Source organism: Geotrypetes seraphini, chromosome 1 (assembly GCF_902459505.1).
Source record: "Geotrypetes seraphini chromosome 1, aGeoSer1.1, whole genome shotgun sequence".
Taxonomy (NCBI): domain Eukaryota; kingdom Metazoa; phylum Chordata; class Amphibia; order Gymnophiona; family Dermophiidae; genus Geotrypetes; species Geotrypetes seraphini.
In genome coordinates, this window is record NC_047084.1 from 35,661,065 (window position 1) to 35,722,012 (window position 60,948).

The 60,948-nt window shown below is 42.6% G+C and overlaps 1 long non-coding RNA gene across 1 annotated transcript; it reads left to right on the top strand.

The window, feature by feature from the left end:
* The first annotated feature begins 14,351 nt into the window (after positions 1 to 14,351).
* Positions 14,352 to 36,262, top strand: LOC117352629. The gene is made up of 3 exons (XR_004537740.1): positions 14,352 to 14,426; positions 33,340 to 33,489; positions 33,596 to 36,262. It is a non-coding gene; the product is annotated as an uncharacterized LOC117352629 (long non-coding RNA).
* The last annotated feature ends 24,686 nt before the right edge of the window (positions 36,263 to 60,948 follow it).

A 60,948-nucleotide genomic window follows, 5' to 3' on the forward strand; every position in this document is an offset into this window, starting at 1 on the left:
GAATTCTGCATCAACATTCCCATAGGCCTTTGCTAACATTAGTTCTGCCAACTGAAAATGCTGAATGCTAGCAATAGCTATGCTGACAGCCGCAAACTCGTGTATGTTGTGGCCGGGCCAGTTCCCGAGTAGATGGGAAGCCCGCCGCGGACCACAGGCAGATTTATGTAGCGCCTTTTGTATGGCTGGCAGAAAGAAAAACCAGGAAAAGGATTTTCAGGAAAAAAATGGTTCTCCAGTTTATTAACACTTCCAGGAATAAGGTAAACAAAAATTGGTCCAACAAATCAATGTTCCATAAGTCCATTAAAGCAATCCCTGAGCTTTATACTGGGCACCCCCTCACAGTCTTTATCCTGGGCAGGCTGGCAATTCCCAGCCAGTGTTTCTTCGTTCCCACAGTCAGTCACTCCTGCTGCTAACACACGTTTCTCCCCCAATTGTCTCCCTCCCAGAAGTAACCAAAACTCAGAACTTTCCCTCTGTAGTCTGTGGGAGTTCACTGGAAAGCCTGGCAAACAGACTTCCCTTAAATTACCCTTAATTTAGGTAGAGCTGCTTCTGCCTAGTGCACCGCCTGCATTAGCTTGGGGATTCTCCACCAGCCCTCATATCTCATTCTCCCCCAGTATCCATGTCCTCCTCCCATTCATTATCATCGGGAACACTAATCATTTCCCCCTCATTAGTCAGGGAGTCTAGGCTGTATCTTCATTCCCCTATCTGAGGCTGTTCCTCCCATCCCCCTCCTTGCCTGTTTGTCAGTTCTCTGGCAATGTTTCCTCTCTGAGCCCAAACCCCCGGGTCTCCCGCCCAAGGCTTGTTGGGCCAGGCACTGTACCTCCCAGGAATTACACTCTCCCTTCTGCTGGGCTGGCCTCTGGGAAACGTTCTCGGCTGGGGAATAGGAACTCCCTGGAAGCTGCAGTCATGGCTGGTTGCTGGCCTCTCTGGATGAGAGCCACCTGAGCTTCCCTGATTGACCTCCTTGCTCCTTACTTGAGGCAATTTGTTTGACACACCCCAGGGTCTGACTCCACCCCCTCCTGGGTTGGGTTTCAATTTCTGGGCTAGAGTAAAGGATTAATAGGGGAGATACTTAGTTTTCAATGCCCTCCCCACCTGGCTTTTGGGCTGTGCTACAACCTGTTGATGCACTTTCCCTCCTGGCTGAGCTGGCTGTCCTAGCTCCAGGCCAGGTTTTACAGAGCCCCGTGCTGCAGGCTGGGGAGGTTTAATAGTCCTTTTCACTGGGACAGGAGCTTCCCTGTTACATACCCCCCTATTTAAACCCCTATTGGTCCTTTCTTTCCTTGCACTCTCGGAGGACTCTTCCCCCAAACGCGACAATATGTCCGTTTTGGGAATCCTCTCTATCTCTGACACCTTTTCTACATCCGAGGAGCCCCATGCTTGGTCCCCCCGAGTGGTTTCCTGCCTTATTTCTCCCTCTTTTAACTCTGGGATGATGGCCCATTCACATATAAGTTAGGCGATATAATCACCTTCTTTTATCTGGTGGTCTTTCTCTACTAAGTTCATTACTGGAACCCTTAGCGAACCCCGAAAATCTGGGTCAATGACTCCCGCTCCTATATGGATCCCATGCTGGAGTGCCAACCCTGACCTCGGTGCTAGGCGCCCATAATATCCTTCCGGGAGGGTTACCACCAGACCAGTGTCCACTAATTTTCTACCCCCTTTGGGTACCCGTACTTCCTGGACACTACTCAAGTCTAAACCTATTGAGTACGGAGTGGCCTGGACGGGTAATATAGCCTTAGGGGATACCCGCATAATCTTTAAAACTGGCTTCCTCGCAGTTTGTTTAACTATTGACAAGTGGACTTCTTTGGTCCCATTATCAGGCAACGCTTCCTCCCTATCTCCCTGTGGATGCCTTATACCCTGTTTACACCTGGATCATTCTTCAAACCACTGCCGGACCTCATGCTCTAGGCTGGGCCAATAGAATTTGGCCTGCACTCTCCTAACCGTTAAGTCTTGGGCCAGGTGCTCTTTCCCCAGGTCTCTATGAATGGCCCAGAATATTTGCCTCCTGAAGGCTGCCGGAACTACCAGGCGTCTCTGCTTACGACCCGCCCTGGGATTCCATCCCATATGATAGAGAAGTCCTCCTACTACTTGAAACATTTGAGAACCTCTCCCCACATCCTCCCATTGTTCTATAGTGTCACTTAACGTGGGATCACGCCGTTGCTGCCTCCCCAAGGTGGGAAAGTGCTGTGCTACCCTGGGGCACGGATTTCCAGGGTAGTTGACTATCTCCTTGCTGATTTTGGGAACAGAGTTACTTATCTGCGCACCTCTCCGCCCGACTTTTGGGCCTCTTTTGGGAAGGCTCCTCCAGGATGCTATCCTCTAGGGGAAGATCTGGGCTAGCTCCTCCTCCTGGCCTAGGGCTCCTTCACTTCCTCGGGACTCAAAACATTCCCTAAAATAGGGCCACTCCCGACCCAAGATTACCTCATAGGGAGGCCTAGGCATGCCATCTTCAGGGCATGTTCCTTCCCTTGATATTCCACCCAGACCTGTTTTAATTTGTATGGTAGGAAGGTCCCGTGCATACACTTGATCTGGGTTTTCCCTTGGGGTCTATCTATCTCCTGACCCCTGGCTTTGAGGATCCGGGCCCACACCCTCTGGGATAGAATAGATTGGTTGGCCCCTGAATCTAAAAAGGCCACCACTGACACTCCTTCCACCCTTACCTGGATCAGGCACTCCCCTGTAGAATCCAACGGCAGAAAAGGGCCACGGCCCATCTAGTCTGCCCACACCAATGTCCCACCCCCTAACTCCCTTCGTGAAGAGATCCCACGTGCCAATCCCATTTTTTCTTAAAATCTGGCACGCTGCTGGCCTCAATTACCTGTAGTGGAAGACTATTCCAGCGATCAACCACTCTTTCGGTGAAGAACTATTTTCTGGTGTCACCATGAAATTTCCCACCCCTGAGTTTCAATGGATGCCCTCTTGTTGCCGTGGGACCTTTTCAGAAAAAAAGATATCTTCTTCCACCTCGATATGGTCTGTGACATATTTGAACGTCTCGATCATGTCTCCCCTCTCTCTGCATTCCTCGAGTGAGTATAGCTGCAATTTATCCAGCCGTTCCTCATATGGGAGATCCTTGAGTCCGGAGACCATCCAGGTGGCCATTCTCTGAACCGACTCAACTCTCAGCACATCTTTGTGGTAATGTGGCCTCCAGAATTGTACATAGTATTCCAGATGGGGTCTCACCATGGATCTGTACAATGGCATTATGACCTTGGGCTTATGGCTGATGAAGCTTCTACGGATACAACCTATGATTTGTGTAGCCTTGGATGAAGCTTTCTCCACTTGATTGGCAGTCTTCATGTCTTCACTAATGATCACCCCAAGTCTCGTTCTGCTACAGTCCTTACTAGGGTCTCACCATTTAGAGTGTAAGTCCTGCATGGATTTTTGCTGCCAAGGTGCATGACCTTGCATTTTTTGGCATTGAAACTTAGTTGCCTAGTCCTGGACCAATGCTCCAGTAGGAGTAGGCCATGTGTCATATTGTCGGGTATTGAGCTTTTGTCAGGCACTGTGCTCTTGCCTACTATGTTGCATAGTTTGGCGTCATCGGCAAATAATGTAATTTTACCTCGAAGTCCCTTAGCCAAGTCCCTAACAAAGATGTTGAATAGGATCGGGCCCAAGACCGAGCCCTGCGGCACTCCGCTGATCACTTCCGTCATTTCGGAGGGGGTACCATTTACCACCACCCTATGAAGTCTACCACTAAGCCAGTCCTTAATCCATGCAGTTAATGTGTCGCCTAGTCCCATCAAACTCATCTTGTTCAATAACCTGTGGTGTGGGACGCTATCAAATACTTTGCTGAAGTCCAAGTACACGATGTCTAGGGATTGATGGAGAAATGATGGACGAGATTAAACGCCTTATATTTACATGCTTGCAGTTACACAAGCCATAGACCTGGCATAACTGCAGCCATGTATTCTGTAATTGACGCATGTAAGTGGGAGCCCTGCTCATATACATACCCCCTAGCATTTCCATGCAATGTTGTAGAATAACACTTTGTCACCCTGCTGTTACTTGTATGAGTAAGATTACATTTATGCACATAAGCAGTGGTGTAACCAGACAACCATCTTTGGCAGGCTTAGTTGTTGGTGATATAATGATGTTGCCACCAATAGTAGAGCTTGGAAGAAAGGAGTTCTAGCCACTTTGAAGGAGGTATATGAACAGTGCACATCTTTCAATGGCACATTAACAGTGGGCCACTGCAGTGCAGACATACTCGTATCAAGGAGTGCATGTTGTCATGTGAGTGTAACAGATTGATAGTGTGCTGTGCTATATGCCACCATCCCAAAAGGTGCATTTCATATTTTGTTTCTATCTATAAATGGCATACCATTGTTTCTTCTTGTTTGTATTTAAATTTTATAGGTGATATAGTATATACCCAATTTTTGTTTGAACTTATCTAGCAGCCAAGTATCCCCATGTACTCCTATGGCACAGTCTTAACCTAGCCTGGTTTATGAAAGTATGACGGCATTAAGGCAAGAACTGGGGAATCTAGCACACAAATCCATGATGAGGAGTCTTGCAAGATATTTAATGAGTGATAAGGCTTTCGGTTCCTATAGGCCCTCTCATACTTCTCAGGTGGTCTCAGGACAATATATGAATAACCTATAGCCTTCAGCATTGAGTGGGAACTCTCTGATGCCATATACTCCCTCATAATTTGCTCCCTCTTTTCCAAGCTCTTTTGAAAAATGACATATTCATATAGCCTTCTGAGTAGAGCTTGTAGGAAGGAGTCAATCCAAAGGCAGGTGGCAGACTGTGTGATAATTGTACCAACCCCAATGAAATCCTAGAAACTACTTATGGCAAAGAAGGGCAGAGCTGTGGAGACTTTCACAGGCATGGCAAGGCTCCTTAGGATTGGGGCATTGACATAATTATTTTAACAGCTCACAGAGGTTGGCAATGGTGGCCTTGTTAAATCAGAAGTTATCTTGTCTAATATATTGAAATTTCCACAAATAAATAAAAAGAAAGAATCAGTGTGTTTAAAAATATCATCCTCTTTGAATTATAAAAAATTGACTCTTGGCCTATACATCCTATGGGCCCCATACTGTGTCTCCTGATCTGGAGCTGTGCCTGGGCTAGCTACCGTCTCCTCTGCCTCCTCCACTGCACAATGCCAGATTTACCCATAAGCTAAATAAGCTTGTAGGGGTCTCACAAAAGTTCAGAATTTTGTGGTTCTCTGAAAATTTTATGTGGCTTTTTATCAAACTCAAGAGGTGGAGGCTTCTAATTTTCTCTGTTGAAAAGAGTACAAATACTTTTGCTTACTGCATGACTTGTACTGCATAAACTACTGTTACAGTGTTGGCAGGAAATGTGGTATAATACATAGGTTATGAACACAGGCACAGGAAACATGAAGTCAATTGGCAACCTGCTTAAGACAGAATTATCTGGACCAAGATGAGAGAGGAAAGCACAGTAACTAAAACTACTGTAAATCATACAGCAGTATCTCTTCTGGATGTTCTCCTTAAAGGCAGAACATACTATTTATACAAATCATTTGCCATCTTTTGGAGAATGTAGAAATAAAACAAAAACATAAAGGAAAAAAAATCCCGTTTTTATTGAACTAACTTACCACCACACCCTTTACAAAACCGTGCAAGAGGTTTGTTTTGGTTTCAAGTTTATTAAAATATTTGTTATACCGCTTATTCACATTTCTAGGCGGTGTACAGCAATAATAAAAAGAAGGAGTTCTTTAAAAGTAACAAAACATTTTGGAATTAAAATATTAAAAACAAGACAGTGTTAATTTAGTAGACGTTGACAAAGAACAAGTAAGTTAACTACACACAAATGGGAAAGAGGGAAGAACTACAATATTTAAATAAAGTGCACATTAAGGGTAAAAACAATAGGTAGGGAGAGAGACTGGCATCCGACGGTCAGCGCATTCAGGTCACCAGCTTGTGTGAAAAACCTCTTGCGTGGTTTTGTAAAGAGGGTTTATGATTAGTTTTCAAATGTAACCCCTTCTTCCTCAGATCAGAAATGAGCACGAGCACCAAACCATTTCACTCCATCTTTGGAAAAAAGGTATTTGCTTTTTTCAGTGATTCCATTGGTCAGAACTTTCCCAGGACAACCTGCTTAACTGTATCATTAATTAGTGATTTGTATGTGTACAACCTGAAGGTGTTCAGCTGTGCTGCTTTTATAGAGATTAACAATGCGGGCAGTAAATCACCCAGGAAGTCTATGAAAGCAATTACCACCAGGACTATTCTTTTGTCGTTCCTGTTGCTGCTACCCCTGAATGCTTTCTATACTGGTTGAGTTTAGCATGGGGATAGTTTAACCCAGCTTTTTTGTGTTTTAATGAGATATATATATGAAAATGGGTTTAAATGCCTCAGAGACATGTCATCAAGTATTGCATAATATGTCGAAACATAACTGGCATCTTAATACAGTGAATTGCAGTTTCTGCCAGCAGCGAGTCTGCCCCATTAAGGAAAATCAAAATAAAATCCAAAAGCAGTCAACCGTAAAGACACAACTTAAAATGTAACCTGAAAAATGTCACCAGAACTGGAACACAGTGGTTCTTTTAAAGTTTTTTTAAAACCTTAATGGGTTTGGACAGTTACTACCTATAATTCATTAAATTTGTACTGGCAAAGTGCTGCTTAAATTCAGATCCAGCTAACCTAAGAGTGTCACCCTGTAAATGAAAAAAACATTGTTTGGAGTTTTGGGGTGTTTTTTTTTATTACAATAAAACATGAACACCAGAAGAATACTGCCAAACATAAACAACGATTCCTTGTAAAGGAGAGAAACAGCAGAGGCAGGTTTGGATACTGTTGCTATCACAGAGATGTGGTGCAATGCATTCCATGGCTTTGTTGCTCAGAAGCAACATGTGTCTTCTATGGCTCTTATGGGAGATCTGCATCTCCAAATGCCTGTTACATGGCACTTTTGCTCTCGTTCAACATCAAGTTACAGAAAGCAGCTGTTTCACCTTCTGCCAATTAAAGGGTTAAGGTTCAACCAGGCAGTACAGAAAGTTGCATTAAGCATAAATGTAGTCAACGGGTTGGGGGACAAGAGCATTTCATAGAAAAATAACATTAAAAACAATTGAAATGCAGAGGATATAGGGAAAAGAGAAGGAACCTGGGTTAGCCTAAAATAACACTATGAATAAAAATGATGCTTCCCTTTACATTGCTGTCTTTGCCTCCATCATCTCCACTGAGGCACCATTCCATAATTCACCACTCTTTCTATAAAGAAGTACTTCCTCAGGTTACTCCAGAGTATGTCTCTTTCACCTTCATCCTATGCTCCTCATTCCAGAGATCTTGCCTCCTATGCATTTATGCTTTGGAGGTCTTTAAATATCTCTATCAGACCTTTTCTCTCCAAAGTATATGCTGTATACTGAGATCTGTAAGTCCCATCCTCATATACTTTATGACAGGGATCTCAAAGTCCCTCCTCGAGGGCCGCAATCCAGTCGGGTTTTCAGGATTTCCCCAATGAATATGCATTGAAAGCAGTGCATGCACATAGATCTCATGCATATTCATTGGGGAAATCCTGAAAACCCGACAGGATTGCGGCCCTCAAGGAGGGACTTTGAGACCCCTGCTTTATGATGAAGACCACTGACTATTTTAGTAGTCACCCTTTGGAATGACTCCATCCTTTTTCTATCATATTAAAGCTGTGGTCTCCAGAATTGCATACAGCAGTGTTTTTCAACCTTTTTTGGGCAAAGGCACACTTGTTTCATGAAAAAAATCACGAGGCACACCACCATTAGAAAATGTTAAAAAATTTAACTCTGTGCCTATATTGACTATATATAAAGTAATTCTCTTGAATAGGAATCAAATAAACACAAAGAAAGTATTTTATAATGCTGCCACCGCCAACAACACCGTTGGCGGCGGTGGCACTCAAGTGGCTAAAGAGCCGCAGTTTGCCGGCCTAGGGACAACACTGGAGGGTGGCCAGCTGTGCACCCCCTTGGGACGTAAACCCGGGGTGGGGCAGTCCGCCCCCCCCCACCCTGGTATGCCACTATCTGTACCTCACTCCCTCCCTATGACCAAAAATTCTCCTTTCTTCTATTCCCCGTGTACACAACCATCTCTTTCCCTCCCTTCCTCTCTCCAAAGTCCATGCCTTCTGTGTCCAAACACTCATTCCCTCCCCCACCTCAGCATCTCTTTCCCTCCCTTCCTCTCTCCCAAGTCCATTTCTTCTGTGTCCAAAAACGCATTCCCTCCCCCACCTCAGCATCTCTTTCCCTCCCTTCCTCTCTCCCAAGTCCATTTCTTCTGTGTCCAAAAACGCATTCCCTCCCCCACCTCAGCATCTCTTTCCCTCCCTTCCTCTCTCCCAAGTCCATTTCTTCTGTGTCCAAAAACGCATTCCCTCCCCCACCTCAGCATCTCTTTCCCTCCCTTCCTCTCTCCCAAGTTCATGCCTTGTGTCCAAAACGCACTCCCTCCCCCCTTTTGTGTTCCGTGTTTGCCTCCCAGCCCATCTTTGCAACTTTCTCAGCAAAACGAAGCTCAAACCGCGAGGCTTGTCTTCTGCTTCCTGCCTGCCCTGCCGTACACAAATAGCCGAACGGAAGTATTCTCCGACATCAGCGCTGACGTCGGAGGGCAGGCTTTGCTTAAGCCCTCCCTCCGACGTCAGCGCTGACATCGGGGAACGCTTGCGATCGGCTATATGTTAGCTGCAGGGCAGGCAGGAACAGAAGACGAGCCTCGCGGCTCAAGATGTATTGAACTCCGCGGGTCCCCCGTCCAGCTCTCTCCTGTCCACGTGGGGCGGACCTCCCCTCTCCCTAGACTGGTGGTACTACCCTGATGGCGGCCCTGACCGTACGGCACACCAGGCAACATCTCGCGGCACACTAGTGTGCCGCGGAACAGCGGTTGAAAAACACTGGCATACAGTACTCTAAATGATGTCTCACCAGAGATTTATACAACTCCTATTCCTGCTGGCCATTTCCTCTGCCTCTGCATTAAATCTGTTTAGTCACCTTAAGATCATCACACACAATTGCCTCCAAAATCTCATTATTCTGTCATGCACAGGGTTGAGTAGCCAGGAATATCTCAGCAGTAAGTTTGGAAAAGCCACCCAGGGGGAGACATGGCATCGAGTTGTCATGACCCAAGACATATAGGGGATAATTATTTATAGACTGCTAAAGTTGTGGATCAATTTTTCACTCTGTCAAAAATTACAAAGACTAGGGGACACTCAACGAAGTTACAGGGAAATACTTTTAAAACCAATAGGACAAAATTTTTTTTTGACTCAGAGAATAGTTAAGCTCTGGAACCCATTGCCAGAGGTTGTGGTAAGAGCGGATAGTGTAGCTGGTTTTAAAAAAGGTTTGGATAATTTCCTGGAGGAAAAGTCCATAGTCAGTTATTGACAAAGACAGGGGGGAAGCCACTGCTTGCCCTGGATCGGTAGCATGGAATGTTGCTACTCCTTGGGTTTCGGCCAGGTACTAGTGACCTGGATTGGCCACCGTGAGAAAGGGCTACTGGGCTAGATGGACCATTGGTCTGACCCAGTAAGGCTATTCTTATGTTCTTATGGATTCTTTAATGGGGGTTGTAGAATATATGTGCCTAATTTTAGGTGTGATCATTTACACCTACATCTCTTGGGGCTGTGGCTCCATGTTGTTGCCTTCGTGTCTCTGAGCATATTTTTGAATTCTAAGTGTGCTAGAAGTATTAATTTCACTATTACACCTATTGAGTGATTTTTTGACTTCTGTATGTTTCCCTTTAATCACTCTTAGTAGAGTACCAGTTTTTTGGTTTTCCCCATATGTATTTGGACTTAGTAATCATTTACACCAGCTCAATGGCTGGTATAACCGCTCACACCTAACTATAGGCAGTTAGGTAAATACAGTAAATGCTTGCATTCTATAACCCAGCATAAGAGCTAGGCAAGCCCCTGACCTGCCCATGCCCCTTTCAGGTACACGTTCCCTTGCACTTGCATGCTCTGGATTTTGCATGCGAAATTTACAGTATGCAGTCTAATGGCAGTTATACACACAACTGCTAATTAGTGCCAATTAAGACTAATCATCAATAATTATAGCAGTTAGGAATCATTCCATGTCAAGTGGTCTAGAAATCCCCACTCGACCATCTCAGATATTGCTGAAATTTTTTCAGGGGATACGTTGGGACCTCTAATGAAGATATCCAAAGTTTTGGGACATGATCTCAACCAGATCCCAAGTTAGGGTCCCCTTTATTCGGGACACTTTTTGTATCCACGGAAGATGTTGAGTATGGACCCTCCTTGAAATTGGACCAGTTGACATGGAATTACCCTTAAATATGCTATTACATTGGAGCAAAGGCCAGCCCAATAGAGCAGCAGGCTGGGAACTGGAAGAGCCCAAGTTCAAATCCTATGTCTGTGCCTTGTGGCCTTGGACAAATCACTTAACCCTCCATGCCTTGGAAAAAGGCAATGGAATTCACTCCTCTATGAAGAAAAACATGAGGCTCCTCACTGTGTAATTGCCAGAAGTTACATTTGACTTAAGGACACATCTGGGTCTGGATGCTATTATGTGACCTCACCTGGAATGTTGTGTTCAGTTCTGGTCTCCTTATCTCAAGAAAGATATAGTGGCACTAGAAAAGGTTCAAAGAAGAGTGACAAAGATGATAAAGGAGATGGAAAGACTATGAGGAAATACTAAAAGGTTAGGGCTCTTCAGCTTGGAAAAGATAAGGCTGAGGGGAGATATGCTTGAAGTCTACAAAATCCTGAGTGGAGTAGAATGGGTAAAAATGGATCGATTTTTCACTCTGTCAAGAATTACAAAGACTAGGAGACACTCGATGAAACTGCATGGAAATACTTTTAAAACCAATAGGAGAAAATATTTTTTCACTCAGAGAATAGTTAAGTTCTGGAACGCGTTGCCAGAATTTGTGGTAAAGAAAGTTCTGGACAAATTCCTGGAGGAAAAGTCTATTGTCTGTTATTAAGACATGGGGAAAGCCTCTCCTTGCACTGGATCGGTAGCAAGGAATGTTGCTTCACCTTGGGTTTTGGCCAGGTACTAGTGACCTGGATTGGCCACCGTGAGAACGGGCTACTGGGCTTGATGGACCATTGGTCTGACCCAGTAAGCATAAAATCATGCATGTAAGTTTATAGAATTATAGGGACATCAGAGCAGAGACCTGTGTACCTGTGTGCTTATGCAAAATTTAATCCATGATACCATCCCCCAAACTAGGCAATCTCCCAAGTCTATCTGGGGGGGGGTCTGTTTAGTGGAACTTTCAAGACTTCTCAGGTCCCTTGTTCAGATGCCACAAAAGACTATGAGGGCAATTCTATATGATGCACCTGCATTTAGGTATGTCTAACATTCATAAATGCACAATAGGTGCAATTTATATGGCCGTTTGTCCAAAGCACTGTTCTATAAGCTCATACATAAATTGAAAAGGAGTGTACATGTGGGAGGAATATGGATGGGATATGGGAGTGTCATTCATCAAGGAAGGAATGGAGAAGTGGCCCTGAGGTTGTGGGTTCAAATCCCATGCTGCTCCTTGTGACCCTGGGCAAGTCACGTAATCCCCCAATTGCTCCAGGTACATTAGATAGATTGTGAGCCCACTGGAACAGATAGGGAAAAGCTTAGATAACTTTGATAGGCAGTATATAAATACCTAAAATAAATCAATAAATCTTATAGAATACTATCAGATGCATGTGGTGATTGACAGATCTAGGCATGCTCTCCTACAGCTGCCATTAACTTGGCAACAGTGGCCACAACTTCTTTTTGGTGCACCAATGGGGATTTGTGTTAGTATTCAATAATGGCATCAGGAACTGATGCCATAATAGAATTGCTGCTCCTTGTGCTGCATCGGGGTACCAAAAAGGAGATGCCAGTTTACAAAATTGTTGCCTATGTGATCTTGAAAGCTCATACACTACAACAATTATTTTGCTGGTCCTTTAAGTGCCTTTAAAATACAAATAGACTATGGAAAGAAGTGAAAAGCTAAGATGAATGCTAACAATTTAATTGTGTTTGTGGAGAACAAAGTAATATAAAAATAAAGTAGCACGCAGCCAAATGTCCATAATAAGCCTATAAATTCTGCTGAGAGGTTCTGGTGACATCATAAACCATGAGAGCAAAGGTTGAGTAGATCGTAAATGTCAGCAGAACACCTTAATAAAATTTGCTGCCTAATTTTTTGGACACTTGCCTACATTTTACTTGTATATTCTTCATAACATTAGAAAAAATGAGAAGATAATTTCACTATCCATTCACTTGATATGTGGGAGATTGAACTTTCTCTCCTATATTCCACTAACAGAATGATATGGTAAGTGGGAGAGAATTATTAAACACCTCAGTCTCTATCACCTAACTTCTTTTGAACATAGGATGCAGCAGTTCCACTCCACAAATAAGCTGGTTTCCTGAGACACTGGGCTGTTTGGGAGTCAGAAGGTACGTGAAATATCATCTACCTAAATTATTTTGGTGCATGTTCTTTTCTAACACAATTTTTGCAATCTGCAGAACAGGAATTTCTTCTTTTCCTGTCTTGTCATTTCTGTAGAGCTGAAAAAGTAGTGGCCCAATATTTAAAAGCACTTATCTGGATGATAGCCTGTTGTCTGGATAAGTGCCACTGGCCAGGTCTATCCAGTGCTTTTCATTGATAGCTACAGAAGATATTGCTGCTGAAAATTATTACTGAACACCTAGCACTATCCAGATAGGGCCGAGATAGAACATAGGTGGTTCCAGGAATCATTTGTAGAGCAGTGATCCAGTGCAAACTCCAGATGAGTTATCCAGATAGTGGCAATATTCAGTCCACTATCTGGTTAATGCTGGTGGTCTATTAATGCTCTCTATTCAGATATTCAGCATCACTAACTATCCTGGTGGAGGGGCATAATCAAAAGAAACGTCTAAATCCAATTCAGACATATGTTGCCAGATGCTCAAAGTCAGCATTGGTAAAATGTCCATTCTTGAAAAATATGTCTAGAATTTTGTTTTTTTCCAAAATCACCTATCTGGACATCCAGGCCATTGATCATCCATACTGCCAGTACATCTATCTTTATTCCACATTTTTGATCAAAAATTCATCTAAGTCCCAAAAGCCCATAACAACAACATTTGTAGGAGGGGCCAGCATTCTGATAGATTGGCCACCCAGATATGGCAACAGAACAGTGGGGCACCTTACAGGGCAAAAATAAATAAATAAAATAAAATCGGGGCACACATGGTTTAATGAGATGGATTCAGCATAGGTTCAGCTGAGGGAGATTTTGCTTCACCAATTTGCTTGACTTCTTTGAAGGTGTGAACAGTGGCATCCCAAGGGCGGGGCGGGAGGGGGTGACAGACCACCCTGGGTGCACGCCCTACTCTTCAATGGGACCCGCACCTCAGTGCAGCTGCTGTACTTATTCCGGAGCAGAGTCATCTGCCACGCTGAAGTGCAGGAAGGTCCCACGTCTGCTGACTCTGCTCTGGAAGAAGTAAGTGATGTCATAGGGGGGTTGACCGGCAGCTGCAGTCATCGTGGGACCTTGCCGCAACTCCCTGCGTCTGCTGGTCCACCCCCTCTGATGTCACTTACTTCTTCCGAAGCAGAGTCAGCAGATACAGTCATCGGGGGACCTTGCTGGTTTGGAGGGAGAGAAAGGGAGTCAGAGTGGTATGGAAGGGTGGTGGAGGGAGAGAAAGGGGGCAGATTCTGATGTAATTGGTGTCCAGGGAAAGGGGAGAGAAACAAAGGGAAAGGATACTGGATGGAATTGGTTTGGAGGGAAAGAATGGGGGCAGATGCTGATGGAGGTGGGGGGAAGGGAGAAGAGAGAGTGAAATGCCAGACCATGGGGGTGTGGGAGAGGGAAGGGAAGAAGAGGAGAGAGATGCCAGACCATTGGAGGAGGGGAGAGAAGAAGATGGATGCCCGACCAATAGGGGTGAAGGGAGAGATGGAAGGGGCAAAGAAGGAGAGAAGATGCCATATAGAAAGGGCAGAGAGAGGGTAGACAGTGGATGAAAGGAAGAGTGACAAGAAGATGAGGAAAGAAGGAACCAGAGAAGAAAAGGTAGAAAAAAAATTCTATTTATTTATTTTTTTGCTTTAGGGGAGATGCATCGCTTTTTCTGTGGTGTTGCATTGTATGCAGAGTCCAGCTTCTTGGTGGTTCAATTTTGTCAACAAAACTGGAAAGGAAGAACAAATAAGGTAAACTTCACTTAAATATATAAACTTTCAACCTGAGAGGTGCTCAGAACCTTGAAAAACAAGGTGGAATAAATGCTAATGGGGACATGCCCCTATAGACATTTCAGTGTTCTATCATTGCATCCTCTCCCGTGTTAGAAAGAATAAAGTGAACCAATTTTTCCAAAAATTGAGTTAATGTCCCAAAACAATCATGTGAACAAAATAATAACTTCAGCGTTTTTTCAAAAATGTGAACTTAGCTTGCATGGGTGCTTTAGGAAGCTGTCTCACTCCAGCGGGCTCTAACGTGTTTCGCCGCAAGGCTTCTTCAGAGAGCCGCCAAACAAGCTGGAACTGAGTGAAAACTTCTTCCTGCCAATGCAAGAGAGTGCTTTCGATGATACATTGTTTTAAAAGAAAACTATACAGATAAACACTCACTGAACTTTACATCGCTGCCGGTGGTACCTTCCTCTTCACCCATGATTACATCACTTCCTGATAGAGAAACTTCTTCCTAAACTCCCACTATATGTACAGATACACCTGTCAATCTTAGTGGAGGAACGCCCACCATTCCACTTCTTTATTCAAACCTGCCGGGCTGACAGTCTGCCAATGGAAAATCCAGGCTTGTTCATGTTTCCATAGTAATGCTTGTTTATTCCCGCCCCTATAGAGAGTAGGGGCTTCCAATACAACAAACTTTAAATCTTCAAGGGAGTGAGACAGCGCTTGCCAATGTTGTGTAAGGGGAGCTCCCAAATCCCCTCGTCGGATTTTACTGAGGTGTTCCGTGATTCGAACCCGGATAGTCCGGGTGGTATGTCCAATATACAACAATTGGCACGGGCATATGATCATGTACACTACTCCCTCAGTACTACAATTCGTGTGATGTTTGAGATCATATGACTTATGTAAGACTGGATGAGACACCCGCTGGGTTTCCATGACATGTGGGCAAACACTGCACCTCCCACATTTAAAATGCCCCTTAGGTGTAGCTGAAAATTGAGGATACATTTGTTGGTTCACCTGTATAAACTGGGAAGATGTGATCCGGTCCCTTAAGTTCTTGCCTCTGGAGTATGCAAAAATAGGAAACTGTTCCAATGGCTCATGCACCTGTAAAATATGCCAGTAAGACTTGATGATTTTTTTGATATCAAATGCTCTATAGGAATATGGCAAGGTGCATACCATCCTAGGCTCATTGGAATCTCTAGAGGAAAGGAGTAGATGATCCCGTTGCGCATACAGGGCTCTTTTAAAGGCTCTTTTGATGACCCGAGAGGGGTATCCCTTCTCTTCAAACCGCCGCCACATCTCCACTGAACGGGATTTATATTCTTCCACAGTGCTGCACAGACGTCTCAAACGTAAAAATTGGCCCACCGGAAGGTTGACACGCAAGTGCCTAGGATGGTAGCTGTCAAACCTCAAAAGGTTGTTTCTATCTGTGTCCTTACAAAATATGGTTGTGTTGAAATGGCCCTGATCCAGATGAATGAGAATGTCCAAAAAAGCAATGGTTGAACGTGACTCAGATACTGTAAATTGCAAATTCAAATCACAAGAATTTAACCAGTACACAAAGTCATGCAAGCGCTCTTCCGTGCTGGTTCATATTACAAAAATATCGTCAATGTATCATTTCCATGTATAAATAAACTGAAAAAATGACGAGGTATATACATGTTGTTCCTCAAAATCGCTCACAAAAAGGCCCGCCACTGAGGGTGCCATAGTCGCACCCATGGCGGTGCCCTTGATCTGTAAAAAGAAGTCCATATCAAACTGAAAATAGTTTTTTTCCAAAGCTATGCTCGCTATGTTAACCAAAAATTCAAGTCTCGCTGAGGGTAAGCTTAAAGTGCTGAGATGTTTTCGAATAACCACAATAGCAGCTGCTTGGGGAATGTTTGTATATAAAGCCGTGATATCCAAAGTGGCCAACATGGCTCCTTGGGGCACCGAATTGCACTCCTGCAAAAATTTGAGCATGTCAGTTGAATCTCTTACATACGATTTAGCTGTGGGAACCAAGTGCTTAAGATAAGAATCCACAAATTGTGATAATGGTTCCAAAACTGAACCTATGCCAGAAACAATCGGGCGACCTGGAGGATTAGATGCGTTTTTGTGTATTTTAGGAACAAAATATATTACTGGTATAACAGGATGGTCTTGACGTAAGAACCGAAATTCTCTTTCTGTAATAATTCCACTCTCCAAGGCTTGTAATAACACATGTTGAATACCTGCCATAATTTCCATGGTGGGGTCACTCAATAAAGGTTCATAAAAATTTGTATCATCCAACTGGCGTCTAGCTTCACTCACATAAGCTTCAGTGTTCATCACCACTATGCCTCCACCCTTGTCTGCTGAACGTATCACTATATTGGTATCTTGAGCCAACTCCCGAATAGTTTGAAAATGGGTAGCAGAAATGTTACGTTGTATACAAGCGGGTCTACTTTCCAAGGTGTTAATATCACGATCCACCAGATTATAAAAAACTTGTAAATGGGGGTCCAATGCCCCTGGAGGATTCCAAGTAGATGGTCTGTGGAGTTCATGCGGATCCCGTATTGGTTGTTCTTGGTCTTGAAAAAATAAAGCTAGATTACATTTTCTGACCAGCTTGTATAGACTTATTCTGGTGTCTAAAGGATTATAATTTGTAAAAGGAACATAGGACAACCCCTTAGGACAAGATAGATACCTCCCTATCAGACAAGGGTCTATGAGATAAATTGAAAACATTAGTACTCACTGTCATGATCTCTGGGGACGTCTCCCCTTGGTGGTCTGCGTTCCTCCTCGTCGAGTAGTTCAATTTTGTCTACATGTTTCTATTTTATCCCCCCTTTTGCAAAACTGTAGAGCATTTTTTAGCGCCAGCCATGGTGGTAACAGCTCTGATGCTTAGAATTCTATGAGCATCTGAGCTGTTACCACCGTGGCTAAAAACTGCACTACAGTTTTGTAAAAGGGGGAGGGATTAGATTTTGATTACATATTCCATACTAGGCAAAGGTGTTTTCTGTGATCTGTGTGTTCGAAAGACATGGTTTTCTGATAGGATTGACTATGCAGGATTTATCTGCACTAGTCTGGCTTGTTTAGTTTTACAATGCTGTATTGATGTTGTACTGCTCACTGCAGTATGTAAGATGCTGTCTTTTCCTAGATACACTCTTGTGTAACGTGTGAATTGTTACTACAAATCATGTTTTTCATACAGATAGGGGGGGTGTCAAAAAATGATGGGCCCCCGGGTGTCACATATGCTAGGTACACCACTGGGTGTGAATAAACATGTGGATAAAGGTGAGCCGGTTAACGTAGTGTATCTAGATTTTCTGAACGTTTTTGATAAAGTTCCTCATGAGAGGCTGCTGAGAAAATTAAAGAGACATGGGATAGATGGCAAAGTTCAGTTGTGTATTAGGAACTGATTATCGGATAGAAAACAGAGCGTAGGGTTAAATGGCCATTTTTCTAAATGGAGGAGAGTAAACTGTGGAGTGGCGCAGGGATCTGTACTGGGACCGGAGTGATTTAACTTATTTATAAATGGTCTGGAAATTGGAACGAAGAGTGAGGTGATTAAATTTGCAGATGACACTACTCTGTTCAAAATTGTTAAAACTAATGCAGATTGTGAAAAATTGCAGGCAGACCTTAGGAAATTGGAAGACTGAGTGTTCAAGTGGCAGATGAAATTTAATGTGGACAAATGCAAAGTGATGCACATTGAGAAAAATAACCCAAATCACAGTTACCGGATGCTAGGGTCCACCTTGGGGGGTTAGCACCCAAGAAAAGGGTCTGGGTGTCATCGTAAACAATACCATGAAACCATCCGCCCAATGTGTGGCAGCAGCCAAAAAGCAAACAGGATGCTAGGAATTATTATAAAAGGGGTTGTTAACAAGACTAAGAATGTTATAATGCCCCTGTATCGTTCCATGGTGCGACCTCATCTGGAGTATTGCGTTTAATTCTGGTCTCCTTATCTCAAGAAAGATATAGTGGCACTAGAAAAGGTTCAAAGAAGAGCGACCAAGATGATAAAGGGGATGGAACTTCTCTTGTATGAGGAAAGACTAAAAAGGTTAGGGCTCTTCAGCATGGAAAAGAGACGGCTGAGGGGAGATATGATTGAAGTCTACAAAATCCTGAGTGGAGTAGAACCGGTACAAGTGGATCGATTTTCACTCTGTCAAAAATTACAAAGATTAGGGAACACTCAATGAAGTTACAGGGAAATACTTTTAAACCCAATAGGAGGAAATATTTTTTCATTCAGAGATAGTTAAGCTCTGGAACGCATTGTCAGAGGTTGTGGTAAGAGCGGATAGTGTAGCTGGTTTTAAGAAAGGTTTGGACAATTTTCTGGAGGAAAAGTCCATAGTCCATTATTGAGAAAGACACGGAGGAAGCCACTGCTTGCTCTCGATCAGTAGCATGGAATATTGCTACTCCTTGGGTTTTGGCCAGGTACTATGGACTTGGATTGGTCACCATGAGAATGGGTACTGGGCTTGATGGACCATTAGTCTGATCCAGTAAGCCTATTCTTATGTTCTCATATTCTTATGCTGTGAACTTCACAAAAAGGGTGCCACATAAATATCTCACCAGAACTCCCTTACAGGATATGGTGAACCTCACAAAATACACTATACCCACCTGCCTACAACCCCAATAGCCCTTATGGATGCAAGTGGCACCAACATGGCAGTACAGTAGGGTATGGGTGGCTCACATTTTCCACCATGAATGTAGTGGTTAGAGTGGCTTATGAACCTGGGTTCGCCTATCTATAGTTCACTAGCCCACCCCCCTACTTAAGACACCTGTATGCAGCTCTACTAGGCTTTCCTATATCAGGTGCTGATGTTCCGGAGACAGGTATGTACATTTTTATTCTGATATTTGTGGCAGTGTGAGGGGGTCTGTGATCACTGGGGGAGTGTGTGTGGGTCTTTACGTTGTCTTTGCAGGGGTTATCTGGTCATTTTGGATACCTTTTTGGCACTCATACCTCCTTTTACATCGTGTAACTCACAACATATAAGTTTCATCCAGGAAATCTCGTGATACATTCAACTGTCCTTGCAGGACAACTAAGTCTAGGTTGGCCCACAGCCTGTCCAAATACTACCCTAACCACTCCTCCAGATATGCCTCTTTTAGCTCTGGGCATACAGCGGCATTCAGAGGCCTAAAAAGTCTCTAGAAACACCCAGAAAGTCAGTTTGATTATTGGTACTTGGATGACCTGTCTTTTAGGTTGTACAAGTGCCAACCTGGGCAGATTTTTAGACGTGTTTATGTTTCGATTACGAGTCCCATAGTTTTTAATCGCTTTATCCACCTCTAGTTTAACAAGCTGCTCACAAACATATGCCTCTGAAAATTTTTAGAGGTCTACCACACTTCCCTTCCTATTTATGTTTGCCCTCTGAGGCCCTACTTCCAGCCCATCATCTGTGAACATATAGCAGAAATATTTATTAAGCATTTCTGCCTTATCCTTATCAGCTTCTACATATTCCTCCTCGAGTCTCACAATCGGGGTGGATTTGATTTAAATCACGATTTAAATAACTAGTCAGAAAGACTTGTTTTAAATCACGATTTTCTTATTGTATTCACTGCCCGTTCCAAAAAAAGTCTTGGGGAAACCATGGAAACAGGATACTGGGCTTGATAGATCTTCAGTCTGTCCCATTATGGCAATTCTTATGTTCTTAATCTGAATGTTGCTAATTAGTAACAGAAAATGGGCAAAGCTTATTTCTGGAATAAGCAACATGAACTCTGTTTTACTCTTTTGGGATCTTGACAGGTACTAGAATCTAGGCTGACCACTGTTGGAAACAGGATACTGAGCTTGATGGACCTTTGGTCTGTTTGGTATGGCAATGCTTATGTTCTTATGTAATATTTAAAACCATTCATGTGTGTAGATAATGATTTATCAGAGCAAAATAGCTTGGTTGGAAATTATCCTCCTTAGAGGAGCTATGAATGCATATGGTCATTCACAGTATATGTATTTTTAGGCACAATTAAGAGATGTTTTTTGTGGGAGTGTTTAGGTCAATGTAGTGGAAGAACACATGTAGATTTGATTTTTTTTTTTTTTTTTTTAAAATACGTATGCTATTTTGCCATCTTGACTGTCACTCACATAGATAACCAGTCCAAAGTACATTGATGCGTTGAGTGTGGGGATTGTACCATACAGGATTGATGACAAATCATCACTGCTTTATACTAGACTCTGAATGCAACTGGCAATCAGTGTAATTGTTGAAGGTAAGGTGTGATGTGAGCATATTTCGACGTTCCCGTTATCAATCTAGCCGCTGCATCTTGCACCACTTGCAAGGCCCTGCACCTCGTCTTGTTCAATACGTTAGATATTACAACTGGTGATGATACTACTGGAAGTATATTATGAGGTTGTTCATTTCTGTCATGGAAATTGGTCAATCACTCACATAAAATACTTGAAGCACTTTGGTAAAATAGGAACTTTTTATTAAACCAGTTTTCACAGCAACATTGCTCTCCACCCTTCTTCTGTAATACTCTTCTTTTACTTCAAAGTTCATTCTCACAGTGCCACCTAGCAGTGACCCTTTATATCTAATATCTTGGCAAAATTCTGTTGATGAGAATGACAGCCTTGCATCTTGATTCCTATATCTAATCCACTCCATTTGTCTTAGGATCTAGGGGGTAAATTTAAAAAAAAAGTATAATTTACATGGTAACATTTTGTATATTCCACTTTATGCAAATTTTCAAAGAAATCTACTCCCTTTTTTCTCTTTGAAAAGGAACCAGTAAAAATGTGCAAGCCCCATTCCTGCAAGCTCTGTCCTCATCTGCACAAGCCTCAAACACTTTAAAATCATAAGGGTTCAAGGCTTGTGCGGTTAAGGCAGAGCTTACAGGAATGGAGAAGGGACAGGGACAGCGAGAAAACTTGCGGGGATGGGACAATTGAGTTTCCTGCATTGACGGGGAAACATTTGTCCCCGTGTCATTCTCTCCAGAGAGTGTTAGATAAATTTCAGTACCTCTTTCAAGTACTAAACCTGAAGGAAGACTTCTACAAGCACATGAAACTATTCTGTTTCTCAATGTGAGTTTGACGTTGAGCAGGTTGTGTCACATTGCTAATCATTCATTGATTCATGCGTCCAACCAACAAGAGGTCAATATGTCTGCAATATTTTATGCCACTCTCTTCTAGTATCAATGCTGATAGTAGCAACTGAATTAAAATATTCTCCTGTTGTCACTATTTCACTTCTAATGTGATAAAGCAGTGGATGAGTCAATGCTGATGAGACACGAGGTAGAAAGTTAAACTTTAATCCCAGATGGTCTACAGCAGCGTTATCATGATTTAGACCTATGTAAATGTTTGATAACAGTTGGCCAACAAATAAGCTAAATTGAGGCGACGTGACTTGTATGTTGTAGATAGCATGGTGTTGTGAAAGCGTCTACTATATGCGATAATTTGGAAAGTACAATAATTTTCACAGAAGTGAAACACTGATTGTCGAAGTCACATATAGAGCAAGTCAGGAAATAGTGTGCAGGCATTCTACTACAACTCTGCCACAATTTCTAAGCTGTGCAGCAGTCCGCCACCAACATTCTTGCCGGTGGTGGTGCTGTTTCAAAATACACTTTCAATAGCAAGGGGCAGGGAAATGTTACAGAACTCCAGAAGACGTGCCTGTCTTTAGTGATGGAAAACACAATATTGAAGCATCACTTTCTCATTGGCAGGAATGTGGTTGGAGGGCTCCCACACAACTTAAAGGGAACATTGACAGTACCCATGATCTGTAAGTTTTGCTATTTCTTTTAGAGTTCCTGCTTGCCACTCACACTAGATATAGGGGTTGACATTCAGTCAGAATGGTAAGCAGCTTGTAAGCTGCTCATACTGTAGCTGCAGGCTGAGTTAACCCCAGATATCAGGGGCACATCCTGTTTCCAGCATTGAATATCTGGGCTATTACCTGAAAGCTAACTGTATATCAGCCACTATTCAGATCAGTACACAGCTTAGCAGGTCCTAACTTATCTGTTCTCTTAATCAGTTAGCAAACTGAATATCTTTGCTAAACAATTAAGTGCTGGCTCAACCCATGCTCCATCCCTGGGCTTAGCTGATTAGTGCTTTGGCGGTCAGAGACAATATTCAGTGGAACTATTCTGTTAAGTACCACTGAATTTCCAGGAGGTGAGTCTTTTTCAATCATAAGGAAGCTCTGGAATGAGGAGACATAGGATAAAGGTGAAACAGGATAGACTCAAGCAACCTGAGGAAATATTTCTTCACAGAAAGAGTGGTGAATTTGTGAAATGGCTTTCTGGTGGAGGTGGTGGAGACAAAAACTGTATCTGAATTCAAGAAAGCTTAGGACAAGTACATAGAATCTCTAAGAGAAAAGAAGGGATTGTAGTGAGTAAATCGCATGGTATGGTATGGTCTTTGGAGGTAAGGAGTGGCCTAGTGGTAGGGCTGCTGCTTTAGTGCCCTCAGGTTGTGGTATCAAATTACAGTGCTGTTCCTTGTAACACTGGGCAAGTCATGCAATCCTCCATTGCCCCAGATAAAAAATACGTACCTGTATATATGAATGTGTAATCACAAAAAAGCAGTATACAAGTCCTTTTCCCCTTCCCTTTTATCTGTCTTCATTTTCTCTGTTTCTATTGTTACATTAGGGGGTACCCTAGGGCACAAGTCCCATTTCATGCGTGAGCGGGTCCTGAAGGAGTCTCACTTGGGTATGGCTTAGTACTGAGAGGGAGTTGCAATCTTTCTGTTATTCCTACTCCCTCCCCCAGAACTAGCCCGGTCTACATGGAAGTCTCATAAAGCTTTCACATGTGGTCTCGACAGCCATTTTGAAACTCTATTAGTGGTAGTTCCAGTGGTGGTGGGAGCAGGAAATACTGTGGATCTTTCCTTCCCCTGAAGAGATCTAAGAAGATAGTTCGTGGGATTATTTAGAATGCTATATAAAGTGGAAAACTGGCTCTAAGTAAGGTGGGATGCATAATTAATAATAATAATAATAATAATAATTTATTGTTTATATACCGCCAAAGCCAAGGTAGTTCGAGGCGGTTTACAATAAAAAAGAGCTGGACATACAGCGAAAAAAAACCCAATGAAGTCTTTGAGGACATGAATGTTTGTACAGAGTAAGGTAACATTGTAGGGGCGGGTTTACAATAAGAGTAAGTCGAGGCGATTTACAATAGGAAGAGCAGGTCTTATAATGTGGAGTAAGCAGTGAAGGCTTTGGGAGTTCTTGGTCAATAGGAAGTAGATTGAGGTGATTTACAAAGAAGGGTAGGTAATACAGTGTGGGATAAGCAGTGAAGACTTTAGGAATTCTTGGTCAATTAAATTGGCAGAGCGTCCTGAGAACCCTTGAAAATGCCACATGAGTGGCAAAACGGGCCACGTTGGGCTTGTCAGCAACTCTGCATTTCTAAGATAAGTAATTTCTGGCTGATAATAAAAATATTTATGATTTAATAAATCAGTAAGCAATAAGTTAATAAAAGTAGTAGTAGGAGGAGGTCAGAGGATCAGTGATGGAAACTATGAACCATTGAAACTTGGTATTGGGTGTAATTCCTTAGCTAAGTTGGTTTCTGAGACCCCCCTTATCCTCCATTCTCTTGACAGCAACCTGTAGTGGGATTTTCATGTTGATCTTTCCTGTCCCTAAAGAGGCCATGAGATCACCAGGTTTTTAAAGGTACGTCCAGAGAGGGTGGCCTGTTGCCCATCGGTTCCCATTTCCGCGACAATAACACAGAATGGTTTACCGGTACCATGGAAATACCAAGTGGTCCTCGGACACAGTCCATGACCATGGTAATGTTTACCGTGCCATTTTCTATTCCACAGCAGTAGTTGCTCTAGGCCTTCCACCCCTTTTCCAGGTTCAGCTTGCCAGTGCCTTTCTCTTTTTTTTTTGCACAGCACTGCACAAGGTGGTTTCGCCCTTCCCCATCTCTGCATGCAACATGTGCTACATTTAGGCTCTCAGACTACTGAAGCGCTTCCCTTGGGTTGCAAAATACTGCACAAGGAAGTTTTTCCCTTCCTAGGATTACCATATTTGTGATGTCCAAAAAGAGGATACCTGATTCTGCCCCAGCCCCTCCTTGAGCCTGCCACCCAACAGTCTTGCTCCCACCTTCCCCACCTTGACCCCCCACCTAACACCAGTCTTGCCCCTGCCCTGTCCCAGCTTTCACACATTTCCTAGTCCCCCTTCCCATCTTCTTAAGTTCAATTATTTTGTTGAAATTTAGTAAATAAACGTACAAAAAAGATAACAAACACATATTGCATGGTACAAAAATTGTACAAGTTTACAAAAATGAAAAAAGAATATTAAAATTCCTCTTCAATATAAAGCCTGTAGCAAAATGATCAGTGCTTCTCTTTCCTTCGCTCCAACCCTTCCTCCCCCAATGTTTTTCTTTCTCTCTCTCCCAACAACACCCCTCCCCTACGGCTTCTTCTCTCTCTCCCCCCCCCCCCCCCACCTTTCTCCAATCCTCCTCCCATGGGACAGTGCTTCTCTCTCTGGAGCAACTTCCTGTTCCCACATAAGCAGGACACTCCAGAGAGGCGGCTTCTGGGGCAAGATGACAGGAGCAGGCTCACCTCACTGTTGCAGAGAAAACCCAGACAAGGGTGAAAGCTATCCGGACACTAAAAAGAGGACATGTGGTAACTCTGTCCCTTACCCTCTTTGCATTCAGCATAAAGTGCTCTTATTTCTTAGCACTACTATAATCCTTCACTATGTGAATAAACCTAGTTTCACATAATCCATGCCTAAGCTATACTTCTGCCTGTTCTTTTTCACTGGGATTCCAGCCTGGACCTTCTTTTAGGCTCTCTTTCTGGGCTGCAATAATCCTTTAACCTTTTCCAGAAGCTTTCCTTTCCCAGCCCCCACTTTCAAGGCTACAACAATCCTTTAAACCAGGGGTGTCCAACCTTTTGGCTTCCCTGGGCCGCATTGGCTGAAAAAAATGTTTCTGGGGCCGCGCAAACACTGCAGCAAGACAGAGGAGGGAGCCATCAAGACGGTAAACACCCGGAGGCAGCAGAGGAAAACACTGCATCACCCTCGACCGGGGCCACAAAAAATATTTCATGGGGCCACATGTGGCCCTCGGGCCGCAGGTTGGACACCCCTTCTTTAAACTTTCATAAGGCTTTTCTCTCTCAGCCTCTCTTTATCTTTCTGGTTGACTCATTGCTTAAGGGTGATGTGTTCTCTTTTTTTGATTTCACAAATATGGTAATCCTAGTTAGTGCACACTAATGTAGATACGCTATTTAGCCCAGAAATGCCCACTTTCTGCATCCTGATATGCCACCTGAAAAGAAAATATTTTTGTGCATGGACACATTTAGCAGTTATCAGAAGATGCCCGAGTGCATACTTTATTATGCAATTTAAGCTGCATTATAATGCATTAGCGCCAAATACAGCTTAGTAATAAAGTACCTTAGACTGTGATATTCAATGCTGAATCCTATCCAGCCACCCACACTCAATAGCCACTGCCTTGTCTTTGGCAGTGTCTAGGAATTATACAGGTATGCTCAATATTTATGCTGTATTTGTATAACTAATCCGACACAGGACTGCCTGTGGTCCTATATGCCTATGGTTACCAGATTTTCCTGAAAGGAAAATCCGGACCCGTGGACACGCCCCCAGTTCAGCCCCATTCTGCCTATATCATGCCCCATTCCATACCCCAGACGGCAACCACGCATGCGAAGCAATGACATCACAGTGCGTGTGACATCACCGTGTTGCATCCAAGCATGCTCGGATGCCCCTTCCCGACACGATTTTTACAGAAAGCTTTTCAAAACCCAGACAGAGTGCCGGGTGTTGATAAGCCGTCCAGACCTCCGGACATGTCCTCAAAAAGGAGGACATGTCCGGCGAAATCCGGACGTCTGGTAACCCTTTATATGCTCAGTTAGCTTTGCGAGCAAGAATCACCAGTGCTTGCATAATTCTTGGCTTTTCTTGACTCCATCCTCGGACTGTTCCAGCACTATTTGGCAAATGCCATGATGATCACACTGGATTATCAGTGGCCCTGGGTAGTCAAATACCGCTGAAAATCTAGGCATGGTCCATCACCTTGATTTAACTGAGCAGGAGCCTCTTCTGCCCAATCCAATCGTTAGGAATATCGACCCCCAAACTTTATTTTTAGTTTGCTAAATTCTGTTTTATTGTTTCTTAGTCATACATGTATCTTCCAACGGTGCTGACTGACAAGCACACAGCATGTGAATGTTTGGATCGTGAAACTGATCCACATCATAATCATTGTTCTGGATTTTCTTTGATTAATGAGTTGCTACACAGAACAAGTTCTGGCATAGAGAGAAATACTGTATCAGTATGAGGTAATTCTTTCCCCCTGCAAACCAATATTCTCCTCTCTTGCTTAAGAGCCTTGATTTACATTATTGACTCATCCAGTATATATTTTTTCAGGATCTTTAATGCTGGAATACATTTCTATGCTTGTAAGGAAAAATGGAATGGTAAATCTCAATAAACAAACATATAGGATTCTGTCTGTTAAAAGTATTAGAGAATGAAGACTTATACTAACAAGTTTATCTATCTACCTACCTACCTATCTATCTTTTTTTTACATGTGTGTAAAATGAGATAACAACATGCCCAACTAATCACAGTAAGCTCTTGTAGTGTGGCCTGAGGAACCATGACTTAAAGAGTCACTGTTCAGTACTAGAAGCAATGCAGCCTGACACATATCAGGAATTCTTTCCTGGAAATGAGTTCAAGCATGGCTTATTATAAACCCTGCACCATAATATATGGGATTTAAAATAAACCCAGACAGAGTGTGTAAGGTTACAGCAACGTGCTGAAAGGCAAAATGAAACATCTGTGGCCTACTGAGACATATTTCAAATAACATTTCTATTCAACACTATTCATCACATTAAGGAGATGCTTTAGGCACCTTTTACACATGTAAAAAAGTCAATGAAACTTGCAAATAACCATATATGTATCAGTGGAGAGATGCACTGGGAAGGGGAAGGCCCGCTATTGTGAAGAGGTGGGCCTGGTGGCCAGAGGGAGTAGGCATCCCTCTGACCCGCTGTACTACAAAAGGTCTGGGGAGCTTGAGGTTTTATGGGGTGCCAGGGTGGAAGGTTCAGGTCTGGGGGGGGTACTGGGGTGGGGGTTCAAGGCTGGGGAATCATAGATTGGGGGGGGGGGGTCATGAGTTTGGGGGGCTGCTGGCAGGAGGGATTAGGTTCCTTCAGGAGGGGTTCCATCAGGAGGAATTGGGCACCCCTCCTGCCTGGGACAGTGTCGGGTGGGGGCTTTGGGTTGGCAGCAGGAGGAATTGGGCATCCCTCCTGCCGTGGATGGTGTCGGGTGGGGGCTTTGGGTTGGAAGCATGATGGTCATCTCTCTTGCTGTGGACAGTGTCGGGGGGGGGGGGTCCTGGGGTGGTGACAGGAGAGATTGGGCATCCCTCCTGCCAGCCAACTTGCGGTAGGGTTTGGAGGTTCCCTGTAACGGTTGCTCAGCTGATTGCAGCAGGGAGATTTAAAATAATAGGTCAGCATTTTGTTGGTGTACATTTCAGGTGCCTATCGCATCCCTAGGGAGATGCCTAGGGCTGCTTAAACTCAACCAAGGCCACTTCCAGGCAAAACCACATCCATGCCCAAGTGTTCCTTGGGTCACCTGCACCCACGACAGATACCTATAGTGTAGGCTGTATGCCTATGGGGTTTTTTTTTGTTTTTTTTTTAAAAAGTAAACATACGTCCCAATTGGCTGGTTAGACAGTGGTAGGACACCTACTGCTGCCTACAATCGGGATGCTGTTTATAGAATTTGTCCCTTTGTGTGTAAGTTTTCCGCCTTGACTCAATTTGTGTGGCATAGTCTATTTTCACAATAAAGCCACCAAAATTTTTTTTAAAAGGTGTGCATAGTTGCTAGGCAGGTGTGCTTCCTTTCTGATCCATGTGCACATGCTCATGCACACGGCTTAGAGGGAACACTGGCTACTATAGCCTCTGCTGTATTTCAAGAACCAATTATATATTTCCAGATATTATGTGGGCATCTATTGTCTGAATTTTAGCCTGCCCACAGAATATATTACCTCAGTCACACAGAAAACATAGACAGACCCTTATCAAATACAGAATAAGGGATCACAAATTAGAAATAGAGATATAATGACAAAAATTGAACTGGGAGCCCCAAGAAGTCAAACTAGGCATGTACCACCACTAAGAGAGAAATAAAACCAGAAATGCATTTCCTTTTATAATGAACATAATACAAATACTCCATGATGTGCATTTCCTAAACTAACATACACCCCCTTTACAAAACCACGAAAGCGGTTTTTAGCACAGGCTGGCGCGCTGAATGCTCTGCACTGCTCCCGACGCTCTGGGTTTACAGCAGCACTGAAAAGGCCTAAGCTGTTTTTAGATACATTTAAAACCCGTTTTGATCATCGACACTTGGCCGACCTGTCTTTTAGATCAGTGTTTTTCAACCTTTTTACACCCGTGGACGGGCAGAAATAAAAGAATTATTTTGTGGACCGGCAAACTACTAAGACCGAAATAAAAAAACCACATTTCCGCCCCGTCTCCACAAGCTCGGTCCCCACAAACCATCTGATCCCATCCGCACAAGCCTCAGTTATGATTTTATCTTGAACGTATTTTATTAAAGTATAAAAAGAAACAATATTCTGTACAATTGCCATTTTATAAATATAAATATACAGAGCAAGGACCAACAAAACCCCTGTCTCCCCTCCCCTTCACATATATCCCCTCTACTATCAAGAAAACTGAACAAGCCAAATTATTACAGAATGCTACACAGAAATATCATGCTAACAGAATACTGCAGTCACACATGACAGGAATAGTGTTAGGGGAGTGCCCTCTGGTCAGAGAGAGCCCTAAGCCAGCTGGAAGCTAAAGAAGCACTGCCTGGGCTTTGCAGTCCCCAGTTATGTCTCTAGCAGGATATATATTTCAAATCTGATATATTCTAATGACAAAATAGAATAAAATTATTTTTTTCTACCTTTTGTGGTCTCTGCTTTCATCTTCTTTTCACTCTTTTCTTTCCAGCATCTGCCCTGTCTCTTCAATCCAACATCTGTCCGTTCCATCCACTGTCTGCCCTCTCCCCCTTCCATATGTATCTGACTTCTTTCTATTCCCCTCTCCCCTTTCCATCCAGCCTGTGCCTCCTCTCTCCTTTTTATATCATTCATTCCAGCTTCACTGCTTTCTTCATTTTTATCTCTCCTACACCAGATCTAGCATCTTTATCCCTCTCTCATTTCTCTGCTGACCCCCTTTCCAGCATCAATCTCTCTCTACTTTCTCATTCCTCTTTCTCTCCCCTTTCTCTCATCTGATCTCTCCATTCCACCCTGACCCCTGACCCCCTTCCCCTCCTGTAATCTCCCTGCCAGCTGTTTCCTTCCTTTTTTCCTTCTTCCTTCCCTCCTCCCCCCTATCCAACATTAACTCTCTTCCCATCCCTTTCCCTCCTCCCCACCCAGTAGCATCTCTCCTTCTACCTCCCTCCAGGTCCAGTAGCAGCTCTCCCTTTAACCAGCAGCTTCCCAGCCTCCAACAGTGGCTTCCTCTCCTTCCAGCAGCTCTCAGTACTTGCCTGCAGCAGTGATTTCCTTAGGCAGCCTTGGGTCCATTGCCGCATCTGAGGAAAGGGGAAGGTGCCGAAGTGAATCACTGCCCTGGTAAGTATGAGAGCTGCTGGGAGGGGAGACAGCCACTGTCAAAGGCTCCCCATGATCTTGCTCCTGCATGCCCTGCACATTCGCGCCCCCCCCCCCAAGCCGGCAAAAACAGTGTTACACCCCAGGCCCTGCCGCCCAAGATGAACCGGAGGCCCCTACCCGCCGCATTTTGCACGTGGGCAGACTCTCAGCACAAACGCTGCTGATGGCCCCAATCCACACGCTGACCCCCCTGGCGCATGCTGACCATCTCCCTTCTACCTGCACCTTCCCTGCGGCCCTCTTCGGCGACTCGGCAGGGGCAGCGATCAAGACAGGATGCCGATGTTGGACATTCCCTCTCTGAGTCTCGCCTATTTTGTTTCAACTTTCTGTTTCCGCATAGGCGAGACTCACAGAGGGAATGCCCAACGTCGGCAGCCTGTCTTGATCGCCTGAGGCTGGGAGGAACATCAGATTTCTGCCAACACCACCAGGGCAGGAAATTTAACGGCGTCGATCTCACCGGCCGTGTGCGGACCGGCAGGAATTTTCTGCGGACTGGCATCGGTCCACGGACCGGCGGTTGAAGAACAGTGTTTTAGATCATCCAAGTACCGATTTAGGCGAGTTTTGAGATGTATTTATTTTATGATTATGAGCCCCATAATATAGAGTTTACAGGTTACAGTTTGCCACAATTACAGAACAAGGTTTTTCAATACAAGTTTTAGTCTAACTACCAATATACATAATATACAGTTTACAAGATAAATTTGACATAGTTACAGTGCAAGATTTATCAATATAAGTTTTTAATCCTATGTGACACATACTGAAGATCTAGTATATCATTAATACATTCCTCCCTCCGTATTCGCGGGAGTTAGGGGCAGAGCCGGCCCGCGAATATGGAAAATTCGCAAATAACTTTTGGGCAGACTCTAACCCACCCTCGCTTCCCTCCTGTGTCCTGGACCTTACCTGGTGGTCTAGCGGTGACACAGGGCAGGAGCAATTTTCCTACACTCATGCCTGTGCAGAGCCGTCATTGAAAATGGCTGCCATGAGTTCCCGTTTTAGTCCCTTCTCCTCCCATGAGTCCAGCATTTTTATTTTTCTTCCCTCCCTTCCCCTCCTCACAGTTCCAGCAATTTTCTCTTTCTTCTTTTCTACCTCCCCCTCTCTCTCTCCAACCCCCCTCCTCTCTGCCTTAAATTGTTCTTCAAAGAGGTTCCCCGGCAGTGGCAGTAACTTACAGTTGTTGTTTTCATCCTGCTTGGAGCCTCTCTTCTGTCCCAGGCTGCCCCTGCATAAATAGGAAATTACATCAGAAGGGGGTGGATCACAGCAGAAGAGAGGCTTCCAGAAGACTTCAAATAGGAGCTATGAATTATTGCCACTGCCAGGGAACCTCCTTGGAAAACACAGTTTAATGTAGCCCAGAGTAGGGAGGAGAGTGGGAGATAAAACCAAATAAATAAATATAGTGGTTCACAGAGGGAGAGGCACTGGGCCCCCTGCCATTCTGGGCCCTCAGACAGTGCTTGTTTCCCATACTGTTAGTCTGCCCCTGCCTACTGCACACCAATGCTTTGATTTCACAGGCCAAAAAAAAAAAAGTTCTTGGTGCCTTGGGTTTTTGACCTGTTCCTGGGGTTATTTGGGGCACTGATTCAGAAAATTGCTTTGGATAGACTTCATCAGCTCTAGTTTCTTAGTTATGGTTGAATTTATTGATTTTTTTACCACTGTTTAAAAAATGTCTTCTGCAGAATTGGGATGTCATAACAAGCTTTCTTTTTTGAATAGGAAATTTATGTATTTAAATTACCCACATTTTTTTTGTTTATAATGACCTTTGTTTCACAACTATTCATCTGCTTCCTTTGCTATAATGCACACTGACATAAAAAGGTAAAGCTCAAATGATAAAATCGCCTTTGGTCTGTTATATTACATAATTATGTGCAAAAAATTAGATGGTAAACATGGTTTCCTTAGACTACATAAATTTGTATTTCAAAGGTTTCTCAACCTGATCTGTTTAAAACAGTTGCACATAGATTTAAATTCTAACGGGTTTTTCAACTTTGTCTTCTGTTACCTGGTTTGTGTTTTTGCATACAAGTTAGCAGATATAGTGAGAGTGTTTACATATTTACAACTGTAGTTTTACATCCAAAAAACTAGATTGTAAAAGGTAACAACTGTATAGGAGGTGTGTGTATATTCCCACTCATATCATTTCATTTTTGCAGAACAAACACCATAGAGGTTATGGCTACTTCAAAACAGAGCTGCTTGAATCATCCCAACGTATTTTGCTATATTTATGGGGAGTGCACACTGAAAGCTACTACTATTTATTATTTCTATAGCGCTGAAAGGCGTATGTAGCGCTGTAGATTTTAACTTACAATAGACAGTCCCTGCTCAGAAGAGCTTACAATCTAATTTTGACAGGACATTTCAGGGTTGGGGAGGTTATAGTAGGTATAGGTATCTGATAGCACAGGGTTGGGGAGATTATAGTGGGTATAGGTATCTGACAGCAGTGAGGGGGAGTTAAGAGTTGAAAGCAGTTTCAAAAAAGTGGGCCTTTAGCTTGGATTTGAACACTGCCAGGGACGGAGCACAACAGTAGGAAACCTATTTCTAAGTTTGTAAAAAGAGCATATGTATGTTATTTTGGTAACAAGCTTGGAGATCAAGATAAGCCATGGGCTCCTCATATTCCCCCTCCTTTATAAAGGCGCGCTAGTATTTTTTTGTGCCGGCCGCCGTGAAAACAGCTCCGATGTTCATAGAATTCCTATGAGTGTCCAAGCTGTTGCCGCTGCAGCCGGCGCTAAAAACGTTAACGCACCTTTGTAAAGGAGGGGGATTGTATGCAAAACTTATATGAAGCATCTGTGCCAGTGAACAAATGGAAAGAGAAGCTGTCTGAAATTTGGAGTACCAATGGTTTGGAGGGAACAAGAAAAACACTTCAATGACTCTTATTTTTGTATTGTTAATATCATAGGCATCAATCGAAATCATGATACGTGGTCTTATCCTGATCTACCTTCAGCCAGAAGACCTGTTCTGCACTCAGATCTTGTACCCACTCTACATTTCCGTGAACTACTACAGCTCTCAGAGGATGAGTCTTGCATGCCTGATATCATACAAGGTAAAGAAAGTGAGGGCAGTGACAGTGATTCCCAAACAACTTCACATAGTGAACATTTTGACCAGAATGATTTGAGTGATCTGATCAAGGATTTAAATCTTTGCAGGGGGTCTTCTGAACTGCTTGCCTACAGACTAAAGGAAAATAATGTACTTCAGCCTAGAACGAAAATTACATTTTATTGAAGGAGAGAAAAGGACTTGCTGCCATTCTTTACCGAAGACAACAACTTAGTATTAGGCAATGACATCGGAAACCTTCTGAAGAAAATGGGTCTTTCAGAATATAACCCAAGTGAGTGGCATCTTTTCATCAACAATTCAAAACGTAGTTTGACATGTGTTCTTTTAAATAATGGCAACAAATTTGGCTCTATTTCAATCAGTCATGCCACCAGGATGAAAGAAGAATACAAGGCCATCTCTTTAGTCTTGGAAAAGATAAATTAACAACAACATCAATGGGTGATTTGTATAGACTTGAAGATGGTTAATTTTCTTCTTGCAAGCACAATAGTAACAAGTTCACTAATGATAGAACAACAAACCAAATGAACTTGTGATACACTTGACTGCGACAATCAAAGTGAACTTTTTTTTGTGTATGAAACCCTAAGATCCTGCACTGTTCAATAATGTCATTGAAACAGCTAATGGCAGGTGTACAGTATTTCTTTCATTGGGTTTTCATACAGATTTTTGTTTTCTGTGCGGCTATGAAATATAATAACCAAACAAATAAATAAATGAATAACTAGCGACACTTATCTTTATCAAGTCGCTGTGTTTGTGGCAATAATGCCTAGCCTGTGAACCAAAAATGGCCCGACGGGACCCGTTTCGCCGATTAAGGCTTCTTCGGGGGTCAAGAAGTTCAGGCTGTAGAAAAGATTAAGAACATACACTATTACATTCTGCTCTGAAATTGACAGCCAAGTGAAACAAATTTTAAATTATATATCGGTACTCACTGTGAACAGCTTGACTTGCAGTTAGCAAATCAAAAAAATGGCGCTGGCAAACTGCTGAATTTGTGCATGCTCTTAATAGCCATCAATGAACAGAAAGCTAAATTAGACACCGATTTGATTCAGTTTAAAAGCACATTGTCAACCGAGGAGTTTAACTCCCAATATAAAAATCTCAACGAAAATATGTCCAAATTCAAGGAATCTATCAAGAAGAACAAATTACGTAAATTTAAAAGGGACGAACAAGATTATATTAACTGCAGAATTTATCCGTGGATGTTCAAGAAAGATTCCCAGAAAAATGACGAAGCTTCAGAAGACGGTAGTTCTGACGGATCATCCACCTCTATAAATACCAGTAGCAGTTCAGGTTCCTCTTCTTTTTTATCCAAAGGTCAGGCCAACAGGAGAGGTCGGGGCAGAGGCCGAAGAGGAACACCACGAAGCAGACCAAACACCAGGTCACAGACACGTCAGAGTCAGTGGTAATTAATTTGTCAAATAAAATATTAGTCGAGAATGCATTATCACTATTGACCCACGGTCTCTCTTTTGTTCCTACTACCAACTTCAACTAATTTCAGTTTAACATCGATTTGGAGAAACTCCTCAGGAAGTTACAAATTAAAGTTTTTTCCAATAATACTGTTGCAATCCCCGATAAAACGATAGTTAACCCTCCGTCCACTTGGTTTCCACCTATTCCAATGGACCCTATCATTAGTGCCTTCAAGCAGTACAAAGAGACATAAAACAATGGTCTGATAAGAACACACGATATCAATCAAATTTAAATATTAAAGAAAAACAGGCTTTAGTTGACATCAAAAATGATTCTTCAATTGTCATCAAGAAGGCTGATAAAGGGGGTGCTATAGTTGTAATGAATAAGGTAGATTACTCCAATGAAATATATCGACAATTAAACGATAATGAAGTCTATGAGAAGTTGGTTTTGAATCCTACCAAACGTCTCCAACGAAGAATACTTTTGGAAACAAATAAAGGTCTCGAAGATGGATTCTTAACACATAAAGACCATAAATTCTTGAACAGAAAAGCTCCAATAGTTCCAGTATTGTATGTGTTACCCAAAATCCACAAGAGTATCACCAATCCCCCCGGAAGACCGATAATGTCTTCTCGGGGGTCTCTCTTAGAACCTCTTTCGATTTTTGTAGACCATTTTCTAAAAGGGGAAATCATGAAGATGGCGTCGTACATTAAAGAATGGCCTCTGAGGGAATATATGGTGGTTGGAGGACAAAATGTAATCAATGAACCTTAGGTAGCATGAGATAGAATCATACTGCCACCACTACATATAAAGCTATGTCTGATGAAACAATTTGTAAAGGCTTTGAATAAAGACTGTTCGTGCTTTGAATACAAAGCACATATGATACCTAGATTTACCATGGGAAAACTAAAGGCAGAAATTTTTGATGGTCCATAGATTAGCCAACTTATAAACGACCCCCATTTCATAGCATCAATGAATGAAATCGAATCATGTGCCTGATCTTCATTTGTTCTTGTTGTGAAAAACTTTCTTGGCAACAAGAAGACAGACAATGACATACAATTAGTACAAAATATGCTATTTCATTTCAACAGGCTTGGCTGTAACATGAGTGCTAAAGTCCATTATCTGCACAGTCACTTAGATCGCTTTCCAGAGAATCTTGGTGCCTTAAGCGAAGAGCAAGTTGAAAGATTTTACCAAGACATAAAAACAATGGAAGCCAGATACCAATGGCAGACTATTGTTAGAATCTTATGCTGCAGGATTATCCTGGCAGATCCCACTCTTGGAAGTCTTACAAAAGGAGCTTCTTGAGTGTCGAATGACTGGAAAGCTTGTATCATAAACTTGTGCTTTTGGTATGATATAAGTAGATTTTCATGTTGTATACATTTCTTTTAATTTTAATATGTTTCCTTCATGCTTAAAAGATATTAATTTAAACACTACATTAAAATATCCTGATTTTTTAATGAGTGAGCAGAGTGAAGAGTGGTATATGCTATAGTGTATGTTCTGTATCTCAAAAACTAGAGCTGATAGGAGAAAACTGGTGCCATTTTTGGAATCAGCAGTCCAAATATACCCAGACACAGGTCTAATATTTGAGGCACCAAAATGAGTGTTGGCCAGTGTTATTCCTTTGAACGGCCTGGGAGCAGAGTTAAGGTGGTATGGTGACCTAGCCGGTTAGCAGCAGACCAGCCAAGTTTCCCAAACTTCCGCCAATGAACTACGATGTCCCGCTGAGTGGCCCTTTTGTGCAACAGCAACAAGAAACACCTTCAGAAATTTTCATCTCCTGCTGCTAATCCCACAGAAGCAAATTACATTTTATGAAGGCATTTCCTGCTGCCACAGGACGGGGAGGCCACTTCTTTTACCTCTGGCTACCAATCGGCTATGCCAAGGATGGAGCAATGGGCAAGGCAAAGCAGAGCAATGGGTTTGGTGGGACAGGGCAGGCTAGGGGAGAACCCTGAATCTTCTGCTGAGTGGACTGGTCCATTTGGCAGCTCTACAGCAACGATAATCAATCTGCTAATTGGCTAGGTAACTGAATAAAGATAGGGCAGCCAAAATGTCTGTCCTAACTTTATGCGATGAGATTAATTGGGCACTGGTCTAAATATTGGCTGGTGTCCTGATAGTGACATATTTGTTCCAGTGCCCCGCCCCATTTTCCTATCCTCCTTACCACTCCTGGAACAGCATACTCCCCCTTAACATCATCCTTCCTACCCCATGAAGAACACATCAGGAGGCTCAAACCCTGCTACCCCAATAAGCTCCTCTCCGCCTATCTTTGCTGGTCCCTGGTAGTCTATGGAGAAACAGGCAGGAGCAATGTCCTATATGTTCTCTTAGGCTTCCGCGGCTGGCATCATGATTAGTGTAGTTGTCTGGGTTTTGCCGCATCTGGCCCACTCACTCCTGCCCAGTGCTAGCCATTCTTGAAAATGGCTACTGCAACCTCTAGCAGCAACCTCGCAGTACTTAAGGTACTATGGTACTTTAAGTAATTTGAGGCTGCCACCAGAAATCATAGCAGCCCTTTTCAAGAGTTAGTGGGCATCGTTCCTGTCGGTTTCCCCTTAGACTACCAGGGACCAGCAAAAGTAGGCCCGGGGAAGCCTAAGTGGGTCATGCCTCCTGGTATTTTCTTCAGGGGGGGAGGATCGGAAAGGAGGGGATACTGCAGGCTCGGGGATGGGAGCAGGATGTTAAGGGGGGGGTTTGTTGTTCTGGGGGTAGGAGATTTGAAAAGTAGAATCAGGACATGGATAGATAATCTTATGTGGGTCCTGGATGAATATCAGCCAGGACCTACATAAGCCTCAAAGTCTAGCGCATAAATAGTTGGACCAAGAAATGACCCAGTTATGAATATCTGGGGTTAACTCTATTCATGGTGGTCAGCATTTACAAAAATGATAACTGCTACAGGCTGAATACCAGCCAGAGTACGTGTATATTGGTTTGTATCCTGGTAGTAAGCTACTGTAAAAAGCCGAACTATCTGTTGGCCCAGTACCAGGCTTCAATGGGCCATGGATTTGATATCATTCTGTGGTATCTCTAAAGCAATTTATATATTATATAAAAATAATTTCTCTGTCCCAAGTGGGCTCACAATCTTAAGTTTTCTACCAGGCTAATGCAAAAATGTCAAAATGTACAGCGCTGCACACGCCTTCCAGCGTTAGATAAGTGATAAAAAGTAGTAGTAGACAATGGAGAGTTAAGTGACTTGCCCAGGATCACATGGAGCTGCAGTAGAAATCCACCCGGCGGCCCCATGGACTCTGCACACTGCACCGACAATTAGGCTACTCCTCCACTCCAACCAAATCCTAAAATATGTTTTATTTTGGGACTTGGTTGATGGTGTCATACATAAATTTCCCTCTCCCCATCTTCTGAGGCTTCTGTGGGTGTGCAGCACTGTATAATTGTGAGTTTTTCATGCTGAGTCATATTTCGTGCTGTAATTAGTCTCTCAGTAATTGACTTCCATTCTATCATTATCTTAGCTGCAGCTGATGACATGAAGCTTGCATACATTGACTGTGTGTTCCTGCTTTCCTTATGGACTGTATTATAGTTATTCCATCAGTGGTCCTCTTGTTGACATCAGTCCATTTCATTTCCCTTACACTGAGGATATCAAGGGTGATAACTGTTTCATTCCCCTAAATCAACTGCACATTTTTTTAAAATTTCCAATTAGCTTATCTGGGTTTAAGAAAGGTTTAAACAAGTTCCTGGAGGAAAAGTCCATAGTCTGCTATTGAGAGAGACATGGGGAAAGCCATTGCATCTCCCTCTGTGATCAGTAGCATTTAGTTACTGTGGATGGGCAGACTAGATGGGTCATTTGGCCTTTATCTGCCATCATGTTTCTATGTATACATTCCAGCATCCAATCTTAGTGATGGATTATGTCATGAGTAAAGAATTTTGCAGCAAGGTGTCCTTTCAGCTTTGACCTTGGCCCTTCATATAGCAAACCTGGTTTTGTCTTTTCACATTGAACATACATTCCTCATTGCAAGGTCTCATGATGGTAATGCAGCTGGTCTTGTTGACGAAAGAGTTTCAATCCACTGTTTCCACAGTCTTTTTAAAGTTTTTTTTATAGGGAGTGGTAACTACCTTCTCTTTTACCCAGGCTTGGGACTGGCACTACCGAACACTGTTGCCGGTGGTAAGAATGGCCATCATTTGCAAAAAAAGGTGTGTGGATTATAATGAGCACTCTTCTTAAAAAGTGTGCACTATAGTATAAAGAAGGTGTGCTTTTCTTAAAGTGAACACTTTCCCCAAATTCTATATAATCATGCCCAAATTTCTGCACCCAACTTTGTGTGCCTCAGAGATGCGTGCACAAATAAATTGACTAATGAACATGGAAATATCATTAATTGGGTGCTAAGAACCAATTACACTGGACAACAAATTTTTCCAAAAGTTTTGCTTCCTTAAAACAAACTGGTGATTATGATAGACCTCTTTGAAATAAATACAAATATAATTTCCCACTGACTGTATCACATAGGAATTTTAAGAAACACGATGTGTTTTTAATTGGTTAGGCAACCAACCAAGAGAAAACAAAACAGAACTGCAGATCTGTACAAGACGTAGGCAAAATTTATTGTGATAAAATAATTATATGCAAACCCTTTTACCAATCAAGGGACCCGACACGGTCCGTGTTTCGGACAAACCTTTGTCAGGGGTCCATGGTAAAAAAGGAAACTAAAAAAAGTCACAAAAATTGTAAAGTAGCAGCAAGGTTCTGGCGACGTCGGGGCTTGCAGTTAGTGTTTTGTTTTCTCTTGGTTGGTTGTTTACTGCAGTTTAGGTTGGGACCATCCTCCTCTCCTTGTTTAATTGGTTAGGCACATATGCTATTGTTTGACTGGTTTTACTTTGTTTTTGAAACTTTTAAATCTGATGGCTGATTCTTTTTTTTTTTTTTAAGTCTTTATTAATTTTTAAAACTTTCAATAAGTGTAACATAAGATTCAATCATTTTATACTTTAACATCACTTAATATACCCCTCCTCTCTCCTATCACCTCCCCAAACTCCAGTATAATCCTCTCTTACTCTCTCCACTGACAAATTGTACCTAAACACATATAACTTTCCTTAAACTAAACTACTGTATTTCCCCCTTCTCTCATTCTGCTGTATTCTCCCTGTATTTAATTCTCTCCACAATCTATAAGTCCAATCACTAAACCTGTTGTATTACTTATATGTCTAGTTACTCTCCACTGTGTATGTTCATTTGTAGACCGTTCTGAGCTACTGGGAGGACGGGATAAAAATCCAAATAAATAAATAAATAAAAGTATAACTCACATCAAATATCCCCCTCCGTTATACCCAACAATTGTTCTTAAGCATAAGAAATCATAAAGTAGTCCCACCCTGGACATGTATGAACAAAAGGGAAAAAATAATATTCATTCTGTACAGTATTTTGTTAATGGCTCCCGAACATCCCTAAATTTCTTAAAATGATGGTGAATTCTTGCTGTTTTATGTTTGCCAATTGATGATACTTGAGAAAGGCACGTGCTGCTGAAACACTGACAGAGTCGAGTCCATATCTAATAAAGCACTATCAATTGAAATCCTTTGTGGTTGATGACATCTTTGCCTCACAACTCTTGTGTGTGGATTACTCTACTTGTCAGAGAGGTGTAGATTTGATTCCATTTCTGCATATTCCTTATACACCATCACAAACCCTACCCTTGTTGGATTCCCATAGCCTGGTCCTTCCTTCTTCCAAGATGGCTCAGTATGAATCCATTGTTTTTTCTGGTCCTCTTCACGCTAGAAACCTCCCTCTGTATTCTGAATTGGCTTTATAAAAATTTGAATCTCAGTTAAAAAGCACATTTTTTTCAACCAAAATATCAATGGGGAAAAAAATAATCACTATTTGTGATTGAGGGTGTACCAAACTGGTTGAATATCAAGAATACAGGCTACTCCTCTAAATAAATTAACAATTTCATGCACATGAGCATTAGAGTTCTCATATATATAATTCAAAGGCTGAATATGCTCAAAGACATAGAGGCAAAAACAAGGGGTATTTACCCCAAGAATATCGCCTCACCACCCAATCATCGCATATGGTTAAAGTGCCTTCAAACACCTTTGAGTGCTGTATATCACAGTCTAATCATTTTCAAAAAGTGTTCAATTAGAATGACAAGACACTTAACTTTGTCAGAGGTTCTTTTCAAAAGGCATTTAACACTTCTTTACTATGAGTGGCTGCTCCGCCATGTTAATCTGGATGATGTGAGGGCACGGTATGTGCGGTATAGCATACTACTGAACCTATGATTGGTTCTTTTAATTCCTATTTTAATTGGTGTTCTTTTCTTTTTATGCTTTGTGCTATTGTAAGCCGCTTAGGCCTTCTAGCATTTGCGGGATATCAAAAATTTAAAAAAACAAACATAATTTTAAAAAAGATGATTTATTGCAACAATCTCCCATTTTACCCCAAATCCAGCTACATTTCAATCTCATCAAACTTTCTCCCTTAGGAAATACTAACAGATGGCTGGGTGTGACAATATTCAGACCCAGAGCTGTGCCAGCATTCAGCAGGTGCAAATATTTTCAGGTCTGAAAGCTATCAGACATGAATAAAAAGCATGTCTGTGCTTGGGTGAATTATATATGGGAATATGTCTGTGGGTGGAGTAGAAGATGTAAATATAGTATCTTGGTGGCTTCTTCTGCAACTTCCAAATGTCCTTTTCAGACTACATGAATATCTTTTCTCTTTTAAAAATATATCCAAATATCTGTTTTCAACATGGTTATCATTCAGTTTTTTCAGATATTCACACTTCAGATGCTGAAAATGTTTCTGGTGAATAAACCATGGGGATTTTTTCCCTTTTACAGTGTGTTTAACAGGCTTACTGCATTATGTAAGAGAGGTCTGCATGGGAACGGGGATTGCGGGAAACCCACGGGGATCCCCCTAGGTCAAAGGGACTCACACGGGGACCCCTCCCAGGCCCACGGGAATCCCACGGGGATGAACCTGGGGATCCTATCCCGAGGCCTACCTAATTTCTGGTCAGGGTCTGGCACTGAGCTGAGCTCCTGAGTCCCGACGAATCAGCAGCAACAGTCTGTCACGTAGGCAGTGAGCTCAGCACATAGGCACACAGACTCTGTGTGCCTACGTGCTAAGCTCCATGCCTTCGTGACAGAGACTGTTGCTGATTCTTGGGGAGGTGTCACGTGCAGGCTAGAGTGGGCAGGCAGACAGAGTCCTCCTCCTCCACCCCCGGGACAAACCCAAAATGAGCTGACTTCGCCGGTCACACGCAGCGCGCAGGGCCAGGTTCTGCTGCACGAGCCGCGATCTGTGGCTCAGAGCTAAGAGGGGATCGGTGGACGCCGAGGGCTGCTGAGCTGAAGCTGCAAAAACCCAGTGAGGAGCTGCGTGACCCTGGATCTTGGACTGCAGCAAGTGAGGATGAAAACTGCTCTGCTGCTACCAGAATGATTCAACTTTCTGAAGCCCTGTGAGCTTGGATGGTCTGCTCTGTTTACCAAAACTTCTTATTTCCTAATCTGTCACTAATTCTATCATCTTTCTCTCCCATCATTCAGCATTTCCCCCTCTCTCTCTGCTCCCCTTCTATCCAGAATTTGTTCTTTTTCTCTTTTCTCTCCAGCATCTTCCCTCTCCTCCATTTCCATCCAGCATCTGCCCCCTCTCTCTCTCTTTCTCCTTTCCATCCAGCATCTGCCCCTCTCTCTCCTGCTTCTGCCCAGCATCTGATCTGTCTCCTCTCTTCCTCTTTTCTGCCCCCTCTCTCACTCCATCCATCATCCACCCTTTTCTCCCCTTCCATCCAGCATCTGCCCATCTTTCTCTTCCCCTTTCAGCCCAGCATCTGCTTTATTTCTCTTTCTCTCCCTTCTATTCAGTATCTACCCCATCTTTCTCTTTCCCCCTACCATCCGCATCCTCCCCCCTTCTCCCTTCCATTCAATGTCTTCCTCCCCTATCCTTTTCTTTATATCCATCATCTGTCTTTTTCTCTTTCCCCAGGCATTCCAGCTTGTATGTTATCTTTCCCCTTTCATCCAGTGTGTCTGATCTCTCCCCTTTCTATCTACAGTCTGTCTCCTCTCACCTTCTACATCCAGTATCTACTCCTCCCACCTGACATCTCAGCTGCCGCCAGACTAACGTCAGCTCTGACTTCAGGGGAAGACTTCCAGGTTGGTTACATATGGCGTACTGCAGGCTGCCTCCAAACCCTGCTGTTATCTGGACTCGAATGAATGGGTTGGAGGGAGTGTGTTTTTGGACACAGAAGGCGCGAACTTGGGAGAGAAGATGGAGGAAGGAAGGGAAAGCGATGCTGAGGTGGGGGAGGGAATAGAAAGGGCAAAGTGGGTGTGTCAGTGAGAAGGAAAGAGAGATAGAAACATAGAAACATAGAAAATGACGGCAGATAAGGGCCATAGCCCACCAGGTCTGCCCACTCTACTGACCCACCCCCAAGTCTACTATCCTAGGGATCCCACTCCTGGTGACAGGTTCCCTTGGCTTAACCCTCTAAGGGATCCCACATGGGCATCCCATTTGCTTTTAAATTCTTGCACACTGTTTGCCTCGATCACCTGCACCGGGAGCTCGTTCCAAGGATCAACCACTCTCTCGGTGAAGAAATATTTCCCGCCCCTGAGTTTGAGCGGATGCCCTCTTGTGGCTGAGGGTCCTTTGAGAAAGAGAATCTCTTCTTCCATCTCGATACGGCCAGTAATATACTTAAAACGTCTCGATCATGTTTCCTCTCTCCCTACGTTCCTCGAGTGAGTACAGCCGCAAATTTTTCAGCCTTTCCTCGTACGATAGATCCTTGAGCCCCGAGACCATCCTGGTGGCCATCCGTTGCACCGACTCTACTTTCAGCACATCTTTTCGGTAGTGTGGCCTCCAGAATTGCACACAGTATTCCAAATGAAGTCTCACCATGGTTCTGTATAACGGCATTATGACTTCAGGCTTCCGGCTGACGAAACTCCTGTGGATGCAACCTAACAACTGTCTTGCCTTAGATGAAACCTTCTCCACATGATCAGCAGGGCTCTTCTGGCCAGGCAAGGGCAAAGCACCAAGCAGGAACCCATGGAATGGGAAGATCCTGCACCCCAGGATACTACAGAGCTGGAAGCCCCAGAAGAAAGCATGAACATAGCGTTTGAAATGCCTGGAGATGGATGTGAGTTTGGCAATTTCCTGCCAGTGATTCAATTTACCTTTTGTGTTTGAGAAGGGGTTTTTTTGTTGTTGCACAGCAGTGGGGGCTGTTTTTCTTTTGTTTGCTGCATTCATTGCAAGACCGTGACTTCCAGAATTGGGAAGGGTTCACAGAAGACCTCGGGTTGGGAATTTTGTGGGTGCTTGTTAAAAGCCATTATTAAAAGTGAACCCAGCAATTCTGTTCCCAGTCCCCAGGGATTGGAGAGTTGCTTTGATCGAGAGGCAAAGTTTGAACTGCATTGCTCTGAAGGTTTTTTTTGTTGTTTAAATTGCAAGGGCCTGTGAAGCTCAGGACTGTGTTAATCTAAAGCCCAGGTCTCCACAGAGTGGAGTGGAATTGTGTGTTTTTTTTTCTTTTTCTTGTTTGGGAGCAATATGGAGCTGCCCAGGACATGATTATAAACTTGAGGTTACTTACCTGGGGCAGAGCTTGAATTTTGCTTGTTGGACTATAAATTGACTCCTATGAACTGTTTGCTTGTTGAGTGAAAGCCAATACAACAGTTTTGGGGTTTTTTAAAATAAACTTACTGCAATGGTCTGAAAGCTTTTTGGTTTCTTATCACACCAGAGAACTGTACTACTGTGTAGGGTCTCCCCTTTGGGAGCCACGCCAGGGTCGTGCTGCCACCTGTCGGCGGCCCTCTGCAGTCTCCTTGCGGGCCCGACTGGTGACAACGCGGATGACATAAGAATTATTTCCGTATCCTCATTGACCTAAGAGACAGAACAATTCATCTCATCTGTCCTTACCAAGGTAGAGCATTGGACTACGTATTCTAAATTAAAACTGAATCCCCAAAAACCCAAGATTTTCTTGGCAAGTCCCAATAACAAGATCGTGAACACCTCCTTGAGACAAAATGGGTCAGACTATCCAATTAATCCTACAACCAAAATCCTTGGCGTCACCCTGGACTGAAGCTTGACTTTTGAAGATTACACTAACGCTCAAATCAAAAAATGCTTTCTCACTTTATGGAAACTTCGTACCATTAAACATTACTTTGATTTATTCTCCTTTCGACTGCTGGTTCAATTTCTAATTTTAAATACCTTAGACTACTGGAATATTATATACTTGGGATCTCTCAAGAAAAACATCAAATGACTGAGAATCGTCCAAAATGCTGCAGTCCGTCTCATTTATGGTCTCAAGAAATCAGACCATGTAAGCCCGTATTACAAAAAAATGACACTGGCTTTACGTTTGCTTGCCTTTGCTTCAAAACCATGACTGGTTCATCCCCAACCTATCTGTCTCACCAGTTCGAATTCCCAGGCACAACTAATACACGCAGTGCCTAATTGATCACTTTTCCATCCCTAAAAGGCTGTTCCCTCAAAAGATACCTCAACAGAACGTTATCATTCCAAGCAGGCAAATAGAACAAATGTTTAACCAACTTCATCTCAAACACACTTTCGTACCAAACGTTTAGGAAGTTAATCAAAACTTATCTCTTTGACAAATTTCTCTAACCCCACTTCAACCTTGATATACTTCCAAAACACTTCCAGATAAACTTGACTAAGCTTAACATGCCAATGTAATTTTGCAAGTTCCCTGTAATGTCGTTGTCTGTACAGAGTTTCTTCCCCTGTAAACCGCTTTGAACTTTTTGTGGTATGGCGCTATATAAAAATAAAGTTGTTATTATTATTATTAGCCCACACCTGCACGCAAGTATCATTCCAGGTGCACCGTGTACGCCTAATCCTCCACACCTGAGGGTGAGATGGTTGTGTACACACTGGGAATGGAAGAAAGAGGAGAATTTTTGGTCATAGGGAGGGAGTGAGGTACAGATGATAGGGAAGAGAAAGATGAGAGGGAGAAATGTGGTGGAAAGGGAACAGTGGGACACATTGAAAGGCATGCAAGAGGGAGGAATGTTGGACATAGTGGTGAGGGGAATGGAGGGAGAGATGTGGCATGGTGCTGGAGAGGGGTGATAGAACAGAAGGAGAAATGTTGAGCATGGGGCTGGTGGGCAGGCACGAAAGATGAGAAAGGGATAAATGCTAGACCATGGCAGGAGAAACCAATGGACAGCAACAGAAGAATTTACAGAAGATGGGAAAGCAGAAAAAAGAAACTGGGACCAACTTGATGGAAAAATAAGTTTCCAGACAACAAAGGTAAAAAACGGAATTTATTGACTAAAATATGTTAGCTTTGGGAAATGTATATAGCAGATGTCTTTGTATTGTGTTCAAAAGAAAAGGAAATGCATTTCTGATTTTATTTCTACAGTGTTAAAGTACTTGCTGACCCTTTCTGTGGCTTGTGGGATCCCCAAGCACCGCCAGCAAAGGACCTCCTCTAGAAATGGCCAGAACTCCCCTCCACCAAGCGCAGCAGTCGCTGGCAGCATCCATGAGCCACTGAGGTGCCAGCATCTGTGACTCGGATGCTACTGCTGCCTGCCAAGCTTGCCAAAAGGGACCCCCGGCCAACTGCAGAGGAAGTCCTCAGCTGACAGCTTGAGGGTCCTCAACAGCTGAGTATTTGTATTTTATATTTACATTAGAGGCTCTGGTAGAAATCCATTTACAAAGTATGTATTCTTCTCAATTAATATTTCCAAATTAATTAAAGTGTCTTTTGTCTTTGCTTATTTGTAAATGGTTCTCTACCAGAGCCTTTAATTCAGTAATATATGAAATAACTATTTCTGAAGTTTATATAGGGACGGGCGGGGATGGATTTGATTCCAGCGGGGACGGGCGGGGACGGATTTCATTCCAGCGAGGATGGGCAGGGACGTGTTTAACTCCTAGCGGGGACGGGTTTGATTTCTGTCCCCACACAACTCTCTAATATGTAATGTACTCTACATTTACTGTTCTTCAAACACTTCTCTTTAGTATCACTTATCAAGCTCCACTTCAACATGTTGACAACCTCTTACAAAGCAGAGGCTCTGGAACGCACTTCCAGAGAGGCTGCTTCTAACTTGAGACTATATACTTCACAAAGCAGGTGAAAGCCTGGCTCTTATCACGAGCCTTTAATACAGTTGGTGACTGACTATACTCTCACTCTGCACTTGGACTAGCTTGGTGCTCACCCTGTAACTTAAACCAGTTCCTCATATTTTGTTTAACGGTAGAAAGAACCTGCCTGAGTTTAGCCACCCATCTATTTATCCCAGTTGACTTTGTACTACCTATCTTATCCCCATGGCTACATTATAACTGAATTGTAAGAAAAACATTAACACTAATGCTAGTCTGTATAGAGCAGTGGTTCTTAACCTGGGTTTGACCGAACCCCAGGGGTTCGGCGAGTCAGTCTCGCGGGTTCAGCGGAGATCAAAACATACCTCCGACTCATATAGCGCTTCGGTCACGTTCAGTCATCTATCAGTTATTCAGTGATTTTGATCAAGACTGATCGTGTACTCGGTTTCTTGATCTATCAATCTGTAACTAACGCCTTATATACATCAATCAATTCCTGATCAAAATTTGTGATTTAACTGATAGATGATTGAACGTGACCGAAGCGCTTATGATTCGTGATGATACGCCCCGCTTGTCCATAATTGGCTGCAGGTGATCACGCAACATCACTTGGCCTATCTGTGCTGCAGTGGATTTGATGCACACAGTAGTCGAATTGTAACTGTTGTGATGGTACGTCGTGTGATACCTATCTTAATATTTTAATCCCTTACTAACTATGTAGAGCAAAATACGAAAGTGGTCGGACGAATATGTACAATATGGATTCATATGTATAACGGAACGTGATGGGAGTCAGCGTCCTAATTGCATGATTTGCAATGCCAAGTTGAGTAATTCTAGTCTAGCTCCGGCAAAACTAAGGGAATAAAGAAGGGTTCGGTGAACACACATATGAAACTGGTGGGGTTCAGTACCTCCAACAAGGTTAAGAACCACTGGTATAGAGAGAGGCTTAACCAGCAGAAGGAAGGAGGTGTTGATGTCCCTGTATGTGTTCTTGGTGAGGCCTCACTTGGAATACTGTGTTCCGTTTTGGAGGCCTATCTGGCTAAGGATGTAAATAGACATGAATCGGTCCAGAGGCTTGCGCTAGAAGATGTACGAGAAGCGACTGGAAGACCTGAATATGTATAATCTGGAGGGGAGGAGAGAAGAGACGGGGAGATATGATGCAGATGTTTAAATGCTTAAAAGGTATTAATTAATATAGAAACAAATCTTTTCCAGAGAAGGAAAAATGGTAAAACTAGAGGGTATGAATTGAGGTTGCAGGAGTAGACTTAGGAGTAATGTTAGGAAATTATTTTTCATGGAGAGGGTGGTTGATGTCTGGAATGTCATCCTGAGGGAGGTGGTGGAAATAAAAATGGTGATGGAATTAAAAAAAGCGTGGGATGAACACAGAGGATCTCTAATTAGAAAATGAATGGCATAAAACGAACTAAGATCAGCAGTGCGCAAACTTGCATGGTTTTTGTCCTTGGAAATTGCAGACTGTAAAAAAACTGTAGGAAGACCTTAGGATATTGGAAGACTGGATGTCCAAATGGCATATGAAATTTGATGTGTACAAATGCAAAGTGATGCACAGTGGGAAGAATAATCCAAATCATAGTTACTGGATGCTAGGGTCCATCTTGGGGGCTCAACGCTCAACAAAAAGATCTTGGTGTCATTGTGAACAATATGCTGAAACCTTCCACCCACTATGCAGCCATGAAATAAACAAGATGCTAGAAATTACTAGAAATGGGATGGTAAACAAGACTAAGAATGTTATAATGTCTCTGTATCGCTCAATGGTGCAACCTCACATTGAGTATTGCATTCAGTTCTGGTCTCCTTAACTCAAAAAAGATATAGCAGCACTAGAAAAGGTTCAAAGAAGAGCGACCAAGATGATAAAGGAGATGGAACTCCTCTTGTATGAGGAAAGAGTAAAGAGGGCTCTTCAGCTTGGAAAAGAGACTGCTGAGGGGAGATATGCTTGAAGTCTACAAAATCCTGAGTGGTGTAGAATGGGTACAAGTGGATCGATTTTTTACTTCATCAAGATTTACAAAGACTAGGGGACACTCAATGAAGAATAGTTTAGCTCTGGAATGCATTGCCAGAGGTAGTGGTAAAAGTGGTTAATGTAGCTGGTTTTAAAAAAGGTTTGGACAAGTTCCTGGAGGAAAAGTCCATAGTCTGCTGTTGAGACAAGCATGGGGGAAGCCACTGCTTGCCCAAGATCAGTGGCATGGAATTCTGCTACTGGTTGGGTTTTTGCCAGGTACTTGTGACTTGGATTGGCCTCTGTGAAAATAGGATTATGGGCTAGATGGATCATTGGTCTGACCCAATAAGGCTATTCTTATGTCCTTAGGTTCTGGGGACAGGACTGAGAGCAGAATGGGACAGGACTAGAGGCATAATGGGGGCAGGACTGTAGGCAGAATGAGGTAGGGCTGGGGCAGAATGGGGCATGGCCATGCTTCCTGGACTTTTTCCTTACAAAATATGGTAACCCTAGGTGGAGAGCATATTAGACAGTTATGTGAGTGGATTATATTTTAGAACACCAGCATTTACATACCTAATTGCCTATAATTAGGTACAAGTAATTATATTAGCCATTTCATTGGCATAAATGCTTGTGCCTAAAGTTAGGTGTGTAAATGCAGACTTACACTAGAATTTTGCATGAAACTACAATTTTAGAATCCATGATTAGTATGCATCATCCTGGTGCCTAAAATTAGGCAATCCATTCAGAATTATCTCTAAGTACGTAACTCTCATTAACATTTGTAAATTACATTACATTAGTTTCTTTTATTCCGCCAATATCTTGCGGTTCTAGGCAGATTACAAAAGGATGAGATTCTGGTCATATCCAGAAGATTACACTAATACTTTTTTTTGTTACACTTACTGGATAGCATAGCTGGTTTTAAGAAAGGTTTGGACAATTTCCTGGAGGAAAAGTCTATAGTCTGTTATTGAGAAAGACATGGGGGAAGCCACTGCTTGCCCTGGATCGGTAGCTTGAAATGTTGCTACTCTTTGGGTTTTGGCCAGGTATCAGGGACCTGGATTGGCCACCATGAGAATGGGCTACTGGGCTTGATGGACCATTGGTCTGACCCAGTAAGGCTATTCTTATATTCTTATTCTGCACTCAGATAACCAACCACAACTTTTAATGCATAGAATTTGTTAATCAACTTTAAATATAATGAAAATAACTTATACTAAATATAGAAGGTGTGCTCAGTGCTCCTGCAACCATGTCATGTCTGCGTAAGGAACCATCATAGTACCACCTAGTTTCTCAGTATCAAATATTGTATTTTCTTTTTTTTTTTCAGTTCAATTTTTTTATTAATTATTAAAAAGAAGATACACATAGCAGTCAGAGTACAAAAAAATAATCATTGGTCACAAGATAAAATAGTATATAGAAAGGTGTCAGTGTCATGAAACATAATCAATATAAAGAAAAATTGAAGTCAATGCGTTGTATCAGAACCAAAGAATTAAAACTGCCATGAACGTAAGAAGAACTGTGAAAAGAAGGAAAAGAAGAGAGGAAGAAGAAGAGGGAGAGAAGAGCAGACGAGACGAGAGGGAAAGGAGAAGAAGGAATAGAAGAAAGGGAGAAAAGATAGTCAGAAGAGGACAGGAGTGTATTTTCAATGGTTTAACTCCTTAATACTATAAATGATTAAAGATAGTAAAAAATCAAAACCTTCGCCTATGTAGATGATCTCCTAATTTTTCTCTCTAATCCTTCTTCTTCTATACCAAGTTTACTTCATGTAGTATCTCAGTTTTCTAACTGTGCTGGATATCGTATAAATTGGGATAAGTTGGAAATGATGCCTTTAAATGATCACACTTCTATCTCTGATTGTGATTCTATTAATTTTTGCTGGTCACATTCTTCAATGAAGTATCTTGGTGTTTTTTTCCGCTATGATAAGAATACTATAATGTCCCTTAACCTGTCTGCCATTTCATCCAAAGTTGAAACCCTACTAAAACACTGGTCTCCTTTATCCCTGTCATGGTGGAGACGTATTGAAGCAATTAAGATGACCATTACCCCAATTGTCAACTATTATTTATCCATGTTACCTAAATTAGCTCCACGGGATTTTTATAAATCTCTTGAGGGTAAGCTCACTGAATATCTCTGGTGTAAGAAAACTCCCAGGATTGCTGTGAAAATATTAAAATCTTCCAAAGAAAATGGTGGCTTAGGTTTTCCAGACTTCTTTCTCTATCATGTTGCTGCTCTCCTTCGATACAGCTCTATTTGGGTTCAGGAGTCAGTCTCTGCAAACCACCATTCTGCATGGTTTTGTATAGAAGAATTCTTAGTTTCTCCCATTCCACTCTCTTACTTACCATATGTTCCTTTGCATATGGTGCCCGATAAATCTACAACCCTTATTGCAACCATTCATGCGATTCAACACTTTGACTCTATTTCTCATTTAAATAGATGGCATACGACCTTGTCTTCTCTGTAGTATAATCGCCAATTCCAAATTGACAACCATCCTACTCATTGGCGCTCTTGGATGGATAGAGGAATATGGTTACTGGATCATGTTCTTGAAAATCATTCCCTTTTATCCTTCTCTCAGATTATGAGCAAGTTTGACATTCCCTCATCAGAATTTTTCCATTGGCTACAGCTCTCTCATTGCATCAGGAAATGCACACCCTCCTTTTCTGAATTCTCCAATTCATCTGCTTTTCTCTCTTTTTTACATCTGGCATTCACCTTGGGGCACTCCACATCTATTTTCTATAACAAATTATGTTCCAAATTTTCCCTAGATCCAAAAAGTCCACAGACATATAGTCTAACGAAACGTCTTGGAATGGGCTCTCTAAGGACTGGGAGTTCTATTTCAGCAGGATTCTCCGCCCTTTGGCCTCTTCTAGTATATCACAATCTCTATATTTTCTATCTTACAAAGCCTTCTGAACTCCAAATAAAATGTTTCAGGTGGGTCTCAAAGACTCTAACCTCTACTGGCATTGCCATTCTGATTTGGGAGACCTACATCATCAAACAGATTTTACCAATACAATCTGAAGTCACTACTGAAACACTCATTTTTAGAGCTCTCGCTATTGGGGATTCTCTAAACACCTGGCAGAAATCCTTATTTAACACCTTGCTGGAAATCATCATCCAAATGATTTTGCACAATTGAAAATCTGTGGATCTACTGAATATCACATTCTGGTGGAATACAGTCCTCATGATTCATTTATATGAATCCAAAGCAGCAGAATTTTCCAACAGACAAATCATAGGAAACAAGATCCGGGCCCCCATAGTGAATTTTTCTTATTAGTCAATAACATTTCCACTATAGCTTTCTGCAATTATATTACATACTATAATATGTTACAATTTGTAGACTCCCCGATATCTACATTTCCTTGGTGATTATCCCTCTTACACACTCTATCAATATCTCTAAATGATTGATTATGGTACCCTCTCCTCCCTCTCCAGATTTAACTGTTCACTTTCACGGAGTAGCCGTGTGTGACTGCATAATATGCTTATACTTTTCTGTAAACATTACCTATATATCAATGTATTCATACACTGGCGTATGCTGTATCTGCATTTCCTGTTCTATTCAAAAAATTTTCAATAAAAATATTTGAAATCAAAAGATAGTAAAAAAAAAATCACTTATCATGCAGGTCACTTTGGTGACAAGGAACCCCTCAAATTCATAAAGTTGAATCTTGAAATCAATCTATAATTTGTAGAAACATATGGTTGCAGCTTTTCACTCAGCCCATTGCTCTATACAATAGGCTACTTCTCTATTCCTACATTTTGGATGGATGGATCATGCCACCAACTCATAACACCATGCACAGTGAGTAATCCACCCTGTGAGGTTTCATGGAGAGTGCAGGAGTGGTTTGCCATTGCTTTCTCCCATGCTGTATGTGTGTCTCCACTATGTCACTGCTGCCCAACATGGGGCCCCTCAGCCTACATCACCTGGTATTCCAAGGTGGTCTCCCATCCAGGCCTGACCCTGCTTAGCTTTTGATAGTAAGAGCAGGCCTACTCAGGGGAGGCCAGGCCAAAGGCACACTCTGTGTATCATATCTAAAACCTAATTTTTGGATCATAAAATGGATACATAAGAACAATTCTATAACAGGGCACCTGGTAGGGGCCTATTCTATTAATAAATGTATGCTCCTAACCTCCTGTATAGAATACTAGCTTAGCCAGGCATATATGCCCCTAAAAGTTAGTTGCAAGCACTTTCGCCAGTCATAGAGCTAATACTATCCCCCTCACTTTGGGCTCAGGCCCTCTCCAAAGCTGCAGAATCTTTTCACTGGCTGGTGGGGTAGCTGAAGCCCCGCCAGCCAAAGAAATCCGCTGCCTGAGTCACTCCCTTCCGCCTTGTGCTTCCTCAGGAACAAGGCCGTCAGTGGCATGTCTTCAGCCACCAATTCTTGCACTCTCCAAGCATGCTCAGTTCATGCTATGCTCCACCTTTAATCGTGTGATTAACCACAATTAAAATGTTAAATTGAAATGCAGCCTTAGTATTTAAGCTTACATTTGGTCATTTTATTATTGTTATGCAGTTAACAAAACTGTATCTGCTAAATCTCTTCATAACAGTGGTTAATAAATTCCCATGAACAAAAATATGAATATATACATTTGGCTTATACAGAGACTGGCATCACTGAAAGTACAATAAGGGACCATGTTATTAAAGTATGATAAAAATTTGCACTTAACATGCTTTAACAACAAAAATTAACCTGCAAAAGCTATGTGGTAATTGTTGGGGGCACGTCCAGCATGTCCTCTGCAGTTACTGCACTCAAAATGTTCTTTACCGCATGTTAACTGTTTATTAATAATGCAAATGAGTTTAGAGAATTGAGAAAGCTGTAATTGTACTCACATTAGCTGCATAATGACAGTGAATAGCAAGTACCTTGCACAAATTACATGGTGCAGTCCATGCCCATTCTCCATGCATTACCCACCCAGTTCCTGTACACAACACAGTATGCAATTAATGCAAAAATTATCACATGCTAATCAGTGGTATAACAAGTATGGGGCAGGGGGTGGTCCATCTCGGGTGCAGGGAGCTCGGGGGTACTGGAGTGGTTGCGGGTCTGCGGTTTGCCTGCGCTTGGCCATTGGTTCCATTGACTCTGCCCCCTCTGATGCCAACTTCCTGTTTTGAGGCAGGGGACTGGCACAGCGGATGGCAGTGCATAGGAGATGCTGTGTTCAGAGGAAGGGGTGCTCCGCCCCAGGTTCTTGCCTTCCCAGGTACACCACTGATATTAATTTTAATTCCACCATGATAACATGTAGAAACAGTGCATGCTAATTTGCACTTTAATAAAAGGGCCCTTATATCTACTTTTAGGAAGTAATTTAGGTGAATGATGAGTTGCAAGAGGCTGCTGCTTCCAAAGAAGCCACAAAAAGTTTCTTAATCTTCCAAACTGGTTGCTACTCTTTAGCAATGTGTAAATTGTATCACTCATTTATTTTCTCTCACTGTAAAAAAAACAACATTATTTGTGCAGGATGAAAAAATAAAGCTCTTGGATCAGTAAAAGTCGCCCTTTATCAAGGCCAGGCTGTAGCTGATATATTGACTCTGGCTGGGCTAATGTAGAGAAATCGAGGCACATCAAATAAGTAAGAACCAATTAACCATCTCTTCAGAAGTGTGAACTTTGTGGAAAGGCTTTGCAGCTTTTCTTCAACACAATTTAATGAGATCTCCTGCAGATTTTATTGATTTTAAGATGGAGAAAATCAACCTCAGATGTACTGGAGCTTCTCTATAGTTTAGGCATTGAAATGCTAGGTAAGCACTGTTGCTGATTTGACTGATTCCCAGTTCTGGTGCAAGACGTTGCACATGTTTACTGAAAAGCAATTTAAATGCAATAAATGGATTAGCAGAGCCATACACTCTGCATTCATCTTCTCAGCTAAGCTTTCAAAAATGGATTGCCCTTCTGATTTTACATCTTTTTGTTTAATCCTCTTGGCATTGGAAAATTGATAGTGCAGGTCTAGAAGTCCTCATCCAAGCTTGCTCTGATTGGATAGTAATTGACTTAAATGTACCCTTTGTAATCTGGGTTCTCTCTATTCACTTGTTTAGAAAAAAATGAACCTTGGCTCTTTCAGTTGTTTTTTTAAAGATTTCTACCTCTTTTCTTTTTTTGTTTTAGCACAATATATCAGGTTAGCATTTGTTTCTGTAAAATGAAATGAAATGAACTGAAGTTTTTTCAAGTCTCTACATGGTTGGTATATCCCCAGAGCAATCAACATATGCCTGTCTCTTTAAACATGCATCATTCATTTCTGGATATACTCCTGCGAAAAGCACAAATATTTTAGATTGGCAAAAGTCAGTGGGTTTGATAGATGCTGTACAGTCAATAGCTAACACATTAAGAAGCACTCTTGAAGGCTGTGCTGGTTCACAAAAAGGTTGGATTCTAAAATCAGAGGAAACCAAGGCTAAGATTTTCGTATAGAATGAGGACACATTAACCCGAGGATCAGAGTGCAGAGCAGCTGCACATACCATGAATGAAACTGTCTGATTAGGGATTGCAAAAAGAAAAAAAAAAAGTTAATGTTTAGAAATGTTCTCTTGTCACAAATTGTTCATTTGGCTTGGATTCTCTTTCAATATTCCATGCCTCAGATCCTGATACTTATTCTAATTTCTGACTGCTGTCATGAAACAGTGCATGTTAAAATAAACACTATGGGGCTCATTTTCAAAAAAGACAGATGTCAATAGACAGCATAAACCAACACATGAATGTCTTACTAGTCAAAACTTCCAAGCAGGCATTCTCAATACAGACTTTCCAGATGTCTTTCTGGTTGTTTTGTCTCCAGGGCGTCTAAATCTTAAGAGAGCATGTTAAAGGCATGTTTTGGATGGGCTTAGGGTGGGTTTAGGACTTGGGCATTCTGCAGGGATAATCAAATTGCCCGGGGCACCATTTAGATCAGTGGTCTCAAACTCAAACCCTTTGCAGGGCCACATTTTGGATTTGTAGGTACTGGAGGGCCTCAGAAAAAAATAGTTAATGGCTTATTAAAGAAATGGTAATTTTGCATGAGCTAAAACTCTTTATAGTTTATAAATCTTTCCTTTTGGCTAAGTCTTAATAATAATATTGTAATTTATAGCTAAAGAGACATATGATCAAGAAACTGTTTTATTTTACTTTTGTGATTGTGATAAACATACCGAGGGCCTCAAAATAGTACCTGGCGGGCCACATGTGGCCCCTGGGCCGCGAGTTTGAGAACACTGATTTAGATATTTGGGGCTAGACCTGTTTTAAAAATGAATAAGGAACAAAAAGGGGCCCAAACTGACCAGATGACCACTGGAAGGATTAGAGCATGACCCCCCTTACTCCCCCAGTGGTCACCAACCCCCTCCCACCACCCAAACATGTGAGAAAAACAGTACTTTCCAGCATGTATAACAGATTCACATGGCTCACATACATCTGCACAGCAGAGCAGAGAGGCACTCTAAGGCAGTGTTTCTGAACTTCTTCAGGCCAAGCACCCCCTAAGTCTAACAAATACCAACTGAGTACCCCCGCACATGCTCCACCCCAGACCCGTCCAAGCACCACCCCAGACCTAACCAAGCTCCACCTCTGACCTCACCCCCATAATAATAGTGCTAATTGTAAGGCAATTTCTTCCATCTATTTTTCAAATACACACAATATAATTTTATTAATACATAATGGTTACCACAAAATTTTTTTTTAAAAACCCCCACAAAGCACACTGTACACAGAGAAAATATTAATTATCATTTATATTCAGGGTTTTTTTTTTTTCTTCAAAGAAGTCAAGGCAGAGGACTTTAAAATATGCAATCAGTAACAACTATAGAAAAATAGACAAATATAGAGCAAAATATAGACCGCAGATATAAATTCACAAAACTGATACATTTTGATCACTAAATTGAAAATAAAATTATTTTCCTACCTTTGTTGCCTGAGTCTCTGGTTGCATTTCCTTCTGACTGTGCATCCAATATTTCTTTCTTTCTGCCTCCTACATGCTTCCTTTCCTCCAGACTCCATTCCCTTCCCCAACCAACATCTCTCTCTCTTCTCTCTCTCTCTCTCTCTCTCTGTCCCTCCATGAGTCCACCTTTCCTTCCTCTGTCCTCTACCCCTATTGGCAATATATCTCCCTCTCTCTCTCTCACTGTCCATCTGTCATGATAAATCTAGGCATCTCTCCCACCCTCTCAACTGCCACATCCAACATTTCTCCCTCTCTCAACCACTGAATCATGTGCAGCATTTTTCACTACTGCCCACCAACCCTATGCCCATTTCTCCTTATATCACCCCTCTCAAGCACAATGCCACATTTCTCCCTCCATCACTATGTCCAACATTCCTCCCCCTTGTATTCCCTTCAATCTGGCCTCTCTACCGCCATATCCAAGATTTCTCCTTCTTCTTCTTCTTCTATTCCCCATGCATCTCTACCTAACTCCTCTCTCTATGCCCATTTTTCCTTTCTTCCATTCCCCATGTGCACCATCTCTCACTCACACACTCATGCCCAGCAAGTCTCCCTTTCTATTACCTTCCTTCTGTATCAAGTTCATGCTCCCTCCCCTTGCCCCTCCCTGCCTTCCAGCTTTGTCCCAAAACTAAGTTGAACGCCGAAGATCCCTGCCCTCTTGCCCCCTTCCACGAAGTCAACCCATCCACAGAAGTCACAAGCACCACCGGGATCCTTGCTCTCCCCCTGCTGAAGCCACTGCTGGAGATCCCTGCCTGCCTGCCGCACAACCCCCCACCCCCAAAACCAACCCTGTTACTTTGTTGAAGCTGGCCTTGCTCCTTCCTCTCCCAGCAGCAACTCTGTGTAGCGATGGCGCGTACAGCGATTCACATGCTGCATGTGGCTGGCCCACAAGCCTTCCATCTGATGTCAATTCTGACATCAGAGAGAAGGTTCTGGGTCAGCTAAGCACGGTGTGAGCCCTGCCTGTGTCACTGCTCGGAGTGCTGCTGGGGGAGGAGGGAGCCAGTCCGGCGTCAACAAAGTAATAGGGTCAGTTTAGGGGGTGGGGGTGGTGCAGTGGGTGGGCAGACAGGCAGGCAGAGAGGGAACCCTGGCGGTTACCAGGCTGCAAACCCTCAACAAGCGGATCGTGTACCCCCAAGAGTACCCGTACCACGTGTTGAGAAACACTGCTCTAAGGGTTACTGCAATGAATGTCACATTAAAAGTCCCAGGTACAGATGTCTCTATAACTTGCTTATATTGTATGATGAGCCCTCCAAAACCTACTGTACCTACATAAAGATGACACCTGCAGGCATATGGGCTATGTTGTGATGTACAAGTAGGTACAGTAAGTTTTGGATGGGTTTTGGAGACTCACTATCAATATAAGCAGGTTATAGTGACGAGTACCTTGGACTTTTTATGTGACATTCATTACAGTACCTCTTAAGAGTGTCCCTCAATCATGCTCAGCTGTCTGTGAACAGTTTTCTAAGAATGCTGGCTGCTTGGACATTTGAAAAGCTTGCTTTTGTTTTGGTTTTTTATGTGGACATCTTTGTATTCGAACATGGCCAAAAAAGATTGACGTATCTAAGGACCAAAAGCCAGTCCTTCGCCTAAAAGCTGGATTTTGTAACCGGTGTCTGTTATTACATTACATTAGTGATTTTTATTCTGCCATTACCTTGCGGTTCAAGGTATGCACTCCACAAGTCATATTAATAAGCTGCTTTACAGCATTTGCATGCTTTGCATCTCATTACTATGGGACTTTTTGTGGCCTAAACATAAGAATAGCCTTATTGGGTCAGACCAATGGTCCATCTAACCCAGTATCCTGTCTTCACAGAGGCCACTCTAAGTCACAAGTACCTGGCAAAAACCCAAGTAGTAGCAGCCACCGATCCAGGGCAAGCAGTGGCTTCTCCCATGTCTGTCTCAACAGCAGACTATGGACTTTTCCTCCAGGAACTTGTCCAAACTTTCTTTTTAAATCAGCTACAATAAACGCTCTTACCACATCCTCTGGTAACACATCCCAGAGCTTAACTATTCTCTGAGTGAAAAAATATTTCTTCCTATTGGTTTTAAAAGTATTGCTCTTTAACTTCATCAAATGTCCCCTAGTCCAGTGGTTCCCAACCCTGTCCTGGATGACCACCAGGCCAGTCAGGTTTTCAGGATAGCCCTAATGAATATGCATGAGAGAGATCAGCATATAATGGAGGTGCCAAACATGCAAATCTGCTCCATCCATATTTATTAGGGCTATCTTGAAAACCCGACTGGCCTACTGGTCCTCCAGGATAGGGTTGGTAACCACTGCCCTAGTCTTTGTAAATCTTGAAGTAGTAAAAAATCTATAAACCCATTCTACACCACTCAGGATTTTGTAGATTTCAATCATATCTCCCCCTCAGCTATCTCTTTTCCAAACTGAAGAGCACTAACCTCTTTAGTCTTTCCTCATATGAGAGGAGTTACATCTCCTTTATCATCTTGGTCGCTCTTTGAACCTTTTCTAGTGCTGCTATAATTTTTGTGAGAGAGACATTATAACATTCTTAGTCTTGTTTACCATCCCTTTTCTAATAATTCCTAGCATCATGTTTGCTTTCTTGGCCACCACCACACATTGGGTGGAAGGTTTCAGTGTATTGGCCATGATGACACCAAGATCTTTTTCTTGAACACTGACCCCCAAGGTGGAATCTAGCATCACCATGGTAGAGCAAGACAAAGTGTTAGAGCCCTTTAAATCACATTAAGGGGCAAATAGCGTGACTGAAGGCCCTAATGGAGCTTGATAACTTTTCCCCTTAGACAGTATAGCTCAAACTGTGTGCCGAGGCACACTTGTGTGCCTCCTGAGATTCCAAGTGTGCAGTGGCACACTGAGGAGGAAGAGAGGTGCCTGCCAGCTGACTTCCCTACGCAGCGCTGCCTGATTTGCCGAAGGCCTGCATTTTTCTCCCTTCTCTCTAGCGTCCTCCAGATTCCCCCCTGGCCTCCCGGTCTCACCTTTAAAGCTAATTACAGCATCCTGCACAGGATCGCCAGTAGGTAAAATGATTTTATTTTCAATATACTGATTAAAATGTGTCTGTTTTGGGGATTTATATCTGCTATATATATTGTGTGTATATGAAAAATGAATGGAAAAAGTTGCATTACAATTAGTAAAGGGGATGAGATCTGGGACAGAGCTTGGGTGGGCCTAAGGAGGTCTGTGGTTGGGGTATTCAGTTGATATTTGTTAGACTTGGGGGGTACTTAGCTTGAAGTAGTTGAAAAACACTGCTGTAAGCAATCAGCTGACTCCAGTCCCTCTCCTTTTCTCCGGCCCTCTTCCCTGTTGGTACCCCCTACTGGCATCTCAAGGCCAGTAGGGGGTACCAACAGGGAAGAATGCTCAACGTGCTCACTTCTAACTTTTAAGTGTATATATGACCGGTTACACTAGTATTCTAGAAAGGAAGGTAGGGGCATACATTTCTTAACAGAATACGCTCCTACCAGGTGCCCTGTTA